Here is a 55,603-nt window from a genome sequence, read left to right on the forward strand (position 1 = left end):
GGTCAGCTGTACACTGCTGGGGCTTGGGTCCGTGGGAGTATAGAGTCACCGCTGTTAGTGTAAGGAGACCGCAAATTCCTAGTTCCCTTGGCATTCTGTTTCCACAACTGTGCTGAAATCTGCCTGCTGATACCCCCATTCTCTTTATAAGGATCAATTTATACCTAAGTTCCTTTCCCATAATTTTGGAAGGCTCTCATGAGGGACATGAGATGAATATTTGTAATTGCAACTCCTAAAGCTCTCTTTGCTACTGTGTGTGTGCATGTGTGTGTGCACACGTACACACGTGTATGGGTGCACGTTTCAGGATGAGAGTATCTGGCAGGTAAGCAAGTTGCTCTGGAAGCCACTGTAGGACTTTTGTGCTTCAAAGGCAGAGACCCCCCCTCAGCGATTCCAGTGGACTGTCCGTGAGGTGCAGAGGCCAGCCTTTGGTGGGAAGCGGGAAGTGGCCCAACTCCAGGGAGAGTGGATTCCCTGAGCCCGGAGGGGGAGAGGCTAGTGAGTTTGTGGAGAGGCAGACACCTGAACCCCACTCAAGTTCAACTGAATCCAGCTTCGTATATGGCCAAATCATGGCCAAATTGTGTTTATTTCAGCAAAGCAAGAATGAATTTGCTTTAAACCACTTAATGTAAGTCACCACATTAACCTATGAAAGAAAAAAATATGGGGGCCCTGGGTGGCTCAGTCGGTTCAGCGCAGGCCATGATCTCATGGTTTGTGGGTTTGAGCCCCAACTTGGGCTCTGCGCTGACAGTGTGGAGCCTGCTTAGGATTCTCTCTTTCCCTCTCTCTCTGCCTTTCTTTCTCTCTCTCTCTCACTCTCCAAAATAAATAAACATTTACAAAAATTAAAAGAAAAAATCTTTTCTCAGCAGATGCAGTAAAGGCATTCAATATAATAAGTCAAGGGGCGCCTGGGTGGCTCAGTCGGTTAAGCGGCCGACTTCGGCTCAGGTCATGATCTCGCGGTCCGTGAGTTCGAGCCCCGCGTCGGGCTCTGTGCTGACAGCTCGGAGCCTGGAGCCTGTTTCAGATTCTGTGTCTCCCTCTCTCTGATCCTCCCCTGTTCATGCTCTGTCTCTCCCTGTCTCAAAAATAAATAAAATGTTAAAACAAAAATTAAAAAAATACATATATAAGTCAAAGCCCATTGGTGGCAAACTTTCTTTTTCTCTTTTTTAAAAAATAGACATGCATATGTACATAAGTTGACATAAACAGCATCCCGTCCATGAAGCTGTTTGGGGCACATGCACTCCCCTCTCCCTCACCTTTGCCTGTATCAGGTCCCTCACCTCCACACCTCCCCTTCGTCATTTTTCTCCAAAGTCACCCAGGGCCGCACACACTCCATGTACTCTGTATGCTCAGAACACCTGCGCCCCGGCAGGCACTATTCATTGGCCTTATTTTTGGAGCAATCAGGGTCTTAGAGACTGAGGTATGAGCGAGAAATCTTGAGGGGGCTTTGTCTTGTCATAAAACTTTCTTTCTTTCAAAAAGAAAACAGAACAAAATCCTGCCCCCTTTCATCCCTCGTCCTCATCTCCAACTTCCCTTTCTACCAGATCCTTTCCATAAGTATTTAAATATGTTCAAATCTGTTCCATCTTAAAAAAAGAAAAATCCTCCCCCAAGCCTTAGCCCCTGTTACCATCCTATCACTTTCTTGTCCTTCGTGGCACATTTTCCAGAAAGGGCTCTTTCTTCCTCTTCTCACTTGGCAAAGCACTCTGGTCTAGCCCTGTCCCCGGCAATCTTCCAGTCTGTGGTTCGCATCAGTGACGAAGCCAGCAACTGCTGTCCAGCCCCTCCTTTAAACCGATCCTGAAGCAGTTGGCATGGCGGCTGTATAAAACCGCTCTTCTCCCCAGTCCCATGGCCCGGTTTTCCTTCCAGTTTCTTAATCTGCCTCTTTAACCTCCTCTTAGCTTCCCCTCTATCCAAATCTGTCGGTGCTGCAGGCCCTTGGAACTCCTCCTAGACTTCTTTCTTCTCCTCACTCTCTCCCCTGGACTCTATCATCCATGCTATGCCTTCTTTGACTACCATTGTGCTGATTAAGACCAAAATCTGCATCTGCAGTCCAGCTCCTTCCTTGGGGTTCCAGTGATAGACGACACTCCCGTACTAGGCTCTCTGATGAACCCTTGATCCCTCGGGACCACTGGGCTGGTTGTCCTTGGGGACACGGAGCCATCATCCAGTAGCAGCGTCGAAATAACCTTTTCACCGATCATCCTACTGATCTTACTTCCTGGACATTTCTCAAATCTATTTTTTTGCTCCATCTCCACTGTCACAGACTTTGAGTCTGGAATTCTCTCTTGCCCAGTGAGAAAGAGGCTGCAGAATTGAATACGGGAGAGGCTAATGTCCAGGAGACCAGGGCCCTGAGTAAGGGTCCTTGCTCCGTATTTATTAGGATCAGAAGATTTACAAACGTGATGGACGTGCCGAAAGAGACAATGAAACAGTGATCATTAACTCATGTGTGTGAGAGAAAAGCGGTTTCAAAGATTTTCGGGGTTAGGGGTTTGGGTCAATGCAATACAAAATCCGGCACTGAGCAGATGGCTGTTTGCGGCAGGCACCAGGGGCTGTGTCCGTTTATCTTAACTTGCCTAGGGGATAAGACAGAGCATGCTACCTCAGGATCAACACGGCACTTTTTTTGCTAATTAGCTCCGGGCAATTTCACCCTGCTCCAGTGGTGTTTGGTCCTGTTTACCTGTTCACTTATTCTAGGAGGCTTTGGTCCTGTGGCTTCTAAGCTTTGTTGCACACTGGGGGGCGCTTTTCGCCCTTTGGCCACTTTCTGCTCTAAGTCTTGTCAACCCATTGGTGCAAGCTCAGGAAATTCCTAAACTTCTTCCCCACGCTCCACGACAACAAATTTAGTTTTAAACCATGATAACCTTTTCATCCTAACCAGTCATCCCACATCCATTCCTGTTCTTCTCAGATTCATTCTCTAAGCTTGAAAGGGTGGTCTTTTAATAATGCAAATCTATGCCTGTTGGTCCTCTGCTTGAAATCCGTCTCTTTCCCAAGCTCTTGGAATGACAGCCACTGTCAGAAGCTTGGCCTCCGAGGTCCCGCCCACTGTTTGCTGTCCGCCTCTTTGCCTGACCTGTCTCATCACTGACCTTCTGCCAGTTACTCACACGTGTTCTTTTACCTTAATAGCTTATGTTGCTTCCTCTGCCCAGAACTGTCCTTCTCTGCCATTTCCCCCAGTGGCTGCAGCTCGGCATCCAGGGCGTGTTCTAAGGCTACCCCCTCTGCTCCAAGTCCCATTTGTCCAAGTCCCCGGGTGACAGGTTTTCAAAGTGTTCTTTACTTCTCAACACTTATCATAATAATTTGTGCAATTCCAGGGGCGCCTGGATGGCTCAGTCGGTTGAGCATCCGACTTCGGCTCAGGTCATGATCTCACAGTTTGTGGGTTCGAGCCCCGCATCAGGCTCTGTGCTGACAGCTTGCTCAGAGCCTGCACCCTGTTTCAGATTCTGTGTCTCCTTCTCTCTCTCTGCCCCTCCCCCGCTCATGCTCTGTCTCTCAAAAATAAATGTTAAGAAAAAAATTTTTTTTAAATTGTGCAATTCTTTACCCCTTCACTCTTCCTGCTAGACGGAAAGTTCCACATCTGTGAGGTCTGTTCTGTTCAGTTGTAGATGACATTTGTCTTTCCTTGTGGGGACGCTGCACCTGATCTTTCTATGTTGGAACAATCAACCACTTTATGAATCTCGGTGGAAGGGGACAGGCGCGCAAAAGACCATCCACCGCACCACTTGCTCAGTTTCCCAGCCCCTCCTGGGGGTTGGACACAAACACTCCCCCAGTGGGCACATCCTTAGAGGATTTTGGCCCAGGAACTGATAATGTAGACCGAAAGGGGAACTCACTTCTCTCCTTCAGACGGAAGCAGTGGTGTGGTGGCTTATGGGGCAGAAGCGGCTTTTGTGATGGCAGCAGCAGTGGCTACCGAATGAGATCATGGGACTAGAACTTAAAAACACTGCCCCTTGTGCTCAGCGGTTACCACCAGTTCTGTGGGGGTGGCTCTCCAGTCTTCTCAACGCTTCTGTCACTTGTAATCAACACCATGTGCACCAGACTGAGACTACACCAGAATCTACTAGTCGGAGCTAATACAACAGCTATAAATCTGGTGTTCCAGAAGAGTCTCTGGCATGTCGCATGTGGACAATGAATGTTTACTGGTTTTAAAGAATGCCTGAAACAGAAGGGTCATATGCGCCTCTGTGGACTAAGGATCCCTTATTCTTACACAGAATAATTTTTTTTTTAAGTCCTGTCCTCAGAGGCTTTTATATTTTTCAAAATTAATTTATTTTGAGAAAGACAGAGAGAGGGAGAGAGAGGAGAAGCAGAGAGAGAGGGACAGAGATACTCCCAAATAGGCACAGAGTACGACAGGGCTCGACCTCACGAACCATGAGATCATGACCTGAGCTGAAACCAAGAGTTGGACGCTTAACCGACTGAGCCACGGAGGGACCCCGAAACAGATTAATTTTTAAAACTCCCATCCTCCTTACATTTAAATGGCAAAGATAACAAATATTAAACCAGCTTGGAAAACACTGCATCGGTTGATATTGAAAATTCCTTAAAGACTGCACCCACAGCATACCGTATGATTTCTTTTCCCGGGGGGAAAAAGGTCACATCCACCAAAGAACAGACTTGGCTCAGTAACCAGGGAGCGTGCATTATGTGAGGGACAGTTCACTCGGAGGCAAGTGTCACCTAGCTATAGACCAAAACCCAAAGGGATTCAGGAGCCGTTCTTTGACAAAGAATGCAGGGCAGAGACCTGGTTCATTCACTGAACCTAGGTTTTCTCTTCTGTGAAGCCGAAAGAGCAACTACCACGAATGGATTGTTGTGAGGTTCAAATGAGAGAATGTTAAGGGCTCTGAAGCCCCCGTCTGGCGCTTAGCACTCTCTTGGCGTTTCCGTATTTCCTTCCTCTTCTTCTTCTCCTCCCTCCCCTCCCTTCCCCCCAAACATCGATCTGCTTTATTCAATCATACAGCAAGCACAGCAGCGTTTGAGAAACCAGTGATACTGACGGTCTGTCATGCTATTCTCACCCTGAGTTACATCCCCCCAAACATGGATTCTTTGGCAGGAACATGATAGCATTTATAAGAGCGCAGGTGATACGGAGATGAGCTTTCAGAAACGGTTAAATTGTGTAGGAATTTCCTTTTTCGGGTTTACTCCTGATCCTGAACCTAGTGATGCCCAGATGGGGAGCCTGAAGCTCAGAATCCTCCTCTGCACAAGGGCCGCTGGTGCTGCCAAACATCAACAAAATGTGTCGTGGGGACAGCACTGCCCGGTGCCTGATCCCATCCTGTTCCCACATCTGCTGGTACGACCGTCGACAAGTTTCTTTCAAGTGTATTAATTTTTGCAGAAGTCTAATGTTTTGGTCAGAAGCTGTGATTTTTCAGGATATAAATTGGTATTTCAGAATTATTTTGAGAAAACTAAGTCATCCCAGATGCTTGATCTAAAGAGAGCCTGGGGCCCTGGAAAGTGATTTTTCTTTGAAATGGCATCCTGGCTCGGTCATTCATTAATGGTGGGATACGGGCTAATTATTTAACACCTCTGAACCCTGATTCCTTCCGCAATAAAATTACCTACGGGACTCTATTAACCAACAGCCACCGCGATGCTCAGCAAAAACAAACAAAAAATCCTTAACAGATGGAGTTTTTCTCACAGGCAGCGGAGATAACTTGTAGGAAACTCGCCCCACCTTTCTCTGTAGGCTGAATTTTAGTCCAAACACCTCTGATGTCCAGCCATCTCATTTCAAGCCATTTAATTCAATCCCACCCCATAAACAAGGTTACATGGCAAGAATGAATCAGTCAGTTCCATGTTTAATGTCATGCAAAGCCTGCAGTGCCCCTAATCCCATTATTAAAACAAATGGCCACCCAGAGCTGCTTTCGTATGTGACAATTCTAGTACAAAACACACGGGACACCGAGCTAGGGTGAAGGAAGATTCTCAGTTTAACCAGAATCTTAAGGAGCCAATCAGTATGATCTGTGTCACTTGAAGAGATGTCAGGTTTCCAAGCACTCCATTCTTTTCCTTAAGTGTTTCTGTCTTTGTTTCTTTTTTTTTAATGTCTATTTGTTTTTGAGGGGGTGGGGTAGAGAGGAGCAGAGGGAGAGAGAGAAAGAATCCCAAGCAGGGCTCGATCCCACAACCAACAACCGTGAGATCATGACGGGAGCCAAAATGCGGAGTTAGACGCTTAACCAGCTGAGCCACCCAGGGGGCCCCCTTTCCTTCAGCGCTTCTTAAACATTTTCCTCTTCTGTCTCAAAAATGAACCTTTAAAAATCTGGTGCCATTCTACACAACCTAAGAGTGCAATCCTTCCTGACATCCTGGGTTATTTCAAAATGCTCTATCTTGCTATTCCACTTCAGGTAAATTAAAAGAAAAAAAAAAACTAGCCCCAAACTAGTTTGTTTGGTTGTGTGTGTGTGTGTATGTGTGTGTGTGTGTGTGTGTGTGTGTGTGTGTGTTGCAAATAAAATTCCGTAATTTTCAATATCGTGAGCAGGCATCATATGGCAAGCAGTGGGTCAGTTCTGGGACGGTGGGAGAGGGACCTCACAATCTATGAGGAAGACAAGCAAGTGGAAACGACTCAGGATTCAGGGCAAATGCCAGATGCTCTGGGCGATTACAGGAGAGGCACCTAAGCCAGCTGGGTGTGGGGGCGTGTGCAATGGTTGTCAAGAAGGTTTCCCAGAGCAAGTGAACCCGGAGCCGAGCCCTGAGAAGTGGAGGATGAGGGGTGAGGGAAGGGACAGCCCTGGCAGAGCCCGAACAGCACTTACAGAGGCCGTGTGCTAGAATGAGGGTGAAGACAGGTTCATCAGTGGGGGAGGGCGTGAGGAGGACAACCGTGGGGAGGAGGGCAGGGGGCAGAGAAGAGCAGGGCCCGATGAGGGAGGGCCTGGCAGCAGCTTTAGGAACTTTGTCCTCAGGACGATGGGGAAGCATTTAATGGTTTCAAGTGACAGTGATACGATCAGATTCGAAGTTTAGAACAGTTACTGTGGCTGCTGAAAGTACAGAGCGGTAGAAACCTAGAGACCAGCTGGGAAGCTCCCGTAGTGACCCAACAAAGGTAGGCGGTGGCTGGGATTAAGGCAGCGGAAGGTGGGAGGAAGCAGGTGGAGGGGAGATGTTTCGAAGGTGGAATGAACAGGCCTGCTGACGGGATGCACGAGTTGGGGGTGGGCGGCTGGCAAGTGTCTGCTTTGGGCACCTGAAGGGATACTTGTGCTATTCACAGACAGACGACACGAGAAGAGGGGTGCATGGAAGGAAGGAGGGGAAGACCAGTTCGGGACACGGGAAACTCGAAATGGCCGTGTGGAACGGGTAAGTCGGACAGAAGGGTCTGGAGCCCAGCACATACCTGGCTGCATTATAACTGCGGGCACCACTGCCACATACTTGTGGGTCAGTGATGGACACCCCTTGGCTGTGCAGCAGACTCACTTTTGGAACACTTTAAAAAAACAAAACAAAACATCATTTGTTTCCTTTGATTACATATATCCACAATTTTTCAGTCCTCGCCCTGGGAGGGGGAAGTAGAAGGCAGGACATTGCCTCAATGGGATTCACGGAGGTTGAGGAAATAAAGCTTTCAGTTAGTTCTCCTTCCCTGAGCATTTCAAAAAATGATACAAACTGCAGAGGAGGCATATCTTTTACTGAGTGCTAACCAAATAATTTCAAAATGATTTGCAGTCCTTCCTTCACCCTAAGTTTCCAACCCCATTCCACTTGGGCAAACTTCAGATTTGCATTTCAAAGTCTAAGAATTGATCAGCAGCTTAACCACCCATTAGCACTTATTCAAAACCCCCTGAAACACACCCAAATACTCTTTTCAGTTACTCATAAAACTGGCTATCATCTATTAACTTCTGATGAGCTCTGTCTTCTTGGGTGCAGAAATAAAACCTTTTTGAAAACTGTTTTCCCTTGATTTAAATTCATACACTGGCTAATTTCATGACCTTTGTATTTGTATTTCTACCATTCTGAAGAAATAATAAACGAAGCAGAGGACATGACAATCTTTACAAACTGTTCTCTACACTCTGAATAAAGATTTCACTAAATTTTATAATTGGTCTAAAAAAGTGGTTAATACTTTGAACTTCGACCCCTTGTGAGGCAGAGGTACAATAAATCATTCCAGGGCTAAAACACATGGAAGTTAAAATGTCACAAATGGGGCTTACTACTTACTACTTTAATCTTATTGAAAATTAAATCGTTGTGATTTGGGATCTTCATCACCTAAACCTAGAATTCATAGCTTTTTTCCCCCCTGAATTGTGGTTATCTTGGTCCATTTACCAAGAGGCATAAAAGAGATATTTAGAATAGGCAAACACATTCTTGTTCCACTACCAAATATAAAGTATCAGTTCTAAGATTCCATGTCTATACCTAACTCGGCCATTCTCAACCCTGCTTTTTAGAATGAACTGTCACTTACTAATAGCAATGAGAGAATTAAAAGGTCCCAAGAGATCAATTAGTCCAATCTAAGACCGCTGAAGCTCAAAAGCATCGACTAGGCTGAAAAGGGGGAAGCCTAGTCTGGGTCGATGGGACTGATGCGTTTGGTTATGCCGGAGAATAATGGCAGGGTCAACTATAGGGGTTCAAGAATCCCAGATTCAGTTCTGGTCTCCTTTCATATCAGGAGATACTGATGGAGAACAGCCCCACCCCCGCTCAGCATCTACACCATGTTTGTCTTTATGGAGAGAACAGAGTCCATCAGACGTGGATTTCCCCAACTTGTCACTCTTTTGCTCCTAACAGACCTCTCCTGACCCTTTCTCACCTGCCTCTCCACTGCCTCTCATGGATGTTCGGGTTTGTAAACTTTCAATGGCTCCAAAAGTCTTTCTCCCCCTTTCCAAGGTTAATCTCCCCTCTGAGTCCTTAATGTAATCCCACTTACTGCCTTCGGGGTCTTGGCTCCAGTATTTCTCTCTCCCCCGTGTCTTTAATATTGCACTTTGTGCTCTTTCCTTAGCCTACAAACCTACTCCCACCTCTATACCTGACCTGCAGAGACAATCCGATCAGCTTGTCTCCTCTTAGAAATCTTCCCCTTTCTTCATCTCCAGACTTACCGAGAAAAGCCAGCACCACTTCCTCACTTGGTAGGCTTTCACTTGACCCCATGCGATCTCATCTGAGACCTCTCTTTTGCTCCTACAGAAAATGCTCTTGGAAGGCCCAGCAGTGGTTCAACTGCCAAAATCAAAAGATTCTCATCACTTCCTTAACCATGAACTCTTGACAGGATTGGCCCCCTCCTCCCCTTCTGCAGGCCTTCTCCTACCCTACTATTTACATCAGTCACCTTTTTGAGCTTCTCTTCTGCTCAATCTTCAAATGTTGGACTTCACTGCTTTCTCCTTTCCTCATGGTCAAATCTGCAAGTGGTAAGTACATAACACACATATATGTGTGTCTCAGTGTATTTCGTTTCCATTCCAGACCTTTCTCCTGAGTTCTAGTGCTAGGTTAGGTTCCAGCCAGGTTCAATGTATTCAAAACTGAGTCCTCTTTCTCCCCTACCCCCTGCCCCCAATTCCTCCGCCTGTCCTCACTTTCTCAGTTAATGGCACCAACAGATATTCAGAGCAAAAAACAAACAACAACAAAAAAAAACCCAAAAAAATGGTAGGGAAGGAGAGACACATATGCCTTCTTCCTCTCTAAATCTTCTCACCATGGACTTCAGGTTTCTCTCAGATCTTCGTACGCACCCTGGCCCACCCTTCCCATTCTGGGGGTTACCCAGGGCAGGCCCTATTCCTTACCTAGAGAATCAACTGATCTTCTGGCCTCTGGTACTCCTCTCCTCACGTTTTCATGACCATCCAAAACTTCAGTCTTCAATCATTTCCCTGCATTTAACCCTTCAAAGGTATCCCATGGACTAGACACAGGAGTTCAACTCCCAGAAGAGCATATAAATCTGTTTGGTTCAGCACTAAACTATACTTTGAATTTCCTCTCTACGCATCCCGTTTTCCAGCCACAACGAACTTCCTGTTATTTCTAGAACCGATTTTCTTTAAGTTTGTTTTTATTTATTTTGAGCAAGAGATAGCAAGCAAGGGAGGGGCAGAAAGAGATGGAGAGAGAGAATCCCAAGCAGGCCCCGCACGGTCAATGCAGGGTCTGATGTGGGGCTTGAACTCCTGAAACTGTGAGATCATGACCTGAGCCAAAGCCAAGAGCTGGACGCTTAACCGACTGAGCCACCCAGGTGTCCCTAGGATAGATTTTCACATGTCAGTTTCTGCCATTCCTTTATAGGCATGCTCTTGATTCTCTTTTGCACTGAACACTCACTCATCTTTCAATATATCACCTCTTCTGTGAATAATATCCTGATGCTCTCTGGCAGAACAAAAGTTCTAAATTGCTTTGGTCCCCTTCTACTTCTTATACACATCTCTGATAAATAATTTCATCTGTGTGGTGACGGTCCCCCCAAGAGGAGGGAACTCAGGAGGGCAGGAAGAGCATTTGTCCCTGTGAACTCGGCACCCTAGTATTCAAGGAGCTCAATGGTGGAAAACTTCTGTGCACACAGAAGGCCTCCTCTCTGAACTCCCAGGCAACACACGACATAAAACGATATGCTGACAGAAGAAGTTTTGTGAGAGCTTTAATGGCACGAAATGTTTATAGCTACAAGTTATACATGTATTGTAAACTGTATATAATGATACAAAGTGCTAACTAAATAGATGAAGAATGCATAATCACTTTGGCTCAGTTAATTCCAATAATTTCAACAACTGGTTCACTTAAAAATTCATCCCACTGGCTAAGTGTTCAGTTTTCACTTTTTACAACAGTAAATACTTTTGCTGCAAAGTAACTTGTTGCACTTTTTAATGTGCAAGTTTGTGCAGTTTTGCTCGTGGTTCCATCTACGAATATTTTTAGCCAGCTTTCATCAATCAAGAAAAATGAAGCCTGCCTTTTCGTCCCCCAAACTGTAAACAGGCGTAAAGCTTTTAAAACATTATTCTTAAAACGTCAACTGTTACGTGTTGAAGTCTCCTTTCTAATCACGCAATCTGTTTCTGTTTGACATAAATCTGGGTGGGAGCATCAACATGTATTCCATATGTTAGGGCTGTCAATAAATACTGCATGACTGTATCTTATGATAAGTTCTACTGTGATCATGTATTCATGTTTTAAGTAATAGTCCAAAATTTCACAGATAGTTTAAGAAAAAAGAACTAAATTTATGTCCGATGTTGAAGAAAATCATAAACATACCCAAGTTCAACCACACTGCTGATAGGATTGCTACTGACTTTCAAAAGAGGGCAATGTGTTACCTATAAAAAAGTTGCTCTTACTTTTTGTATAATTTTACTTTTCCCTCCCATGACACGGATTGTAATACAAGCTGTATATTACAGCGGTCCAACTCTTTAGTTCTTGCAACTCGATCGGCCTTTCCAGTTTTAGGCAGGCTTTTCAAAATCAGTGGGCCGTCAGATTCACTTTCCAAACAAATTCAAATATGAACACTTGAAATAAATAGGTTATAGAAGGCAAATCAAGTGTTACCAGGTTTAAGAATAAGCTAGAAACAAAGTATAATAAAAAGATATCCAAAATTATTCAGACATCAACCGCTCGAAAGAAAACATAAAATAATTCAGAAAACTATTTTGGATATATCATCTTTCTCAAAGATAACCTGCTATATTCTTGAAAAGAAGATAGTCAGAAATTATTGTTGTTTTGTTTAATCTGTAGGTTATTTTCCACTACAACACATCCAGTTTACAAAATCTGATGTGAAAGAGAACAGAGTTAGTTTCTGCAGACCGGCAAATCTATTATTGTCACTGCTCTTATCCCAGGCAATCTGATGCAATTGATTTAATGAAGAGATCGCCAGTTTTAAGATTACCAATGGTCCTCTAAATAGTCAATAGTCATGTCTACATCATAAACAGCAATTTATATATAAAACATATAATAGTATCCTTCAGAGTCATGCCAGGTGTTCCAAAAATCCAAGAAATCTACTTGCAATAACTGGGGGTCCTGATGCTTTCTAACAATTTGGTCCTAAAGCTTCACATTTTAGAAACAAACAAACCCAAATGCACAAACACACACAAGCCGATCACTGTTGCCGAGTGCCCTGGAACTTCAGGAGTTCACAACTGAAGATGGCTATGGGAGGAGAAAACCGCCAGCGCCTGCCCAATCGCAGGGACCACCGTGGGAAGGCTGGACAGGTGAGAGGGAAAGATCCGAAGAAAACAAACACCATCTTTTTAGAACTGTCAACTGTCCCCACAACCCACGTCTGGTTTTCAAAGCTGTGCGAGTGCTTGGAATCACTCCGAAACAATTACCTTCAGAGTTTAAAGGCTTCAGAGTGTAAGTGGTGCTTCCTAAAACAAGAAGCCCGTATTTGTACCACAAATTGGAACTCGTTCCAAAGCCTCCTCTTAGGAAAAAAACAACAACAACAGAAAAACTTAAAAGTCATGAAAAATTCACATGCAGCTAAAGCTAATAAACATAAAAATACCAAACACACACAAATCCCCAAAGCAATTTCATCTATTTCTAGGTAGGCCTGAGACGTTCCTTATGAGTAATAGAGATTCTACACCATAGAAAAGACAGCATTACAACATCCTAGTATTAAAATATGCTCATGTGCTTTAGTTCTGATTCTACGTCATACCCATCGTTTATGTAGGGGCCTCCTACAAATTAAAAGGCGCCATTAAGGAGGCTGTTTAGACAAAAAGTGGCTCCAAAGCTTGTTTAAAATAATTTTTTATTGCCCAGGATATTTTTTTTGTGTGTGTGTCTTGGTTTTTTTTTGTTTGTTTTCTTTTTTAATAACTATAAATTCAAGCTTAGGGAAGCTTGCCTTTGTCTTGAAAAAAACAAAACAACAAAGCTGTCATATCATTTGCTAACCTGATCTCATTTGAAGAGAGAGATGGTAGTTATCTTGCAAGAGCAAAATTTATACCACGAATGATGCAGGTCTAAGTCTGGTAGCACTAAAAGGAGACGATAGCATCGTTGACAAAATTATAATCTGCTGGTGGCATTTGCGGAAAAGAAGCCCTTGCAAATTTCTAAATAACAGTAAACTCTGTTAGGAAATTCTAAAGTGTCTTACAGGCCAAAAAGGGAATGAGGTTAGTAAAATGCCTCAACAGAGTTTGAATAAAATACTGGATTTGAGAGTTACTGGAACTTGGATATGTAAAAATAGGGTGGTAGGTTGGGTCATGCTTACAATGGTCTCAAGTTCAAATAAACTATTGTGACAATACACCACTTCACAGGTCACACGCTTGTCCAGGGGCTTTTCTTTCCTTCAGTAGGTGCTGGCAGAAGGTGTGCTCAGTCGCTTTCCAATATAGATGCTGAAAGGAAACAGAGTGCGTCATGTTTCATCGGCTTCAACAGGTGTATACCAGCTTTCCACAGGCTGAACTGTACTTAAAAACTACATGTTTCAATTCTCGTAGAAGGCTAAAAGGTGTCAGTGCACAGTTCCCTACCCTGAAATCACTGCTGACTTACTTCAAACTAGTCAGCAGCCAGCCAAACTGGTTTTATATAATTATGTTTACTCATTAGGCAGGACTGGACAGCACAGGGGCAGTGATCAGACAAAAGTAAAACCAGAGAGAACAGATTCCCCAAAGAACAAAGCACAAACTTCCTTTGAGATGTTCCCTTACAGCGGACAGAGGTCTATTGATATTTGAGATAAGACATACGGTAATGAGCCAAATCACAAAGCTGCCAGTGCCTTACAGTGGGCTCTTACGAACCATTTAACTCTTCAGGATCAGGCCTAACATTGCTTTCCCATGCCAAGCAAGCATTTTACCATTAAGTAACATAAGCGGAAAGGAAGTTAAGGAAAATAGGAATTTAGTCCCACCCCTCCCAGTGTAACAAAACCAACCAACTTTCTCAAATCATTTTTTCTACATTCATCAATAATAACACACTTATTCCAGCAAGAGAGATAATCTGAAGACTCATGAAAGAAAGAGCCCGCGCAAGGTACAAAAACCAACTCCCTGAGGGCAAATGAACTACTCTGCAGTCAATACTAAAAGGGAATTAAAAAAAATTTTTTTTGAATGTTTATATTTTTGAAAGAGAGAGAGAGAGAGGCAGAGCGTGAGCAGGGGAGCAGAGAGAAACGGAAACACAGAATTCAAAGTGGGTTCCAGGCTCTGAGCTGTCAGCACAGAGCCCGATGCGGGGCTCGAACTCACAAACCGCGAGATCATGACCCAAGCCGATGTCGGAAGCTTAACCGACTGGGCCACGCACGCGCCCCTATACTGAAAGGGAATTTAAAGTCCTACCCAGTCTGCCCTCACAGCAACCCCATACGACACTCACACACTTCCTTCCGCACAAACCCCTTCCATTCCGCTGTCTGCCATCACGATCTTTGCCATCACAAAAACGGATCAAGCACCCAGAAAGACAAAAGGAGTCTATGGGAAAGTCACGTATATGTTTCCATGTTTGTGACTGTAAATACTCTCCCATATGCTGAGCTCCTTAAAGGGAAGATAAGGGATATCTCTTTTGCATATTATATAGAGAAAATGACTCCTTGTGCATGCTTGAAGAGAATAACAGACCTTAAAAAAAGAAACTAACAGCTAGTGTTTAACTCCTAAAATCCTCCAAAAAAATAGATTTCCTCAACTGTTCGATCAAAAAAAAAAAAAAAAAAAAAGAATTTAAAAGACTGAAAAATCAATCAGCTACAGGTAAACGTGGGGTCAATTTTAGAAGAGTCAATGAAAATGCTACAGGAAGAAAAATACAGGACCCCCACCAACCTACCAGTTTCACTCAAAGACTATTCAATAAAACGGTGTATTTTCCCATCTGGGGGGAAAAAAATGTTTACATCAGCCCCAAATTTATACACTAAAGGTTAGTTTACTTTAAAGCTTAGCTAATCTTGAATAATTTATAAACGACAAAACCCAAAAGGAAAAATCAGACACAGAAGAGCCCACTTAAAAATGATCACTACAGGACTAACACGAACAACTTACTTTCAAATAAGAAAAACAAAACTCCACTATTAAAAATGCTTACCAATGTACCAATAACGTATCGGCTTCAACAGTTCTTTTAAGCTCACCCTATCTGCACTCAAACATTAAAAGGGAAACAATACAAACGGTCTCAACCATGTTTCTTACATCTGGAAAAAAAATAGGAGGGTAAAATAAATGGAAAACACGCTGGGAGTTCACCAGTACTTACCCTAGCCCCAAAGCCAAAACATGAGAGAGGAAGAGAGACGGAATGAACACTTTAAGAAATTCTGCGGAGAAGATACCCCCTTTCTTCATGGCCCCGCTTTTCCTCATGCTTAAGGAAACGGAGCGTTTGGGGTGTCTGAAGTGGAACTCCCTGGGGAAAGAAAGGCAGAGGAAGGGGTCAGAAATGCACTTGCTGAGAACATCTTGGAAATGAGTAGGTCCACCGCACGCTGGTAGTTCACACCTCCCCTGTGTCCAGAGGAGACACGGGCAAGAACTCACTTAGGTGGAATGTTTTCGGGTCTACTGGACCAGTCAGACACCCAGTCTACACTTTTCTTCAAAGCATCAACTTCTTTCTCTCCTTCTGCAACCTCTTCTTCTGACTGTAAAGAAGAATTACAACTTTAAAAAGAAAAACAAAAGAAGACCAAGTTTTCCTACCACAAAAGACAAATCTAGACAGCAAATATATGAAGATCCTAAGGTTGTGCCTGGGCAATTTTCATGGAAGAAACGTGACAGCTTTCTAAACAGGCTGACAAAATGATCTGAGATCACAGCATTCAAGATCTTAAAAAGAACCTGAGCGGGCCTCACTGCGGTTCTATCTAAGCAGAGGATGTGAACCTCAAAAAAGCGCACTTGGGGCTATCATGCTAGGTACACTGCAGAAAGCATTAACAACTGTTGAATCTGGTCAGTGTTTCTTCACAGGCCCACTGCAACATTCTCTTCACTTTTGTACGCACTTAAAATTTTTCATTATTAAAACTAAAAGACAACATATCCAAATGTATATACAAACCAATTAAAGTGATGAGGGAAGAAATCAGTGGGAGATGTGATGAAGAAGTAAATAATAATATTTATTAATCATTCATCAAAATACAAGCATCATTCTAAGCACTTCACATGCATTAATCTTTACCTTGCAACAACCCTACAAAAACAGGAATTACTGACATTCCATTTTACAGATGAGGAAATGAAGACACAAATTCAGTAACTGCCTAAGGTTCCGTAATCAGTAAGAGGCAGGGCCAGTATTTCAACCTGGGCAAACGGTTTTCTACAGCCCCCACTTATAAGCATTAGGTTTTATTTCCTGGAAGGAGATTATATACTTTTTAGAGAAATCAGTAAACATTTCCCAAGGTTTATTCAAAAGTACTTACGCCACAAGTTTCTTGGACCCATTTATTTGCTACTGACTTAGAATTTGACATTTTTCCATCAGATAAATGAGAAAGAAGTCTTTGCTCTTGCTAACTATAACCTATAGTTTCAGGCCAAGAACATGCAAAAGAAGCCACAGGAGTTTTTAGGAGATATTCCTAAAAATGAACAGCAATGTTCACTCAGCTCAGAGCGAACTATTTTGATTTGTTACTTTGCTTGAACAGGATTCATTCTTTGACCAAAGCTTTCATTCTTTTCGCAGACAGCAGTGAAATGCAGAACTTAATAGATCAACATGATTCTCTCTGACAGGCTAGTTCTTTTTGAAACAGGTGCCCCAGTAAGGTGGTTTCAGAATAAAATGGGCTACCTGCATCTAGAGACGATCGAACCGAAAGTAAAATCCCTGTGGATTTCTGCTACTCGGGTAGTACCACTCTTATTTAGTTCTGCTGGATTTAGCAAATTCCGCTGAATGACACAATGTAGCCTTTAGGATTAAGCTTTTTCCACTGGGTGTTGAGATTACTCAGAATCATGAGTTGGCTCTTTGTGAAATACATCTGAAAACATCCTAAATCAAAAACAATAAACTGTTACAATTTACTTAGAGACCAGTTTGTGTACACACAATATCTGGCTATATGCAACACCACACAACATTCTGCTTCCAGTTTCCGACTCTGGTCTCACATGTCTCTCCTTAAAACTGCTCGAAGATTTACATTTAAATTTGTGAACAGATCAGTATTTCCTACTTTCCAAGAGAATGAAAGTGTGGTAAGATTTTACGCTCTAATTTTTTCGAAGCTGATGTCATTTTCTCTCAGTTGAGTGAAGCAAAGTTTTTAGACTACTAGTAAAAAACAAATAAACAACAACAAAATACAAATTGCGCAAATCAGTTTAGACTGCTTACCTTAAGAACCAAGAATCTCATGCTATCCTCGTTTACTACCGCCGTGTGCTTCCCTTTTATTCATGTTAAATTTGCCAGTTTCAGGTTTTAAATTACCTTCTAATCCTTGGAATTCCGGAATATGGTAAAAATGTACTTAACCTAATTAATACGATTTGTGCTTTTAAACGGAATTATCCTCTCTCTACACCCACGTCTAAAAAAATTCTCATCATTTTAGCCTGTTCTCATGCGGAAGTCCCTTACCTTCAAATCACTTACATTTTCCTTCCCTGGGCCACTCAAGTTCTCTACATGTGACTATTAAACTGCATACAGTGGGGTCCATGGGCAGATAAACCACAGTTTTACAAGAGGGAGAAGGGAGGACATCTTCAGTCTGCATCATGACTTCAAGAGACCATCTACAGTCAATTTTCTACTATAAAACAAGACTCTTGAGGACTATGGTTATAAAAGTATAGTCTGAATGATCCTTTTCTTAAATGCATTACCCCTTAAGCTTCTTCACAGCATTAACTTAGCAGGCATGTTTTAGTTCATTCTCATGACCTTATGAGCTCTTCTGAAATCAATCCCCTACAAGGACTTATTACAGTAGAAGGAGCAGGCCCAGACAGCCCTGGTTTCAATCCTGGCTCTACTGTGTATTGGCTTTGTGATCTTAGATAAGTAACTTCTCGAAGACAAAGTCTCACTTTCCCTATTTGTTCTCAGGGCTAATATCACCTCTTTCACTGGACTGAGAACATCAAAAGTGGGAAAAACTTTTTTTAGGAATAAATTTAGCACCAAGAATATATCTATCAGTGTCTTTCCTTCCTCCTAAAAAAGGCTGAAAATGCCAAACATTCCTCGTATAGACATGTATAAAAATGTTCAATAAAATCAAGTACCATAACAGTCCTGTGGTAACTGCTTCAAAGTTTGCTAACCCTAAACTTGCTTCTCATTCACAAATATAAAATGCGTCCTCCCAAGCCCTAAAGTTACTCATTTTTAAATGATCGTTTCTTCAATTTTAAAAAAGCAATGAAAAAGGCTTTTTGAACGCTTAAGTAAAGCATACCTACCGATGTCTTATTAAAAGTCTTACTTCAATGTTCCTTTAGGTACCTGTTTCCGAATAGGAACCACACTAGCAATACGACCATAATCCGACACAGAAGCCAAAAGATTTTCATTATCTTTCCTAAATTTCACAAATTCCTTTGGAATTCTAGGATGGATGCAGTCAGCTCTAGAATTCCATTTGAATTCAATTATCAGTGAAGGCTAATTGTACACTGCCACTCCATGAACCAGGAGAGCACCTATCAAAGTGTTTCATTAGGTGCTTAGGGAGCTTATTCGGGGGTGGGGGGAAGTATGTGTGAAGGGGGAGGGAGGTCTAAGATCAAATTAACTTGGAAAACACTTGGTTTAAATAAACAGATTCTTTAAAAAAAAATTTTTTTTTTTAACATTTATTTATTTTTGAGACAGAGAGAAACAGAGCATGAACAGGGGAGGGGCAGAGAGAGAGGGAGACACAGAATTTGAAATAGGCTCCAGGCTCTGAGCTGTCAGCACAGAGCCCGACGCGGGGCTCGAACTCACAGACTGTGAGATCATGACCTGAGCCGAAGTCGGACGCTTAACCGACCGAGCCACCCAGGCGCCCCAATAAACAGATTCTTTTACTGCAGGAGTTGTCAGAGCCTTTAAGGTACTACTATGTGCTGTAAATACTGGGATGGGAGGGGGAGGGAGCACAGGGGCTGTATTATTTCCACTTAACTTGCCTTCAGGATTATTTTATGGAGCTTCCCATTGAGCAACTGTTTCTCGAAACACATTCTGGAAAAGGCTAATCTAGATTTTCAATTTGTCCGTACGAAAGACAATATGGATTGAGGATATCTTCCTCAGGAAAGACTACAACAAAGAATTAATTTCACTTCTCTGTCTTGGGATTCCTTAGTCCACTTTGCCATGGAAACTATATATTTTCTTCTTCATTAGTTATAGCACATCCACATGGCAAACTGGACATACGTAAGCCAGCAATTCAACAACTACAGTCAGAACAGCTTCCTACGTGAGAGCCTTGCTACTGTAACCTTCTCTATAAGATAAAGCTCATCATAATATAAATTTGTATTCAATCCACAGATCTGCGAGGTTTCAGGACAGCACAAATAGAATATAGGCAAAGCAGGGAGAAATTGTGCAGCCTTCGGAAACAGAAAATACTGAGTGCATCCAACATACCATGTAAAATGTTTCTAGTGCAAAGGGGTTTAGGACTTTGTAAAGTGATAACCCCACAAAACAAAGTTTCTGTCAGAATCCATTTAAACAAACCTCCATCAAACACTCTGCAAGCACCTAACACAGGAGAGCAAGACAACGGTTCCTGTCCTCACGAATTTGCACTGACCCTTTTCGGTGAAAGTTAAGGGCTGGCTATGAACATTCTAAATCACGAACAACAAGTATTTACTCATCGTAAGTTTTATAATATAAACCCTTGTAAGCTTTCAATACTATATCCGTTGATTTTACTAAAACATCAACTCCTAGTGAACTATTCTTATCTTCTTTAATTTAATGAACCCTGCAAAATTTAGATGAATTCTCTCTCTAGCTGTTGTATTCACTTCAAAAGTCACTGCTTTGATTTCAGATGCAGAAAAAGTTTTCATACCTGGTTCTACAGCTTTCCTTTTCATTCATTTTGTGACCTTACATGAAACTCCTCAGTTTTCCATTTATAAACTCAAGAAACTAGCCCAGAATACAGAATGATACATCATAGATAAGAATTTTCCAATTCTAGGGGTACCTGGCTGGCTCAGTCGGTTGTGCGTCCGACTTCGGCTCGGGTCATGATCTCACGGTGAGTTTGAGCCCCGTGTTGAGCTCTGTGCTGGCAGCTCAGAGCCTGGAGCCCGCTTCGGATTCTGTGTCTCCCTCTCTCTCTGCCCCTCCCCCACTCACACTCTGTCTCTCTCTCTCTCTCCTTAAAAAAAAATTAAAAAAAAGAATTTTCCAATTCTTTTAGGGTGATAGGACCCCAAATTCTCAGCTGTAGAGAAGTACAAGGGCTGTATCATCCTAAGCAAATTATACAACCAGAAACTGAATAACTTAAAACAGCTTCCAAATACTTTCTAAAGTCTTCTTATTCTTCAATATATTTTAGCAAAACACACTTATCCAGAGGTTCGCATTTTTCCTAATTGTTTACTGTACCTCAGAACAACGAACACACGCACACACACCTGAGAGCTATGGTCCCTGCTGGTGTGCATCTCCACATCAAACATAATCTGCCCATCTTCTTGTGGGGAAGGGCTAGAAGAGAAAGAATTTAGCCATTAATTTTAGTTCTCATTTTGCCAAGTAAATTAACCTCCACTGGAAATTAGAAAACTGAAAGTTACAGTAGAATTGGCTTTGAAAAAGCCACAAATCAAGAAGTATTATCTTTTCTGAAATCAAGCACTCTTGTTTCCAAAATGTTCTGGAATTTTGTGGTGGTGATGAATTTCTTTGCAATGATAAATTTCCTTATTTTTACTCTTTTTCCAATAAAGGTACGATGATCTACAAATTCAGAAAGCTGGTTTGGGATTCTTTTGCTCAAAGCTCTTTCCTCATTAAATAATTCATCACTAGCAAGTCTCAACATGTGAAAGCAGTTTTCAGAGCCCAGTTGGTTCCCAGCCTCCTGAGGAGCTTCCTGGGTAGAATCTGAAACCGGCCCCCAAATGGGAGGGCGAGGAGAGCAAAAGAGGCAGGCCACCCCACATCGGTAGGTGACAGCTTTAAAGAGAGAGGGAACTTACAGATGAGGCTTGTCTTGGGGTGACAGTAAGTCGAGCACATCAGATCGCCATCAGCCTGCCAAATCTTAAAAGTTCATACAGAGGCCTTAACTGGGTCTAGTCACATATGCCGTTCAAACAGTCTCAACACCACATTTCTGTCTCAAAGCTGTATTCCTCAGGCAGCTTCTGAGAGCTGGGAAGGTAGGCACATTCCAAGGTCAGGAGAGGGGCTGGGGAGCCTCCAGTTGCCCAAGTCCAGCTTCAGGGTCAATCTGCGGTCACATCTTCTCGAACACCTCCTCTGGCACTCTTTCAAAGGGTCTTCAAGTTTAAAATTGTGTTCGCGATACTATTACGATTTATTTGCCTTTGTCATTCTTATTCTGTCATGTCTGTCATTCTTACTCCGTGTATCGTGAAACTTTCCAAAGGCTACATGATGTGTTTTATGACAACAGACCCAGTGCAAAAGCAGATGAGAATCCAGCTGTTTTCTATTAAAGCCAGATATTGAAGAGATTTGCAAAAATGTAAAACAATGCTACTAATTCGCACTAATTTTTTTGGGTATGAAAAAGTTACTTTTCATTTTAAAAAGCTACTTATATTGAAATGTAAAGGGTTTATTATTGTTGAATGAGTGTGTATTTTGAAACTTTCTGTTTTAATTTCTAATATAGTTAAATGTTGAAATATATAACCCACATAATCAAAGGACTTTTGGGGATCCTAATAATTTTTAGGGCTGTAAAGGAGTACTGAGACCAAAGAGTTTCAGAACCACTGTTCTACTTGTTTCAGAAATATTTGCTTTGAGATATCTCAGAGTGGATTACTGAAGCTCATATATGAATATGGAACTTTAATGAAAAGTACAAGATAATATTCCCCAAAACAAAAATTTACAAACTTTTCGACAAAACACGTGACTGCAAACTATCTTGATACAATAGATGAACACAACATGCTAAGTTCTATTCTTAGTTTTATCAGCGATTCCTTGTGTAATCACGGCAGGTTGTTGCTTCTCGGCCTTTCGGCTAAGATCAAGTATAACACAACAGGTCACTAGATTTTCCACTATACACCCCGCCCCCACCTCCCAAATCTAAACTGAAGTATGGATGAAAATGCTCAGGCCTGACTTGTTCAAAGGACTAGATATTAACTGTTCAAGATACCAAGAGCACGTGTAGAATGTTAACATATAGAAATGATGGTGAGACACACTCAAAAATAAGTTCACCTGAAATCTGTCAGACTGATTCGGCCTAGGAGCCTCAGACTGTTATCACTGACACAAGAGAGTCCTAAATAGGGATGGCAAGAGAGAAAAGCTGATTCTGTACCGCACAAACATTTTAGTGTATTTAGAAAATTTTGGTCTTAAACTAGAAATCTCAGGCTACAGCACAGGAACCAGGTAGGAGGCACTCTTGCCCTCAGTTTACTGTCCTTATGCTCCAACACCACTGAGTTCACAGCCAGAGATCCAGTTAAGGGCGAGCCTTCCGTAGCCATAAGCAGGTCAACGCAGTAGAATGACACAGTCAAGAACCCTACAGGAGCACTTCTCTCCTTCTACACTCTTCTTTATCGTTGGCACCAATCCCACTTAGGAAAATACTCAATGTTTCACTGGTCAATGGTTTACTCCTCCTAACAATGTGAAATGCATCAGAGCTTCAATTCTGGCTCATGATAGAATTAGCTGGGGAGCTTTTAAAATATCCTGTCTCTACCCCACCCCTCACAACGGAATGAGAATCTCTAGGGATGGGGTCTGTGCACTGGTATTTTTAAAAGCTCCCTAGGTATGTCTGGTGTGTAGGCTGAGAACTCCCGCAATAGGGCGAAACGCGATATAAAACACAGGGGGGTTATCTTCTTACAACCGCCACAGTGACAAAAATGTATCTGTGGGATAATTTTTAAATTCCAAGTTCGGTTGGTCCTTGAACAATACAGGGTGCTGAGGCCACCCCACAAAGTTAAAAACCTGTGTATAACTTTTGAGTCCCCCAAAACTTAATCGCTAATAACCTACTTTTGACCAGAAGCCTTACAGATAACATAGTCAACTGACACATATCCTGTATATGTATTGTCTAGTGTATTTTTACAATAAAGTAAGCTAGAGGAAGAACATGTTAAAGATAATCATAAGGAAGAAAAAACACATTTACAGTATTGGACTGTATCGAATGCAGTATTGGACTGCATTCACATGACTGTGCAGTTCAGACTCACGTTGTTCAAGGGTCACTGTATACATAAATTAGCTTTGAGGCTAATATCCAAGAATCCTAGAATTTCTCCATCTATAAGAAACACTTCTCAATGACTTCAAATATAGGGATGCATGGCAATTCAAATGACATGAATTTTAAAGACATTTCTGAATGTTAAAATGTGTTATATAGCAGGGGAGAGTATTACTGAGCTCGAGCTGTAGGCCTTCTCTGAAAGATGACCAGGAACCCAGCGCGTAAAGGCACACAAGCTGAGGGACAGGAAAGTGCTCGAAGGCATGCGCCACGCCTCACTTCACATGTTTAAAGACCTAACTTGAACATGATCGTGAGAAAGTAAATTCATGTCCAATCACAAGTATAACTACAACCACAAGTGAAAGAAGTTGACCAGAAAAGCAAGCAAGGGACTTCTTCTCTGCTCAATGACCACAGCAAGTGAACAAGTTAAGGGACACATTGATGCCAATCATCAAGGGTCATGTACTTGAATGCAGAAAAGCCTTAGAAACAAGCCTAGAACAAGCAGAAAACTTCAGAAACGCATAACGAGTCCCATAATATAAATGCAGCGTAATAGAAACTTCATTCTGAAAGACAGACGAATGCTGTTGCTACTGGAATCAGTGGCAAGCTGCTCAGCAAAGAGCCATCTGCTCTGCTTCTAACGAGGCTCCTGGGAAGTACAGGGACAGAGGCAGAGGCGGGGGTGCGCGGTGGGCCACAGCCAGCAACCCAGTCCTCTGCTACCTTGGTGACATCGGTGGATCATAAGATAGGCAGGAACTTCAAACGTGACTGAACTCCTGTTTCTCCTTTTAAACTTTTTCTGATATATAAAATGTGCTATATATACATTTTACACAAAGTACAAAAATGTTCAGAAGAAGAAAAATATCCATAATTCCATCCCTTAGAGATAATCACTTTTATTTTTAGTACCCATTTTTAAGTGTTTCCTTAGCCTTTTCCTCGTGCGTTTGCATTTTCTCCATGGATAATATCAGTTAACTCTTAGTTAACCACATCATCCAGTATCCCGTAATGCTAACATATGGCCGTCACAGACCAGGAGGTGTTAGGTAGATCACCATGTCATTTAATACCGCGTCCCGGGGGGGGGGGGGGGGGGGATGACGCTTACACTGAAAAGCAAACAAACAACTTGGTTTCATTCAACTCAATCACCGTGACCTTACTCTTTCACCATAAGCAGTTCTTAATCAGTGGAATTACTTTTCCCGAGTTAAATATAGAAATAGGAGGTCTAAAATAAAAGTTCCTCTGAAGAAACAGAATGGCCTCCCAAATTAACTATCTTGATAGCCGGTGGTCAGTGTTTCCACCCTGCAAATTCTGCCGTAACTTGCATCAACCTGCAGTTCCTAGGACTCAGAAACATGTACTGAGTGTTACTACACACCAGCACCATGACTATCAAGGGTACCACGGAGATGAAACATGACCCCTGCTCTTTGGAGACTCACAAGCTAGAAGGGGGGACAGACACAGAAGAGGTGACTGGCAGAATGTGATCTCTGAAACAGGGACACAAAGGAAAATGGGAAAAAGTTGGATTCATTCTACAAGTAAACATTTATGCCCTTGACTTTTAAACCGATAAATATCAAAAAAAAATGATACACTCTGAGTAAAGAAACTGATTTAATCTAGGGGAAAACACTAGGGACTCAACTATTTGTCAATTAGCTCTCTGATTTAAATTCACATGCTGCAATAAATCAGGAGTCATATTTTGTCAAATGAAGACGAAAGCAAATTTATTTCTTCTAATGGGAATTAACCTTGTAACCCGTCTGTTTTCTGAATTCTACCAAATCATGGCTCTCACTTACCTGTCACAGTGAGAACTGGCTCTTGAACTACTCTGTCCTGATTCGTGTTGTGCGTCCAAAAGAATCTTTTCCATGTCTCCATTGTGGATAGAGGATGAGGAAGGTACGTGTTCTAGCCCCCCATTTTTCCCATTGCCATTATCATTGCCATTGCTGCTGTTCATAGGGAGCTCCACCCAGGAACCTGTTGGACGAGTCAGATAGCTTAAGTTAACCACAGCAGAACCAAACTCTGTCATGTGCACAGAGATGCGAATGTGGTGAATTCCGATAAGAAATCGGTCTTGCCTTAAAGCAAACGTAGAAGTACTCTGAAGACAATAAATAAGGAGCAACAGAAGTCTAAAAATGTGTATAGTTCTTGTTCCTGAAGTAGCTCATGCAATCAACCAATTTAGAAGAAGCTGGAACTCTAACCACTAGTATCTTAGAAAATGTGTTTTTCGGCCAATTTTCTCTCTAGTTAAAGCTTAGTTTATATACAATAAGCACTCCTCTGAAAACTCTGAGATTGCTTTCCAAAAAATAAATGGCTACTTTATTACAAGACAGCCTACTTATCTTCAATATTTTAGTTATAGATGTATTTAACACATATTTTTCCCCAAAGTCTACTTCAGCTATTTAGTTGTGCCCTCCCCACAGATAAAATAAACACATGGCTTAGAAACTTCATGAAAGTCATCTAAATAAGTCAACAACTGTCTTAATTAGTATAAACAATTGAGAAGCTCCCAGAGAACTTAACTCCAATCGTAAGTTTCAATTTGTGTACACATGTGCAAAATAAATGAACGCATCCAACTCTTAATTAAATCAGGTGGTAACACTAAGAATTCTGAAAAAGCTCTTGTCTCCATGCCACCGATTAGTTTCTTCCTTTCCTCTGTACCTCACCCCTTTCTATTCCCTTTCTCTATGTACTAACCGTACCTTGTGGACTTGACTTTTCTTCTCTCCCACGAGCTCCTACTTTCTAGGGTTTCATTAAGCCTTGTTGGTTTTAGGGGAGAAACTACTGTGCATCTGCACAGGAGACACTGAGGTTTTCTCAGGCCAACAGTCAAAGGGGGTGGAGCCACGGGAAAGGGGACGTGGCCTCGGTAATCTGGACAGCTCTTGAAAATATTTACTGGCTCCATGAGTTTGCAGACACATTAAGATGCTTTAATTTTAATAAGAATTGGCAGCAGTAGCCAACAGGCCAACTTCACAACAAAAAGAGATAGTGATGGATTTGCCTCATACTTTGCATATTTTTTTATTTGTTTTATTTTTTATTTTTAAAATTTATTTTACTTATTTTTGAGACAGAGAGAGACAGAGCATGAACGGGGGAGGAGCAGAGAGAGGGAGACACAGAATCCGAAACAGGCTCCAGGCTCTGAGCTGTCAGCACAGAGCCCGGCGCGGGGCTCGAACTCACGAACTGCGAGATCGTGACCTGAGCTGAAGTCGGACGCTTAACCGACTGAGCCACCCAGGTGCCCCGCATATTTTGTTTTAGAAAATATAATGAAGCAGGCTGGTAGGGCCATCTCTCTAAACTCCCAGCGTAAGTGTTAAGCGTTCTGTGGCTGAACAGTCTTCCATCAGTAAATCACAAGTAATCACCAAAACAGGCTCAAACCCTCAAATGAACTATTAATGAAGTGAGGACTATTCTAGATCCAAAGTGAACACATCATCCTTCTATGAAGGAACAGCTCAAAGGCGACCTGCCTGGAAATCAGACTCCACCGCCTGCTCTCTGCCCATATTTCTCAGTTTCAGTATTCTCATTTGTAAAACAGATATAAAAGCACAGACGCTACCTCAGAGCTGCTCTGAGGATTAACTAGAGGAACACGGGTGAAGTGCCTAGTAAGTGGGAGATATTCAGCTATCTGCTAGATAAACGAGTTTGTCCTTGTGCAGTACTTAGAACCGTGTTTGCTGAATAAAAATGAAGTTACCTTTCCCCCCTTTCCCTCCACGGCAGTCCCAGTGGGGGTCACAGCCCAATAACCACAACCAAATCTTTGGGACTCTACTGCCAAACAACACGGTGGCAGGACGTCCCCGCGACCTCATTCTATACAGAAACAAAATGGATAGACTAGGTAGAGTTCAAAATGGATTAACAAATTCGAGTAACAAAGCTAAGACAGACTGAACACTAAAGGTAATGTAACTAAATCCTTGGAGTGCCTCTGGAGTGTAGAAGAAACATGCCAAAAGCATCCCTAAATTTAGAGCTCTGCAAAGTATTTTAACTGGAGAGACAGAAAAAGGAGTTTTTTTCCTACTCCTATTGTTTTCTACAATTTCAAACTTACTTTAAACCAACAGAATCAGTTCTTCTTGTACAGAAGCCTAATGTATAAACAACACAAACAGAAGACCTGAGCTGCTCTGGTAGAAGTAAGGAACCAGGCGTTCCCGATGGATCTCTGTGGAAGCCAGTCTTCCCTAAAATACAATTAATGTTCACTTCAAGTAGCTGATCAAAGAGAAAATCAGCTGTAACAATATCAGGTTTTCCACACCTCACCTTTTTGAAGGACTTCCAAACCAATATCTAGGTTCTACTTCCAGCATTAAAAATATGTAAGCAATCATAATCTACGAACTTGAGAAGACACACCTGGAAAAGCTTGGTAAAAGTGATTTCTGTAACTGGCTTCACACCCAGCATAACTGAAGGCATTTCCACTTAAGGCAGACAAAAATTTTGGGCATATATTAATATCCGTGGTTAATAGCACAGACTGAAGCCAGACTCCCGTTCTAACATTTAACAGCTGTTACACCCCAAACAGGTTACTTAATCCCTTACTAGTTTTCTCACCTGTAAAATGGGGATAAAAATTATATCTACCTCAGAGGGGTGCATGAAGACAACATGAATAAAGTACTGAGAAAAATAAGGAAAATCACTAGTGAATGGTATGTGTCAGCTATTATTGTAATTATACTCTGTATCTTTTAAGAAACATTTCTTAATGCAAAAATGTGTTTCTTGAAAATAAACATACATAAAGTAAAAATACCTTTCTTCCCAATCTCCTATTCCTACTCCCAAATAAAACCACTTTTAAAAAGTTCATAACGTAAACTTCCAGAGCTTTTTCGATAGTTGTGCTTTTTGCTTTTGTCTTTACAAAAAAATTGAATCCTACTATACATATTTTTCTGTAAAAAGTGTTTTTTACCTAACAGTTTGTAGATATCTTTCACCATCAATGCATATTACCTTACCTCATTCTTTTAAACAACTGCTTTGCATCTCATAAAGATATACCATACTTTAGCCATTATCCAATGTCGATGGTTAATGATAACCAAAATTGTTTCTAATATGATGTTATTACAATCAGGTATTCATTAGAGTGTAATTTGACAATATGCATTAAGACACCTAAAAAGGTAGACTTTCCCTAACTCAACAATTCTCCAGATATATCATCTATGGAAATAAACTGTACTGCAGAAACACCTATGCATACAGATATTAAAAGGCTACCTATCAGCTTTATTTTTTGAGTAAAATGGGAAAAAAGTAAACCTGTCTTTCTCAATAGACGGACTACACATGCTTTTCATTACCTCGTTCATTCTTGATTTACAGCTTCAGAATTTCTTGATGTTCTAACTCTACCAATCCTCATAAAGTCCCTTTCTACTTGGAAAGGAAACAAGATATGAGGATTGTGCTGTCCAAGCAATACAAAGTAGAAAAAAATCTCAGTGAATTCTCTTCCTAAAAATCAAGCTTTAAAAAAAACAAACAAACAAACAAACAAAAAAACCCCCCAAAACTGGCAGGCTCTCTCTGTTATATTAAGTCTACTTACAAACTGAAAAGTGTTCTCATGCCAGACTGTACATATACACCATACATGAGATATTTTCTCAAATCTTTGAGAATTGCTAAGAGATTCAGAATTGCTAAGAGATTCATGCTTCTATATTTTCCAATCTAGTGCATCATGAAGGCTGGTTCAGTAATTGTGATTCTATTCATGACTGTATGCTGTATATACTCTTTCTAGTTTTCTAATTACTAGTTCAATCCTCTTGCAAGAAGGGGAGTGGGAGAGCTGCAGGGCACAGGAAGGGAGAGAAGGAGGAAGAGTATTTCTCATTCCCCCCCCTCAACTTTCCAAGGTCCCATGTGTAACTTTCATCCTAACCAGCAGAGATACATTTCATCATGTCTTATGTTCTTTCCTCCAAGCCTTTATTTTATTTCAAGCACTTGATGCTGGAATGCAGACCAAGAACAGTCACTGATATTCTTCTAAAAAAAAAAAAAAATCATTTTGCACGAAGGAGTACTTACACACCAGTTACTAACATATTCAAGAATAGTATCATGAAGCAGTGAAGTTTCACATGCCATAGACTCAAAAGCTCTCTGGCCATACTGGGGAAACAAGTACATCATGGCTGAAGATGTTCAAAAAGAAAAAAAAAAAAAAAGGCTGTACTTCCTACATTAAACAACAAGAATTATTATATAACATAAATGTCCTATACAAATATTAAGTAACTTGACAGTTTTCTTAAGACTACAACTGAGACTGGAAACTGGAAAAACATCATTTTAACTTTGCCAGTATTCTGTATATTTGTCCATTAATTTGTAAGGAAGGTGAACTGTTCCCCTACAATGGTAAACTAAAAAAAAAAAAAAAAAAAAAAAAAAAAAAAGGTCAGAGAAAGCTTTCATTACTTCAAAATATTTCAATAATTTGCTGTTAAGACTCTGTTTTGATTCCTGAACTTAAGATAAAAATCACAAACCACAGACAATCTGTACAACGAGTTCATCTTCTGTGTTTCACAGTGGTGCAACTTTACCCAACAAAGAACTTCAACTTATCAACAATTTGGGTGGTATTAGATGTCTGAATAAGTTGTTTTGCCCAGTGCCCAAAAATCATTTGAAGGAATCAGGAAGGCTTCTTGTTTGGTTTGAACCACTGTTGTGTAATGAACTGAAAAAACAAACAGAATAAAAGGCAAGAGGGAGTCATTAAATATGGTACTACCTAAAAGCTTTTCAGTAACTTTTCAAAGCTCACCCTACCCCAAATAAAATACTTGCTATCTAGCAGATTTCCCAAAGCACCATTTGGATATCACACACAGACTGAATGTTCTACTTCTGTTAAGAGCTAATACGAACGCAGCAGCAACGGACTGTCCCAAAACATTAAATACCGCATAGGGTCTTCCAGACACAGAGATAAACCATCACATACAACTCAACCCCCTTTGTTGTTTTTGCTAGCTGGTGAAAGGAAAACTAAAATTTCTTTTTTTCTGTGAAATCATGCATGCATACTAACCAACTGGCCAAGTCGTGAGCGCTGCAGGATAAGAGGGAGTACAATGAAGAAAGAGTACACCAAAAAGAGCTAGCTGGCTAGGCAGGTCACTTCTGCTCATAAGGCAGGATAACATACTGAGAGAATAGTAAACACACATAACCAGGGCATTCTGGGCCACTGACGTGTCCTGAAAGGAGCACTAGATCATTTGAAAGTAGAAATCTCAGCTCTAAGTCCTAGCCTGCTGTGAACTTGGACAACACACTTTTACTCTCACCCTGCTCCTTTACCAGTAAACAGAGGCAGTTACCTCTAAAGTCTTCCTATTCTGAAATCCCATGCTTCTAGAGTATGCTAAAAACAAGTTAGTGTTTAAATGCACATTAACACATGAAACGAATAACGTTTAAAAACACATAAATTAATCCTTACTGTGGGAAATAATATATAATCTTACAGTCCAGAACATAAGACACTTAGAAGTTTTAAAAACTCAACCTTTCAGAAATTCATCCATCAAAAGATGGAACAGGAGCAATAAGCAATGAAAACACCTTAAAATAAGAAAATTCTATCCCCATCTTGCGGGGACAGGAATTCTTTTCCCTAAAATAATTTTCAGGCCATGTTGGAACACCTCCCTCTTATGAAAGAGATTGCAATGCCTTGAAGTGTCATTTAAGCATCCAAATGATTTTTAAATGATTTCATCAGGCCATATGCTAACTGTCCCAACTACCTCTTTTATGAGATCAATTGTGGAAAGAAAGGTTAGGCAAGAACCTTTCCAAGGCTCTGAGCTTTAAAGACAGCTAGGAACAATCTTAGGACAAGATGTCTGAGCACCGCAATGTCTGGATAAGCAACTGTAGTTGGTCATAACTCAATACTGCACATGGACTTCCAAGCGCCCGACTGCATCAGTGTGGTTTTAAGCCCGTTTCTGAACATTTATTGCCCCAGACTCCAAGATTTATGCAATCTTGGGTGGTTTAAAGAGGCTGGTCACAAGAGGTTTTCAGGGCACACAACTCCATCGTTTCAAAAACAAAACAAAAAACTCACTTGGGCCAACTCTAAAAGAAAAAAAAAAATCTCAGAAAAAAAAAAAAGTAGCATAGCCTCCTCACACCCCAACACGCGCGATACAAGTAACCACTAAATTGCCAAATAATTTTCCTGGCCAGCCTGTGGTAACAAAGGAAGGGAACCAAGGGGCTCACATTCCAAGCCTTGGGGGAAGGCCGACCCAGAGAGGGGAGGTCCGCCGGGCCAGGCCCGGGCCCCGCTGCACACCTGACCTCCCACGCGTCTGCCGGCCGCCCCCTCCCCTCGGCCCGCCGCCCGCGTCCATCCCCCGGCGTCCCCGCTGCACGTCCCCATCCCTGCCCACGTCCCCTCCGCCGCCCGCTCCGCCCACCCCGCCCTCACCGCGCCCCAAGGCCCGCCCCCCGCGCCCCGATTGGCTCCGCTCGGGGGCCCACCACAGGTGGGATCGGCTCGCCCCCCTTCTCCTCCCACCCATCGGCCCTCCCCAACTGCGAACCCAAGCAGCTCCCCACCCAAGACCCCAGGAGGGAGGGGAGACAGGGCTAGAGGAAGACAGGAGCAACTCGCCCTGACAGGTGACGGGAGCTGTCAGTCACCCGCACATCCTCAGCCGGGGCCAATGGGCTGCCTTCTCCTCCCGCCCTCCGCGCGGAGCTGGCGGCCGCGGCCAGAGCAGCTCCTCCTCCCCCATCCTCTTCACCGAGCCCGCCGGCCCAGCACTCACTGTTGAGGCCGGCTGTCGGGGCCAACGGCTGTTCACCCTCTTCGCAGTTGTTGTTGTTGTTGTGGGGGGGCGGCGGCTGTTCTACTAAATGAGACGACATTGTCGGGCGGCTGGAAGACCCGCGGCCGAAGCAGGACCGTCTCTGGTTCTCGGGCAGCAACACAACAAGCCGAGTCCCCCGCCCCCTTTTCTGCGCCTGCGCAGCCCCTCCCCCGCCCCTGACGTCAGGGTCCGCTCGGGCCACGTGATGACAACACAACAAGCGAAGGGGCGGGGAGGGGGCGTTCCTAGGCGAGCTCCGGATCTGGAGACGCGGGAGTCACGCTGACTCGCGCCCCTGGAATGAATTGTTGCGTGTCATTTGTGTTGGCCTGATGGAGTGACTGATGCGGCTGGAACCGAGATAGAGGTTAGAGAGAAATGTGTAATGAGGAAGTGTGAGGTGCTCATGTGCTGGCACCCAAATCTCCCACACCTACAGGATCAATATTGTTTTAGCCAGTCCCCCGAACATTTCAGTATAAAGGCTCACTTCTGTAATAAGTATCATGGTGACACAAAGGAAGCAAAAACCCAGGTGCCTCCCTGTCTTAAAACCTGAAACAAAGTTGGCGATATATTAACACTCTAAATAGGGAACAATGTAAGGCACGCCAGAATTTTAGTTGTTACAGATTTTTTAAAAATTTAAATTTCAAATGTACTATTCCATCATTGTAAAAAGTGGAAAATTCCAGGAAGACATACCGAAGAAAATAACCACCCAGATTCCATCACTGAACCTATTTCTGGGACTGGACATGGGAAGCCATGTTCCTTCTGCTTGGGTGGCGCTAAACTTCTTTAGATTCCTAAACACTCCACCTATTTCATATATCCATGTCTTTGCCTTTCCTTGGTCTGTGTGGCATATATTTCTCTCAGGCTGTCATCTTTTAACTTTGTGTCACTCTGCAAATGTTCAAAATTTTCATGCAATCAAATCTATTACTTTCATATGGTTTGGGTGCCATATTTGACACCAAGATTTTAAATCCATTCCTTATAATTGTTTATAATTTTCTTATAGCCTTACTTTTTTATATTGTTATCCTTAATCTATATGAAATTTATTTTTGATTTGTTGTACATTAATTAACTTCAGTTCTTTCCAACTGAGTAGTCAATTGAGTCAATGATATTTATTAATTTTTAAGTCCTCCTTTCCACACTGATTTGAAACTGTACATTTTTTATTATTACTATCTGAGAGAGAGAGAGAGAGAGGGAGGAAGGAAGGGTGATTGAGCAGGGGAGAGAGGCAGAGGGAGATAGAAAAGAGAGAGAGACAGAGACAGAGAGAGAAAATCTTAAGAAGGCTCCATGCTCAGCACTGAGCCTCACGCAGGGCTCTATCCCACGACCCTGGGATCATAACCTGAGCAGAAATCAAGAGTTGAATGCCCAACGGACTGAGCAACCCGGTCTGTGAAACCGTACCTTTCTCATGTTCTAAATTTCCTCAAAAACATGCATCTGTTTAAGGCCTCTCTACAATAGCTCCATTAGCTAAAAATAAGAGAAGTTTGTCCCCTCTGTGGTCTTTTTAAAACTTCATGACTGTTTAATAACTCTTTAGATGAACTTAAAAGTTGACTATCCAGGATTGACCATGTATTAGTAGTTATTGAAGCTAGGTGATGGATACATTAAACTATTATTCCAGTTTTCAATATATTTGACAAATTCCACACTAAAAATGTTTTTTAAGGATTTGTCAAATTGTTGCAAATTCTTTTAAGATTTTGGTCATAAATGTATTTAATTAAAAGATTAATTGGGAAGATAGTTGACATATTTACAAAACTGCCTTCCCATTCAGGACTATTGTCAATCATTAAAAGAAAAAGGTAAGCGAATAGCCAGAAAAATTGAGTTTATTCAGGAATAGCAGAGGAGTTGCAAACGATGGTGAACCACAGGCAGGTCTGAAGAAGAAAGAAGAAAGCGTACTTTAAGAGGAAAGGAAGAGGTTGGAAGGGGTTGTCTTGAGCCAAAGTTCATTAAGGAGAGCAAGAGTTTGAGGTTGTGGCAACTTCTCATTGGCTGAGTAGTTGCCAAGCAAGAGGAAAATCTTCCTTCCTGCTGGGGTATGTAAAGTGAGCTTCGTCCTGCTGAAGTATGTAAGGTAGGCTGCCAAGAGTGGTACCTGTGAACACCCTCTTCATTGATTCCCTTCTCCATTTTGAATTAGGTTTCCTTTATTCATTTTCACATTTCCCTCTTTTGACCAAGATCTTTCCTTGAGACAATTGCTGCTCAAGCATTTGGTTACTTATTTACTTAATTAAACATTTTTGTCTATCAGTGTCACTTAGTGCCAGGAAGGACTTTTCCTTGGAGTCGTGTCCCATGTTGCAGGGAGAGCAGGTGGTGATAAAAACCATAGAAACCACATCTGAACAAGAAAGAAGGTAGAAGAAGGGGCTGTCAGGCATTTTCCCCTCTTAAGGTCGTATCTTGTCTAGATTTTAAGCTTTGAAATCATCTCAAAATGTTGAGCTAACATCATTCCATTTGATGCATCACCTCTGGAGAGATTTGACAAACAACAAGTTTAAAAATAATTATGCAAAACAGAATTAAAAGTAGCATGACAAATCCAATTTGTATAATGGTTCTAAACCATGACCCAAATTTGAAGGTAGCCAACTGAACAAACCAAAGGACCAGGGAACTCAGGTGAAATTTGTTGTAACCAGTGCAGTTGTTCCCTGATCTTGTGTAATTGAGTTTCTACCTCTCTAGAGGCATTTATAAGGTGCAACAGATGGTGTTTGCCATTGCGCAAATGCCTCCTTGTTCAGCAAGTAATCAAGGGCGAAGCAATTAGCCAATGATTCAAATGATCATTGTTGGCCTGCTACTGCTTTGGTGTGGAATTGGCTAGCTCTTCTAATGTTAGGGAGAGATTTCTGATCAGGTGCTCATTGGGATTCACCGCAACCCAAAGAAGAAAAGCTTTCCCTATGGAGTCGTGAATGCCTCTTGAAGTTCCCATTCAAGGCAGCCATGGTGGTTCAATGGCTGAACCAATGGAAGGCTTTTGGTTTGTTATGCATGTCAACAAGGATGGTTAAATGTCCCAATAAGCATTGGCGTCCAGTTCACCAGCTATCTAAACATTCATATACCCGTGAAAATGCTATCCACTGCAGACAAAAATGAAACCAGATGGAGCACAGAGGACTTCAGCTAAGACCTGGTTGTTGATAGATTCATTAGCTGGAATTTCCTGATTGAACTTTTCAAGCCAGGGGTCAGGGGAATTAGGATGACATTCTGTGAGGTACCATCCCATTCTAAAGTGGTGTTTCCTAGAAGCCTTGCAAAGAGGAGTTAGTCTATCTGTATTTCCTTTGGATACAGGGAATAGATCACATTTAAGCAAGGAGAAGACACGGGTTGGGAGGAAGCAAAGGTTGTATGATTGGCAAAGGTGGAGGTGTCTATTTGAGCTAATGGGGTCATTACTGGGGAAAGGTTGAAATAAAGTAGGGGAACACCTGGCCGTAGTATCCTAACCCCACAGGTAACATCCAAAGGCTTGTGCGTGTACTCAGGAATGACATTTGAGACTAAGGAGAAATCGGTTACTTGTAAAAGCAAGGGGTCTCTGACATCATGAATAGATTGGAGTTTCTGGTGACAGATCCAACAGTCAGAAAGATTTGCCCCTTTTGAAATAGATTGGGAAGTGTGGATAAGAGCATTGCCTTTCCAAGGAGGAGAGAAGGAAAGTAAGGTGAGAATAGCAAGAAAAAGTAAACAGGCCTAGTCCTATCATTTTGGGAAAGCTGTCTGGCTCAGCTGCCATTTGCTTAAATTCCTGGTAAAGTCCCTTCCAGGCAGCCTGATTGGAGGGAATCTTTTTGAAGGCTTCTTTCCTAGGAGATGAAATCTCCAGGCTGCAGATTATGAGGTCTAATGGCTTTGTCTCCTGGGAGCTCACTGTGGAAAGATTGTTCTACTAAGTATGATCACTCTTTAAGGATTTTATTGGACCTTGGCAAAACTGAAGTATATCCCCTTTTATCAGCTGTGGATCAAAAAAAGCAGGAACTAGTTAAGTGCATTGGGCATCCTGTGATTATCTCAAAAAAGGGAGTTTACCAGTTTCAAAAGGGGCGGATCTGAGATTCAGAAAAACCAATGACAGTGCTTTTGTCCAGGGAATTTGAAGGGTTTCTACAAATTTTGCTAATTGAGTCTTAATGATGAATTAGTAATTCAACTAGTTTTGAAAATTGAGGGTGGTAGGCACCGTGAACATGTTGTAAAACTGGCCAAACAGCACAAATTTGTTGAAGCACCTGACCGGTAAAGTGGGTTCCCTGATCACTAGGAAGTTCAAAGGTGGGGGGAAGAGGGGTTCCCCTAGTAGGAATGATCCTTTCTAATAGGATCTTAGCCACGGAGGTAGCAGTGGCCTGTTTACAAGGAGAACAGATTCTTATTGAACTTCTGCAAATAACTATACTGCCATGAGAAAAAGTACTCAAGTGTCTGAATTCTGGACGGATCAGTTAGGAAGAAAAAAAATCATTTCATCTTTGTTCACAAAGATTTTACATAATTGTTGTAAGTCATAGATCGCTTAAGAGAAAACGTTTTCTTCAACCTAGTTATATGATCCTAAAGCTTTCAGAGACCTGTATTCTACAGTACTTGTCAGAGTCCTTTTCATGAATTTCTCCTTAGATGAAATACATTTGCAAAAGCATCAGAGTAAAACAATAACTGGGTATAAATGACAAAAGACTTAAAAAATGCCCGTTATTGAAGATCTGATGAACAGTTCATTACAATGGAATTGACAAGAAAACTTGCTTATTTCTGGGACATATATTTTTAAATTATGACTGATAATATGTCAGGACATATCAGAATTTTAAGGATTTCATATAAACTTTGGAGCACATAATTACATATACATATACAAATATAAGGTAAATAAGGTTTAGTATTACTTCTTATTTGACAAGCTTCTCATGTAATTTAACATATTAAATAAGCCTAATCAGTTTAACATTTCCCTTTTTTGTAGGGAGAGAAAACAAATCCTTTGAGATGTTCTAGGAACCCTCTGGAAACACACAAGATAGTTCAAGGTCAAAAACATTTCAACCAGAGTTTTGGGAAGTTTGTCAAAAATATAAAAAGACTTTAACACTTGACCAAATAGGACCACAGAAAATTATGAAACAAGACATAATTATCCATTTGACCAAAGTGACAAAAATATTTTAAAGGCAAACACAGAAGGTTACCTAGTTGCAAAAAGCCTTAGCTCCTTTTAATAGAAAAGACTCTTTCCCTAGGTAATCAAAGAACTGATAAAGATAAAACACAGATTCTTTGTTTCCTAGGGAGATTACATTGAAGGTACAGAAACTTTGTTTATAATTTCTTATTAATAGCAAAAAAATAATCTAAGAAAACTTTGTCCTTTTGATGGAAAAGACAAATTTTAATTCTGTACCTGTATACTTTTGATACTAAAATTCTTTCTCTTTTTTTAAACTTAAATAAATCCATTTCAGTCTTAACCATGCAAAAAATTTCTTTCTGAAAACTAAGAAGTAAGCAATAATGGACTGACAAATTTATAAATACATTTCATGTATTTATACATTTCATGTATTTCATTTATAAATACAGTTCTGGAAGCATATGCTCTTTTAACTAGTATACTCTTTCAGCGTGGCACAAGACATCATTACTTACAGACCCAAATTTACCTTTAGTTTCTCTGAAATGGAAAATCAATAGTAGAGAAACCTATGTTCAGTAATTAATGCTTTAGTATTTTATCTTGTTTGGAAAATGATCCAGATACTCAATGAAGTTCCATCATTTAATTTAACTTAGCAAAGTTCTAAAAGTTTCAAGTTACCAAAAATATTTGGGGAAGGTATTTTTTAAGCACGCATACCATAAAACAGAATTATTGCAACTTAAAAAATTCTTTTTCCATTTCATCTATCTAAATCCTTTGTTCCCCCAAATTATGTTTAGATTACTCACAAAAGCTTAACGAGACATTAGACAAGATCAGCCATCATTTCCAGGGAATTTTCCTGCTGACAAACTTTGCAATTGAGGTAAGATGAACTTATTTGACTTCATAAACCCAATTACAGTTGTTTATTTGCATTATATTTAATGTTGATGACTCTGAAGAGTTAATTTTGGCAATACCATCCAGAGGTAGAAAAATATCAAATTGTTTTTTTTAATATGAAATTTATTGTCAAATTGGTTTCCATACAACACCCAGTGCTCATCCCAACAGGTGTCCTCCTCAATGCCCATCACCCACCCTCCCCTCCCTCCCACCCCATCAACGCTCAGTTTAGTCTCAGTTTTTAAGAGTCTCTTATGGTTTGGCTCTCTCCATCTCTAACTTTTTTTTCCCTCTTCCTCTCCCCCATGGTCTTCTGTTAAGTTTCTCTGGATCCACATAAGAATGAAAACATATGGTATCTGTCTTTCTCTGCCTGACTTATTTCACTTAGCATAATACCCTCCAGGTCCATCCACGTTGCTGCAAATGGCCAGATTTCATTCTTTCTCATTGCCAAGTGGTATTCCATTGTATGTATAAACCACAACTTCTTTATCCATTCATCAGTTGACGGACAATTAGGCTCTTTCCATAATTTGGCTACTGTTGAAAGTGCTGTTATAAACATTGGGGTACATGTGACCCTATACATCAGCACTCCTGTATCCGTTGGGTAAATTCCTAGCAGTGCTATTTTGCTGGGTCATAGGGTAGAAGACATGCTTGTTTTTACGAAACCGACAAACTTAAACCAGCTTTTAGTTTATCTCAGACCACATGAACTCAAAAAACATTTGGGTTAGTCTACTTCATTTATATAAGTACTTATTGTTTTGAAGCCAATAAAAAGGAGTCATTTACAAATTAATTTTGGCAATACCATCCAGAGGTAGGAAAATATCACATATCTATAATATACATACATAGACATGCATAATATATAGGCAGACACGGAAATCTTATAACTTTTAAAATTTTTAGTTATATCTCAGGTACAAAACTCAAAAGAATAGTTGGATCCAAATTATGTTTCTGGCAGATGGCCTAAGTTAAGTTTACCTCCTTAGATGGCCAATGTTTTTTACTAAAGATTTTGCATTTGTATGCTACAAGGTTCCTGCTAGAGCTGTTTTTGGAGTCATTTTGTTTTTTAGGACCTTCTGCTACCGATCTAGGAATGCATTTCATTGTTGTAGGATCTTCTCTTTTCATGGATCACCTTAAATGGTTGATTTATCTACAAGAAAGTTTCCCCAGAATGGCCATTAAAATTCCAAAGCGGGGCGCCTGGGTGGCTCAGTCGGTTGAGCATCCAACTTCGGCTCAGGTCCTGATCTCACGGTTCGTGAGTTCAAGCCCTGCATTGGGCTCTGTGCTGACAGCTCAGAGCCTGGAGCGTGCTTCTGATTCTGTGTCTCCCCTCTGTCTCTGCCCCTCCCCTGCTCATGCTTTGTCTCTTTCTGTCTCAAAAATAAATAAAACATTAAAAATAATAATAATAAAATAAAATTCCAAAGTATCCAAAACTTTACCCATTTTTCAGAAAGGCACAAGAACCTGGTCCAAGGATTAGGTGGAGCCTATCTTGCCTTTGGATTCTCTAAAATATACCACAAGGGGCCCTGTTTTCCAACAGCTGTTTTACAACACCAGGAATTATGTGTTTTCCCACCCCTTTTGAATAGGATGGGTGACTTGCTAAGAAACTTCAACAAATTGAAACAGAAACAGAAGGGAATAAACAGAAATAGAGACCAAGTATGCACATAAACTTGGAGAGCTCAGAACACAACCAGAACAACAACAACAAAAACAGAGGTACCTGGGTGGCTCAGTTGGTTATGCATCCAATTCTTGGTTTCAGCTCAGGTCATGATCTCACAGTTCTTGAGATCAAATCCCCGCATCAGGCTCCATGCTGACAGCACAGAGCCTGCTTGGGATTCTCTCTCCCTCGCTCCCTGCCCCTTCTCTCACCTCTCAAGATAAACAAATAAACTGAAGAAGAAGAAGAAGAAGAAGAAGAAGAAGAAGAGGAGGAGGAGGAGGAGGAGGAGGAGGAGGAGGGAGACAGAAATTTAGAAAACAAAAAGAAAATCAGCAGGAAGGGTGGTACTTTCATGAAAAGAGGTCCCAAATAAAGTCCAAAAGCTTGACCAAAAGGAGAGAGCTTGAATCCAAGAGGAGACTTAACCAAACCCAAAGGGAAGAAGACTGCACCTTGTGAAGAACACAAGGGGCTCAGGTGGGTCCTGTGGGTAGTTCTCAAGGGTTTATCTCCTTTGGATCCCATTGGTAACACCAAGAAATGTCATCCATTAAAAGAAGAAGGTGAGCAGTTGAACCAACAAAATCAACCTTATTTGGGAATAGCTGAAGAATTGAGGAGGAGCAAATCTTGGGGATCCCTAGGCAAGTCCAAAGAACAAGGGAGGAGATCATCCTTTTATAGAGGAAAGGAGAAAGTTTGGAGGGGTTGCTTTGAACAAAAATATATCAGAGGAGAGCAAGAGTTCAGGGTTGTGCCGATTTCTCATTGGCTGGGTTGTTGCTGGGTGAGGAGAAAATCTTCTGGTGTATGTAAAGTCAGCTATGACCGGTGGCACAGACATGAGAACCCTTCCTTCATTGCTTTGTGACTCCACTTTGAATTAGGTTTTCTTTATTCAGTTTTACACTATAATATCCCTCTTTATTCTATTTATTATTATTATTATTATTATTTTGTAAAAGTGCTTCTTCAAAAAAGTCTTGAACATTTCTTAGTCTTTTCTGAGTTTGGGTATAATCACTTTATACAAAATTAATTAGAAACTTTCTTTTTCAAAAAAAAAAAAGAAAGTTTCCTTTTCTATGGTCTTAAGTAGATAAAACTGAAATTACCTTTCTTTTTTTTTTTAATTTTTTTTTAATGTTTATTTATTTTTGAGACAGAGAGAGACAGAGCATGAACGGGGGAGGGGCAGAGAGAGAGGGAGACACAGAATCTGAAACAGGCTCCAGGCTCTGAGCGGTCAGCACAGAGCCCGACGCGGGGCTCGAACTCACAGACTGCGAGATCATGACCTGAGCCGAAGTTGGCCGCTCAACCAACTGAGCCACCCAGGCGCCCCTGAAATTACCTTTCTTTAAGGGGTTGGTACAATTCCACTAAGGGAAGAAACATCTAGTGTTTTTAGGGAGGTTAGCTTTGTTGCCATAGGATGTTCCCTTTATATCTTATTTTGTGTTAAATGTCCTCAATTTTTTCTTGATTATATTACCTAATAGTTTATGTATTTTATTGACTTTTAAATCTCATTTCTTCCTGCCCAATTGTATTATTCTTAAATCCTTCTTTTAACAGCTTAATTGAAATATAATTCACATACTCTACAATTAATCCCTTTAAAGTTCACAATTCAGTGTTTTTATTATATTCACAGGGTCATGTAACCATCATCACAATCTAATTTTGGACTTTTGTCATCCTATACTCATTAGCCGTCCCTCTTCATCTTTTCCTAACTTGTTACATTTGATACTTATTTTATTCTTTTTTCTGAACTTGGGTATTTAAGACTTTTTCCAGATCAGAGTATGTTTTTGCATTATTTCTCATTTGGAGATTATTTTTTAGGTTTTCTTTGCAATCTATATGGTTTCCTTTAGAGAATGTTCCACGAGTATTTAAAAAGGAGGTATAGTTTATGTGTTCATAATATCAGGGTTAATGGATCTATTGGAACCACCTTAATAGTAATGTCATTTAATGGGGCGCCTGGGTGGCTCCATCCGTTGAGCGTCCAACTTCAGCTCAGGTCATGATCTCGTGGTTTGTGAGTTCGAGCCCCGCATCGGGCTCTGTGCTGACAGCTCAGAGTCCAGAGGCTGCTTCAGATTCTGTGTCTCCCTGTCTCTCGGCCCCTCCCCTGCTCATGCTTTATCTCTCTCTGTCTCTCAATAATAAATAAATGTTTTAAAAAATTTAAAAAAAATAGTAATGTCACTTAAGTTTTTCTATTTTCCCCCTCTTTATGTGTCATGGGTTTCAAGAGGTCAGTTAACATTTCCCACCCCGAACTATGATTTTATTTCTTCTATCTCCTTCTTTTATAGTTGATACTTCATTATTTGATTCACAGATATTCATGGTTGTCTCTTTATCATAATGAAGTGGTCATCACTTTGTCCTCAGTTCAAATTATCCTGATACTGACGTCACGATCCTGGTTTTTGTTGTGATAGTGGTTTTTGTTTAGTTGTAACATCATAGTGTACCTTTACTTGCCCTTTTAATTTTCCACCTCTCTGAATTACATTCTATTAGGTCATAGGATTACAGCAAAAACTAGTCTTTGCTTTAGGATATAATCAGATTTTTTTTTCTTTTACCACAATAGTTTAACACATTTATTTTTTAAAGTTTATTTATTTATTTTGAGAGAGAGGCGGTAGGGGGCAGAGAGAGATGGAGAGAGAGAGAATCCTAAGTGGGTTCCATGCTGTCAGCATAGAGCCCAACGCAGGACTTAATCCCATGAATTGTGAGATCATGATCTGAGCCCAAACCAGTGGCTTAGATGACTGAGCCACCCCGGCACCCTGTTTAACAAATTTATATACATTAATAATATATATGTATTTGCATTTAATGTTGTTATTATATATCATGCTTTCTGTTTGATATCTCAAAATATCTTTCACCATAGTGCTCTTTGTTTTATAATATATTTCATTTTATAATTTAGGAATTTTATTTTTGTTCAGTTAGTTACTCTTATAACTATATGTTTGTATAATTTCTTTAGTCCTCCATTTCTTCTTTCTTCAGTTTCTTCCAAAGAGGGAGACACAGAATCCGGGGCAGGCTCCATGCTCTGAGCTGTCAGCACAGAGCCCGACACGGGGCTCAAACTCACGAACTGTGAAAATTGACCTGAGCTGAAGCCAGATGCTTAACTGACTGAGCCACCCAGGAGCCCCAGTCATATTCTCTTCATATTTATCTTTGTAGTTTTAGATATAGTTGAACATCTATCACTTGATTTGTCAACTTAATCTGATAAATTTTGATGAGTAAAAATAAGGTTGCATACCTTCCCTATCTTTTACTTTTCTCCCTTTTCTCTGCCACAACAAACATATGTTAATTACTCATTCAATATAGACTTAATACATCGTAGTATATATTTGTATGTATCCAATAGCTATTACTGTAATCATATTGCATAATGAACCACCCCAAACTCACTGGCTTACAGAAGAAACATTTATTCTCTGTCATGTATTTGAAGGATAATTAATATAGACTCAGTTTAGGTGGATTTGGTTTCAAGGTGAAAGTTGGTCCTGCTCTGTAATCTTCCTTGGACCATGGGTTGGCCAGATCATATTCCCCTCATGATGACGGAAGAAATTCAAGAATAATGAGCAGAAGCAACTCCAAACTATCATTCCTTGCACATTCCATTGGCCAAAGCAAGTCAGAGAACCAGCTGCAAAGTCACACTGGGAAGGGAATGGATTCTAGGAGACTACAAAAATATGTTAGCATAATTCCCATATTTATTTTAGTCTCAATTCTATAGTTACAGTTTCATTGCTCATTGTAGATCCTATTGCCACAATTTATGCAGTTATCTCTGGCTTGCTGAAGTTTTCTCCCTGAGAATAGTGTCCCCTAAGAATGCATATTCTGAAAGGTTGGCCTGTTGTCCATGAATTTTTTTTCTTGAAACAACTTTTTTTTTTTTTTTTGCACAACAGTTGAAACACAACAAAGCACATGTTTGTAAGTAACAATTTGATATCTTTGGACTTATGTTTACACTGTGAAACCATCACCACAGTCAAGAGAGTGGATATATCCATCATCCTCAACACTTTTCCTAGTGCCCCCCTTTTTTTAAAATTTATTTTTATTAAAAAAAAATTTTTTTAACATTTATTCATTTTCGAGAGACAGAGTGTGAGTGGGGAGGGCACAGAGAGAGAGGGAGACACAGAATCCGAAGCAGGCTCCAGGCTCCAAGCTGTCAGCACAGAGCCCCACGCGGGGCTCGAACCCTCAGACCGCGAGATCGTGACCTGAGCCGAAGTTGGACACTAAACTGACTGAGCCACCCAGGCACCCCTCTAGTGCCCCTTTTAATCTGTGCCTCCTGCCCTTCCCGTCCTTTCACTCCCAAGTGATCAATGATCTGCTTTCTGTCACTATAATTTTCATTGTCCAGAGTTTTTATATAAATGAAATCATATATGATGTACTTTTTTGGCTGGCTTCTTTCAATATACTTATCTTGAGATTCATTTATGTAGTTGTGTATATTAATGGTTTGTTGCTTTTTATTGCTAAATAGCATTCCTTTGAATGGATATATGTAATTTGTTTCTCCATTCATGCATTGAAGGCACAATTAGGTTGTTTCCAATTTGGGACTATTACAAATATGGCCACTATGAACATTTATGTACAATTCCTTGTACGGACATATAGTTCCTTTTCTCTTGGGGAAATACCTAGGAGATAAATGAATGGATCATATGGTAGGAGTATGTTTAATATCTTGAGAAACTGCTAAAATATTTTCAAGAGTAGTTTTATAGTTCCGCAAGCAGTATTTGACAGTTCTGTTTGCTCAATAACCTTGTTAACACCTGGTATTGTGTTAATTTTAATTTAACTTTAGTTATTCTCATAAGGGTGTAATGTTTCATGGTGGATTTAATTTGCATTTCTCTAATGATAAAGCCATTGAACAACTTTTCATATGCTTGTTATCCATACATCTTATTTGATGAAGTGTCTGTTCAAATCATTTGCCCACTTTTAAAATTGAGTTGTTTCCTTATTTTTGAGTTATGAGAGTTCTTTATATGTTCACAATACAAATATTTTTTCCGGCCTATGATTTGTAAAGATTCCCGCTCCCCCTCCCCCCGCCCCCATTACATACACTTGTCTGGTGTTTCTCTTAACAGTGTCTTTTTTTTTTTTTAATTTTTTTAAAAACAATTTTTTTAATGTTTTATTTATTTTTGAGACAGAGAGAGAGAGAGCATGAACAGGGGAGGGTCAGAGAGAGGGAGACACAGAATCTGAAGCAGGCTCCAGGCTCTGAGCTGTCTGCACAGAGCCTGACGCGGGGCTCGAACTCACGGACGGTGAGATCATGACCTGAGCCGAAGTCGGACGCTTAACCGACTGAGCCACCCAGGCGCCCCTTTTTTTAAATTTTTAAATGTTTATTTATTTTTGAGAGAGACAGACAGACAGAGTGTGAGCAGGGGAGGGGCAGAGAGAGAGGGAGACACAGAATCCGAAGCAGGCTCCAGGCTGCGAGATGTCAGCACAGAGTCCGATGCGGGACTTTAACCCAAGAACCATGAGATCATGACCTGAGCCAAAGTCATACACTTAACTGACTGAACCACCCAGGCACCCCAACACTGTCTTTTGAGGAACAGAAGTTTTCAGTTTTGATAACATCTAGTTAACCAATTTGTTCTTTTATGTATTGTGCTTTTGATGTCATATCTCCCAATTCAAGGTAACAAAGATTTTCTAGTATGTTTTCTTCTAGGATTTTGATACAATTGCAGTGAATATGTAGAATGCCTTGGGTAGTATTAGCATTTTAACAGTAGTCTTCCAATCATGAACATGGGTTGTCTTTTCATTTATTTAAATATCCTTTCGTCGCTTTCAGCAATGTTTTATATTTTTCAGTGTGCAGATTTCTCACCTCCTTGATTAAATTTGTACCTATTTTATTCTTTGTGTGCAATTGTAAATGAATTATTTTGTTAATTTTCTTTTCAGGTTATTTATTGTTTATATATAATAAGACAGTGGATTTTTGTATGTTGGTCTTGTACCCTGCAAACTTGACTGAATTCATTTATTAGCTCTAGTAATTTTCCTTTAATTCTCTGAGATTTCCTGTGTATAAAATCATATCATGTGACAGTGAGATAGTTTTATGCCTTCCTTTCTAAGTGAATGCCTTTCCTTTTTTTCTTGCCTAATTGCTCTAGTCAGAACCTCCAGTACAATGTTGAATAGATTTGGTGGAAGTAGGACTCCTTGTTTTGTGACTGATCTTAATGTTAAGAATTTTTGTATCTACATTCATAAAGGATACTGGTCTATAGTTTTTTTGTGGTGTCTTTGTCAGCCTTTGGGGTTGGGGTAATACTTTCTTCATAGAATGAGGTAGGAAGTCTTCCTTCTACTTTTTGGAAGAGTTTGAGAAGGATTATTGTTAATTTTTCTTTAAATGTTTCGGAGAATTGGGTGCCTGGGTGGCTCAGTCGATTAAGCGTCCGACTTCAGCTCAGGTCATGAGCTCACGGTTTGTGAGTTTGAGCCATGCATCAGGCTCTTGGCTGTCAGCACAGAGCCCGCTTCAGATCCTCTGTTCCCATCGCTCTTCCCCCCCCCCCCCCGCCCCCCTCCCCCCGCCCCACCGCTCTCTCTTTCTCTGAAAAATAAATGAAAATTAAAAAAAAAAATCAATAAATGTTTGAAAGAATTCACCAGTGAGGCTTCTGGTCCTGGGTTTTTCATGTCTAGAGGTTTACAATTCTCTGTACTTGCTATAGGCCTACCTGGATTTTCTATTTCTTCTTGAGTGAGTTTTGGTAATTTGTGTCTTTCTGGGAATGTGTCCATTTTCATGTAGGTCTTATAATCTGTTGGCATATAATTGTTCTTAGTATTCTTTTACTATTCTTTTTATTTCTGTAAAGCCAGTAGTAATATCCCTACTTTTATTTCTGATTTTAGTTATTTGCTTTTCCCCCCTTAGTTTAGCTAAAGGTTTCTCAATTCTGTTGATCTTTTCAAAGAACCAACTTTTGGTTTCATTCATTCTCTCTGTGATTTTACTAGTTGTCTATCACATTTCTCTCTAATCATTATTATTTTTCTCTTCTGCTAGCTTTTGGTTTAGTTTGGTCTTCTTTTTCCAATTCCTTAAGTCATAAAGTTAAGCTATGGGCTTGCAGTCTTTCTTCTTAAAAAATTTTTTTTAATGTTTATTTATTTTTGAGACAGAGAGTGAGCAGGGGAGGGGCAGAGAGAGAGGGAGACACAGAATCTGAAGCAGGCTTCAGGCTCTTAGCTGTCAGCACAGAGCCCTACACGGGGCTTGAACTCCTAGACTGTGAGATCATGACCTGACCCAAAGTCAGACGCCTAACCAACTGAGCCACCCAGGGGACCCTTTCTTCTTGTTTAATGTAGAGATTTACAGTAGTAAATTTTCCCCTGAGCACTGCTTTTGCTGCATCCCATAAAAATGTTATCCTACTGTCCTCTTGTCTCCATGGTTTGTGATCAGAAATCAACTTTTGTCTAGATTTATATTCTCTTTGTGTTTGGCTTTTGACAATTTGAATATAAGGTGTTGCGATGTGGATTTCTTTGGCTTTATCATTTTGGAGTTCATTGACTTCTTTGGCGGGTACATTTGTTCCTTTTATCAAATTTGGAAAGTTTTTGGCCATTATTTCTTCAAATATTCTCTAGGACTCCCATCATGCACAAGATGGTATTTTACGCCCTGTTCATTTTTCTTACTCTTTTTTGAATAGACTTTATACCAGATTTGGGTTCACAACAATATCTAGCAGGGACAGACATTTCCCATGTAACCCTGTGCTCACAGATGCATAGCCTTGCCCATTATCAGCCTTCCCCACCGGAGTGGTACCTTTGCTACAATTGAGGAACCTATACTGACACATCATTAGCACCAAAGCCCATAGCTTACATTAGGAATGAGTCTTTGTGTACATTCTATGGGTTTTGGCAAATGTAAAATGACATGTATCCATCATTATGGTATCATATGGAGTATTTTTACTGTCCTAAAAAACCTCTGCATTCTTCTTATTCAGCCTGCTCACCCCTAACCCCTGACACCACCACTGATTTTTTTTTTCTGTTTCTATAGTTTTGCCTTTCCTGAAATGTCATATAATTGGAATCAAACAGTATGTAGCCCTTCAGATTGTTTTTTTTTTTTCACTTAGTAATATGGACTTAGTAATATGGAGGGTCCTTCCACGTCATTTCATGGCTTCAAAACTCTTTTTTTTTTAAATCACTGAATAATATTTCATCGTGTGGATGCACTACAGTTTATTTATCAGTTCACCTACCAAAGGACCTCTTAGTTGCTTCCAAGTTTTGGCAGTTATGAATAAAGCTGCTATAAACATCTGTGTGGATTTTGTGTGGGCGTAAGTTTTCAACTCCTTTGATTAAACGCCAAGAAGTGCAATTGCTAGATCATATGCCAAAAGTATTTAGTTTTGTGAGAAACTGCCAAACTTCCCGTGCAAAGTGGCTGTACCATCTGCATGGACATTTCCTGTTGATGAGTTCCACATCACTGCTACCATTTGTCAGCGTTTGAGATTTTGGCCATTCTAATACGTATGTGGTGGTATCTCATTGTTGTTTTAATTTGCATTTCCCTGATGACATATGATATGGCGCATCTTTTCCTACGCTTCTTTGCCATCTGTGTATCTCTTTTGGTGAGGTATCTGTTAAGGTCTTTAGCTAATTTTTAAAAAATCAGATTGCAAGGTTAAAACAAATTTTTTTCTTTTAATTAAAAAAAACAAGAAAGGGGCGCCTGGGTGGCTCAGTTGGTTGAGCGTCAGACTTTGGCTCAGGTCATGATCTCTCGGTCTGTGAGTTTGAGCCCTGCATCGGGCTCTGTGCTGAGAGCTCAGAGCCTGGAGCCCGTTTCAGATTCTGTGTCTCCCTCTCTCTGACCCTCCCCGTTCATGCTCTGTCTTTCTCTGTCTCAAAAAAATGAAGGTTAAAAAAATTTTTTTAAAAATCGGATTGCTTATTTTCTTACTTGAGGTTTAAAAAGTTCTTTTTTATATTTGGCCAAACTGCCCTTTATTAGATATGCCTTTTGAAATATCTTTTCCCCAGTCTATGGATTGTCTTTTCATTTCCTTGACAATGTACTTCAAAGAACAGGATTTTTTATTTATTTTTTTATTTTTATTTTTTATTTATTTATTTTTTAATGAAATCCAGCTTAGCAGCTAATTCTTTCATGGGTTGAGCCTTTGGTGTTGTAGCTAAAAAGTCATTGCCAAATGCAAGGCATTTATATTTTTTCCTATGTCATTTTCTAGTTTTACAATGTTGTGTTTTAGATTTAGGTCCATGATCCAATTTGAGTTAACTCTTGTGGAGGATATAAAGTCTGTGTCTACAATCAGTAGACACAATTGTTGGCAGGACTATCTTTTCTCCATTGGATTGCTTTTGTTCCCTGTCAAAGGTTAGTTAACCATACTTATGTGTGTCTATTTCTAGGCTTACTATTCTGTTCCATTGATCTATCTATTCTCTCACCAATTCCACACTCTTGACTATTTTTGATTTTCAGTAATCTTGAAGTTGGCCGGTGACAGTCTTCCAGTTTTGGTCTCATGCTCAATGTTGTGTTGGCTCTTCTAGGGTTTTAATGGCTCCATATAAATATTAAAATGAGTTTGTCGATATTCACAAAATAACTTGCTGGGATTTTGATTAGGATTATATTTATTTTATATATTGAATGTATAGATCAAGTTGGGAAGCACTGTATTCTTGACAATACTGTCTTCCTATCCGTCAACATCGAATATCTCTTCATTTAATTTGTTCTTCTTTAGTTTCTTTCATCAGAGTTTTGCAGTTTTCTTCATATAGATCTTGCACATATTTTGCTAGATTGATACCTAAATGTTTCATTATTTTGAGGTGCTAAGAAAGGGTGTTGTGGTTTTAAATTTCAAATTCTTCTTGCTCACTGCTGGTATATTGACAGTGATGGCCTTTTGTATATTAACCTTGTATCTTGCAATCTTGCTATAACTGCTTCTTAGTTCCAGGAATTTTTTGTGTGGTTATTTTGGATTATCTGCGTAGATGGTTATATCATCTATGAACAAAGACAATTTTATTTTTTCCTTCCCAGTTTATATACCTCTTATTTCCTTTTCTTGCCTGATGTCATTAGCTAGAACTTTCAGTACAATATTGCCTTATACCTGATCTCAGAAGAAAAGCTGCAAGTTTCTCACCATTAAGTATGATATTAGTTGTAGGGTTTGTGCAGATATTCTTTATGGAGCTGAGGATGTTTCCCTCTTCTCTTAGTTTACTGAGTTTTTATCACGCGTCGACGTTAGATTTTGTCAAATGCTTTTCCTACATTTATTGATATGAGCATGTTATTTTTCTTCTTTAGCTTGTTGATCTTATGGGTTACATTAATTGATTTTCTAATGTGGACAGCCTTGCATTCCTGGGATAAATCCCACTGGTTTATGGTATATAACCCTTTTTATACATTGTTGGCTTTGCTTTGCTAATTTTTCTTTTAAGACTCTTGTGTCTATCTTCATAAGAATTATTGGTTTGTAATTTTTTCTAATGTTTTTGTCCAGTTTTGGTATTTGGCGTTTGGTTTTAAGTCATGCTGGCTCATAGAATGAGTTAGGAAGAATTCTCTCTGCATTTATGTTCTTATAGAGATTCTAGAGAATTGATATGTTTTAAATGCTTCATTTAGTTTACGAGTGAACCCATCTTGGCCTGGACTTTCTCCTTTGGAAGGCTTAATTTAATTTAATTTAATTTTGTTTTGTTTTGTTTTATTTTTTATTTACAGTTTATTTATTTACTTATTTTCTTTTTCAGGAGTAGAATTTAGTGATTCATCACTTACTTATAACAGCCAGTGCTCGACACCTCCCTTCCTCCATCAACCCTCAGGTTGTTCTGTATAATAAAGAGTCTCGTATGGTTTGTTTCCCTCTCTCTCTTTTTCCCTTTACCATATGTCCATCTATTTTGTTTCTTAAATTCCACAAATGAGTGAAATCATATGGTTTTTGTCTTTCTCTGACTGACTTATTTCGCTTAGCATAATCCACTCTAGCTCCATCAACATTGTTGCAAATGGCAAGATTTCATTCCTTTTGATGGATGAGTAGTATTCCATCGCGCGCGTGTGTACGCGCGTGCGCGCGCACACACACACACACATACACACCACCTCTTCTTTATCCATTCATCAGTTGATGGACATTTGGGCTCTTTCCATAACTTGGCTACTGTTGATAATGCTGCTATATACATCGGGTACATGTACCCCTTCAAATCTGTATTTTTTTGTATCCTGTGGGTAAATACCTAGTAGTGCAATTGCTGGATCATGGGGTAGTTCTACTTTTAACTTTTTGAGGAATCTCCATACTGTTTTCCAAAATGGTGCACCAGTTTGCCTTCCCATCAGCAGTGCAAGAGTGTTCTGCTTTCTCTGCATCCTTGCTAACACTTATTGTTTCTTGTGTTGTTAATTTCAGCCATTCTGACAGGTATGAGGTGTTATCTCATCATGATTTTGATTTGTGTTTCCCTGGTGATGAGTGATAGACATCTTTTTATGTGTCTTGTAGCCATCTGGATGTCTTCTTTGGGAAAATGTCTATTCACGTCTTTTGCCTATTTCTTAACTGGGTTATTTGTTTTTTGGGGTGTTGAGTTTGATAAGTTCTTTATAGATTTTGGATACTAACCCTTTATCAGATATGTCATTTGCAAATATTGTCTCCCATTTTGTAGGCTGCCTTTTAGTTTTGTTGTTTCCTTTGCTGTGCAGAAGCTTTTTATCTTGATGAAGTCCCAATAGTTCATTTTTGCTTTTGTTTCCCTTGCCTCCACTTACATATCTAGTAAGAAGTTGCTGCAGCTGAGGTCAAAGAGGTAGCTAGCTGCCTGCGTTCTCTAGGATTTTGATGGTTTCCTGTCTCACATTTAGGTCTTTCATCCATTTTGGATTTATTTTTGTATATGGTGTAATAAAGTGGTCCAGGTTCATTCTTCTGTATTTTGCTGTCCAGTTTTCCCAATACCATTTGTTGAAGGGAAGGCTATTAATTTTAGATTCAATTTCTTTAATAGACATAGGCCTATTCAGATGCTTTATCTTTTCTTGTGTGAGTTTTGGCAGATTGCATCATTCAAGAAATTCATCCATTTCATCTAGATTCTCAAATGTGGGCAGAGAATTGTTCATATTGTCCATTTGATGTCCATGGGCCCTGTGTTAATGTACTCTCTTTCATTTTTGATATTAGTAATTTGTGTCCTCTCTTGTTTTCCTTAATTATCTGGCTAGAGGCTTATTGATTTTATTGACTTTTTTCAACGAACCAGCTATTTGTTTCATTGATTTTCTCTTAATTTCCTGTTTTCAATTTCATTGATTTCTAATTTTTATTATTATTCTTTTGGTATAATTTGGGTTTAATTTGTGCTTCTTTTTCTAGTTTCCAAGGGTAGAAACTTAGATTATTTTTAATCTTTCTTCTTTTCTAATATGTGCACTCAATACTATAAATTTCCCTCCAAGCTCTGCTTTCACTATATACCACAGATTTTGAGAACTTGTATTTTCATTTAGGTCAAATATTTTTAATTTTCTCTCGAGATTTCCTCTTTGACCCATGTGTCATTTAGAAGTGTGTTGTTTAACCTTCAAGTATTTTAGGATATTTTAGCTATCTTTGTTATTAAATTCTAGTTTAATTCCACTATGGTCCAAGAGCAGTCATTATATGATTTCTATTCTTTGAAATTTGTTAAAGTATGTTTTATGGCCTAGAATGTGGCCTATCTTGGTGAATGTTCCATAGGAATTTGAGAATAATGTGTATTCTGTTGTTGGATGAAGTAATCTATAGATGTCCATTATAGCCAGTTGATCAATGGTGTTGTTGATTTCTACTCTGTATTCAATGGTTTTCTGCCAACTGGATCTGTCCATTTCTGACACAGGTGTGTTGAAGTCTTCAACTATAATAATGGATACATCTGTTTCTCCCTGAAGCTCTGTTTTTGTCTGATGTTGTTTGGTGCATATATGTTAAAGATTGTTATGTCTTCTTAGAGAATCAATTCCTTTAATACTTACTGTGTAATGTCCCTCTTTATCTCTTAAAACCTCCCTTTTTATGAAGTCTTCTCCGTCCGAAATTAATGTGGCTATTCCCACTTTCTTTGATTTAGAGTTAGCATGGTATATTTTTCTCCATCCCTTTATTTCTAATCTATCTTTGTTTTTATATTTAAAATAAGGTTTTAAAAATCCTTTTAAAAAAAGTTTATTTATTTATTTTGAGAGAGAGAGCGAGCACAAGCAGGTGAGGGGCAGAGAGAAGGAGAGACAGAATCCCAAGCAGGCTCCACGCCATCAGTGCAGAGTCCGATGTGCGATTCAAACTCACAAACTGTGAGATCGTGACCTGACTGAGATCAAGAGTCAGTCTCTTAACTGACCGAGCCACCCACATGCTCCTAAAATAAGGTTTTTATTTTTTTAGACAACATGTAGTTGGGTCTTGTTTTTTAATCCACTCTGACAGTTGGCACATTTATACCATTTATATTCAAAGTGATTATTGAGGGGTGCCTGTGTGGCTCAGTTGGTTAAGTGTCTGATTTCAACTCAGGTCATGATCTTGTGGTTCGTGAGTTCAAGCCCCGCATTGGGCTCTGTGCTGACAGCTCAGAGCCCAGAGCCTGCTTCAGGTTCTGTGTCTCCCCCACTCGCATTCTGTCTCTCTCTCTCAAAAATAAATACACATCAAAGTGCTTATTAATATAGTTGGATAAATATTTACCATATCTGTTCCCTTTTTCTGTTTGTTGTCTTCTTATTTTTTCTTCCAATCTTTTTCTGCCTTATGTCATTAACATTTTTTTGTTTATTTATTTATTTTGAGAGAGAGAGAGAGAGAGAGAGAGCAGGAGAGAGGCAGAAGGAGATGGAGAGAGAGAATCTCAAGCAGGCTCTGCACTGCCAGCACAGAGCCTGACACGCGGCTTGAACTCATGAACTGTGAGACCATGACCTGAGCCGAAATCAAGAGTCAGACACTTAACTGACTGAGCCACCTAGGCTCCCCTCTGCTTTATGTCATTTTAATTATGCATTTAATGTCATTCCATTTTCTCTCCTTGTTTTAGCATATCACTTATACTTTTCTCCCCTTTATTCAGTGATTGCCCTAGAGTTTGCAACGTACACATACAACTAACTTGAGCCTACTTTCAGGTAACACTATGCTATTTCCCAGGTAGTGTAAGCACCGTACAATACCAAAATAATGCTAATTCCTTCATCTCTTCCCTAATATCATTGTTATAATTCATTTTCTTTATATAGAAGCATATATATACATCGTTGCTTTTATTATTATTTCGAACAAACTTATCTGTTAGATCAATTAAATGTAAAAACAGTAACTTTTAATTTTACCTTCAATTATTCCTTCTCCAATGCTCTTTTTGTCTTTTAGTAGATCTGAATTTTTGACTCACATCATCTTCCTTTTCTCTCAAGAGACATATTTCTTGCAAGGCAGGTCTACCGGGAACAAATGCCCTCAATTTTTGTTTGAGAAAGTTTTTATTTCCTTTTCACTTTTTTTTTAATGTTTATTTATTTTTGAGACAGAGAGAGACAGAGAATGAACAGGGGAGGGGCAGAGAGAGAGGGAGACACAGAATCTGAAACGGGGTCCAGGCTCTGAGCTGTCAGCACAGAGCTCGACGTGGGGCTCGAACTCACGGACCATGAGATCATGACCTGGGCCGAAGTCGGACGCTTAACCGACTGAGCCACCCAGGCGCCCCTCCTTTTCACTTTTGAAGGATAGTTTCACAGGATATAGAATTCTAGGTTGCTGGGGTTTTTCTCTGAATCTTTGAAATATTTCACGTCACTCTCATGCTTGCATGTTTCTGAGGAGAAGTTTTGTGTTTAGATGTATCTTTGTTCCTCTATATGTAAGGTCCCCCCTCCTCCAGCTTTCTTCAGGATTTTCTTTTATTTACTGTTTTTTGAAAATGAG

The 55,603-nt window shown here is 40.2% G+C and overlaps 1 protein-coding gene and 1 long non-coding RNA gene across 3 annotated transcripts; one reads left to right on the forward strand and one right to left on the reverse strand.

Moving 5' to 3' along the window:
- Positions 1-12,946: 12,946 nt before the first annotated feature.
- BNIP3L (BCL2 interacting protein 3 like) lies at positions 12,947-32,773 on the reverse strand. Of its 2 annotated transcripts, none has more exons than XM_027077361.2 (6): positions 32,572-32,773; positions 25,480-25,663; positions 20,823-20,895; positions 15,738-15,841; positions 15,457-15,606; positions 12,947-13,568 (listed from the first exon to the last, which is right to left on the reverse strand). In XM_027077361.2, exons 1-6 carry the CDS (start codon positions 32,669-32,671, stop codon positions 13,520-13,522), a joined length of 660 nt encoding a protein of 219 aa, XP_026933162.1. In that variant the 5' UTR covers positions 32,672-32,773; the 3' UTR covers positions 12,947-13,519. The 2 variants fall into 2 exon arrangements, with proteins under 2 accessions (XP_026933162.1, XP_026933163.1); XM_027077362.2 differs by lacking the exon at positions 32,572-32,773 and adding an exon at positions 26,413-26,560.
- Positions 32,331-45,581, forward strand: LOC128314372 (uncharacterized). Its single transcript, XR_008295934.1, has 3 exons — positions 32,331-32,980; positions 38,629-38,714; positions 43,491-45,581. It is a non-coding gene; the product is annotated as an uncharacterized LOC128314372 (long non-coding RNA).
- Positions 45,582-55,603: the final 10,022 nt, after the last annotated feature.

This window comes from Acinonyx jubatus, chromosome B1 (genome assembly GCF_027475565.1).
Source record: "Acinonyx jubatus isolate Ajub_Pintada_27869175 chromosome B1, VMU_Ajub_asm_v1.0, whole genome shotgun sequence".
In the NCBI taxonomy this organism is placed as follows: domain Eukaryota; kingdom Metazoa; phylum Chordata; class Mammalia; order Carnivora; family Felidae; genus Acinonyx; species Acinonyx jubatus.

What these genes read in the sequence shown, in the direction of transcription:
- BNIP3L (XM_027077361.2), bottom strand. Translation starts at nt 32,671, where the DNA reads ATGTCGTCTCATTTAGTAGAACAGCCGCCGCCCCCCCACAACAACAAC. An exon ending in CCCGACAGCCGGCCTCAACA is followed by an intron (nt 25,664 to 32,571) that starts GTGAGTGCTGGG and finishes CTCGTCCAACAG; the next exon opens with GTTCCTGGGTGGAGCTCCCT. An exon ending in GTTTTGGCTTTGGGGCTAGG is followed by an intron (nt 13,569 to 15,456) that starts GTAAGTACTGGT and finishes GTTTCCTTTCAG; the next exon opens with CATCTATATTGGAAAGCGAC.